Source organism: Pecten maximus, chromosome 17 (assembly GCF_902652985.1).
Source record: "Pecten maximus chromosome 17, xPecMax1.1, whole genome shotgun sequence".
Lineage (NCBI taxonomy): Eukaryota > Metazoa > Mollusca > Bivalvia > Pectinida > Pectinidae > Pecten > Pecten maximus.
Window position 1 is genome coordinate 10,412,470 of NC_047031.1, and position 66,938 is coordinate 10,479,407.

General features: G+C 37.6%; 2 protein-coding genes and 1 long non-coding RNA gene across 3 annotated transcripts; 2 read left to right on the forward strand and 1 right to left on the reverse strand.

Annotated features, from left to right (window-relative positions):
* The first annotated feature begins 12,825 nt into the window (after nucleotides 1–12,825).
* LOC117314904 lies at nucleotides 12,826–14,935 on the forward strand. Its single transcript, XR_004529630.1, has 3 exons — nucleotides 12,826–12,901; nucleotides 13,045–13,584; nucleotides 14,794–14,935. It is a non-coding gene; the product is annotated as an uncharacterized LOC117314904 (long non-coding RNA).
* A 17,272-nt stretch (nucleotides 14,936–32,207) lies between these two features.
* Nucleotides 32,208–36,273, forward strand: LOC117314948 (angiopoietin-related protein 7-like). The gene is made up of 4 exons (XM_033869055.1): nucleotides 32,208–32,326; nucleotides 32,450–32,546; nucleotides 33,521–33,685; nucleotides 34,170–36,273. Exons 1-4 carry the CDS (start codon nucleotides 32,300–32,302, stop codon nucleotides 34,427–34,429), a joined length of 549 nt encoding a protein of 182 aa, XP_033724946.1. The 5' UTR covers nucleotides 32,208–32,299; the 3' UTR covers nucleotides 34,430–36,273.
* Nucleotides 36,274–42,750: 6,477 nt separating this feature from the next.
* LOC117315095 (angiopoietin-related protein 7-like) lies at nucleotides 42,751–55,818 on the reverse strand. The gene is made up of 5 exons (XM_033869242.1): nucleotides 55,716–55,818; nucleotides 52,643–52,776; nucleotides 52,043–52,139; nucleotides 51,555–51,719; nucleotides 42,751–43,007 (listed from the first exon to the last, which is right to left on the reverse strand). The coding sequence occupies exons 1-5, from the start codon at nucleotides 55,816–55,818 to the stop codon at nucleotides 42,751–42,753; spliced, it is 756 nt and encodes a 251-aa protein (XP_033725133.1).
* Nucleotides 55,819–66,938: the final 11,120 nt, after the last annotated feature.

Sequence of the window (66,938 nt, forward strand, 5' to 3'; positions counted from 1 at the left end):
GTGCGTCGTCTATTTTACCATCATCAAATTATATTTCGTACGACTCAAACCCCAGATTAATTGACATTTCCATGATCCCATCCCTCACAACTCCAAAAAATGTGTACATGCTGATCTTTTGAAGACAGACGAGAAAAGAAAAGAAAAGTGAGAGTAGTAAAAATAGTCCGTGGTCAAAGGCCAGAGGTTAGCCAATCAGATTTGTTTGAGGTCACAAATGACCAATCGTAGGCTTAGAAAGTGGTTACACACTGCGGTGTGTAAACAAAAGCAATAACACACTGCTACGAATTTTATCACGTGAAATGTCAGTTGTGAAACAAGCGTAGTTATGGGATAAATAAGCGTGACGATTTCGATTTCCCGGTTGTTAATTTTCCATACCTGGGTAGCAACTCTCCCGTATGTGAAGTATGCCTTCGTTATTGTGTTTACTCTTTAGACTACGTTCTTTATATTAAACATCAGGGAAAATAACCTGACACCATTTGCCTGTAGCGTAATAATGTTTTTTTTTTTGTATTTTTCATCATCATCATCATCATCATCATCATCATCATCATCTTTGAATTAATCCTACTCCTCCTCCTCCTCCTCCTCCTCCTCAACCAAATCGTTCATCATCATTATCATCATCTTCCAAATCATTATAAAAATATCATCACCATTATCGTCATCATTCTAATCATTAATAAAAATGTCATCATCATTGAAACACTTTATGTAATCGTCATCCTCATCAACATCCTTCCACACATAGGCATGACAATATACACCATCATCTTTGCCATATGCCTAACCGTCATCATATCGTATTTGAACACCATCCATTACTATTATCCTCATATACTCATCATTATAAAGTATAACTTGATTCAATCGACAAATCTCATGAAAATGGGAATGAACAGAACATGTAAAGTGGGGGAAAAAATCATACTAATAATGAATTCTTACAAAGCTACAACATTTCCCCATTTTTTCCAATCCCTTTCAAACCTTTCACTAGAAATATCACCTTTACTAATGGCTATATACTTTTGTTTATTATAGTGGTCTTTTATTGTATCAATGCATTTATGCTCAAGGAACTATGAAGACATCGCATTTTATAAATACAAAAATTGTATAATATTTTAATGTTATAAGTATTTCATTGTCAATCTTATTATTCTTAATATCTTGGTTTACAAAACTAAAATGAAAGGATTTTTTTTTAATTAAAATTAGAAGGAACAGTAAGTGCATCTAGCAAAATTCCAAAACTTATAAGTAGATGTTGACATTCGGACAGAGCATGTACAATAGATTCAGTCTCAGAATTACAGAGTATACATCATTGAGACATAGCTGAACGTGTTTTAAATAAGACGTTGTTAGTTGTCAGAAAATGGTGATTCACTCTATACTGAAACCATTAAAAGTTTGTGTTTTTTTTGTAATAACAAAAGGAAGTTTGATTATTTTATGCCAAGTGGAATTCTGCCAATCAAACATATCATTCCTTTTTGTCTGACCTGTTGGTACTGCATTTTGTATTTTATTCTTTATAAAAATATTATAAAACTGCTTGGAGCCTTTGGGCTTTCTCAAGAGTAATTATAAATGTGCAGGGATATAAGGACATTCAACTGTAACTTCAAGAGGGACTGGAGTGAAAATATAATTATGTATAGTAGAAATAATGCTTTGATATTACAGAAAATTAATCTGAATTTGATATTTTTGGAAGAATTCATGACAAGTGTAAAACGTACCAGGTTGTTAATCCTTAACTAGGTCATTTATTATTGTAACTCCCCTTTTATACCAGTGTTTCAAGAAAAATGTTTTTCTATCAATTGTGATACCACTATTGTAACAAATAGGAATTTTCCGGTGAACTTCTTTTTTGTTAACATCTATTTCATTTGCAGAATGCAGATGAGCGCAGGCTTGGAAAACATCTATCCAGAAACTATTTTTACATTTGTTCTGACTAAATTGTAGATAATCAGTTCCACAATAAGCAAACAAATCCATATCTACATATGTTTTAAAGATAGCTTGCCACTTCGATGAATTTTGAAAAACTTATCAAACCTACTTTGATCGATTCCATAAAGGCCTTAATATTTACTATTTTAAGTCCACCATAAGTGTAGTCTTGAATAACAATATCTCTCTTAACTTTATCTTTGTTACTATTCCATAAAAAAACTCATAAAGAATAGAGTTCAGTTTAGAAAGAAATTTTTCATCTGGATGGGGTAGCGAGATTAACAAATGGTTAAACTGAAATAAGTAAATATTTAATTATGTGGTTTATACCAATTTGAGTTAATATTCTTCTATTCCATGATCTGATAAGTGACTTAAGTTTTATAATTTTTTTTATCATCATTCAGCTTTGGTAACTTGTGTACCGATAGATGTATATTTATCACAGGGAACATCTTCACACTATTTCATTTTTCTTATTTCAAAACGAAAGCTTTTTAACTTGCGTCGTCAGCTTTAACCAACTTAGGTACTGTATTTGCATTAAAACATTCCTTTAAGGTAACATCTGTAAGACAATGATCTTTACTACTCTATGTAAGACAATGATCTTCACTACTCTATAGTATGTAAGACAATGATCTTCACTACTCTGTGTAAGACAATGATCTTTACTACTCTATGTAAGACAATGATCTTTACTACTCTATGTAAGACAATGATCTTTACTACTCTATGTAAGACAATGATCTTTACTACTCTATGTAAGACAATGATCTTTACTACTCTATGTAAGACAATGATCTTTACTACTCTGTGTAAGACAATGATCTTTACTACTCTATGTAAGACAATGATCTTTACTACTCTGTGTAAGACAATGATCTTTACTACTCTATGTAAGACAATGATCTTTACTACTCTATGTAAGACAATGATCTTCACTACTCTATAGTATGTAAGACAATGATCTTCACTACTCTATGTAAGACAATGATCTTCACTACTCTGTGTAAGACAATGATCTTTACTACTCTATGTAAGACAATGATCTTTACTACTCTGTGTAAGACAATGATCTTTACTACTCTATGTAAGACAATGATCTTTACTACTCTATGTAAGACAATGATCTTCACTACTCTATGTAAGACAATGATCTTCACTACTCTGTGTAAGACAATGATCTTTACTACTCTATGTAAGACAATGATATTTACTACTCTGTGTAAGACAATGCTCTTTACTACTCTGTGTAAGACAATGATCTTTACTACTCTGTGTAAGACAATGATCTTTACTGCTCTATGTAAGACAATGATCTTTACTACTCTGTGTAAGACAATGATCTTTACTACTCTATGTAAGACAATGATCTTTACTACTCTATGTAAGACAATGATCTTTACTACTCTATGTAAGACAATGATCTTTACTACTCTGTGTAAGACAATGCTCTTTACTACTCTGTGTAAGACAATGCTCTTTACTACTCTATGTAAGACAATGCTCTTTACTACTCTGTGTAAGACAATGATCTTTACTGCTCTATGTAAGACAATGATCTTTACTACTCTGTGTAAGACAATGATCTTTACTACTCTATGTAAGACAATGATCTTTACTACTCTATGTAAGACAATGCTCTTTACTACTCTGTGTAAGACAATGATCTTTACTACTCTGTGTAAGACAATGATCTTTACTACTCTATGTAAGACAATGATCTTTACTACTCTATGTAAGACAATGATCTTTACTGCTCTATGTAAGACAATGATCTTTACTACTCTATGTAAGACAATGATCTTTACTGCTCTATGTAAGACAATGATCTTTACTACTCTGTGTAAGACAATGATCTTTACTACTCTGTGTAAGACAATGATCTTTACTACTCTATGTAAGACAATGATCTTTACTACTCTGTGTAAGACAATGATCTTTACTACTCTGTGTAAGACAATGATCTTTACTGCTCTATGTAAGACAATGATCTTTACTACTCTGTGTAAGACAATGATCTTTACTACTCTGTGTAAAACAATGATCTTTACTACTCTATGTAAAACAATGACCTTTACTACTCTATGTAAGACAATGATCTTTACTACTCTATGTAAGACAATGATCTTTACTACTCTATGTAAGACATTGATGTTTACTACTCTGTGTAAGACAATGCTCTTTACTACTCTGTGTAAAACAATGATCTTTACTACTCTGTGTAAGACAATGATCTTTACTGCTCTGTGTAAAACAATGATCTTTACTACTCTGTGTAAGACAATGATCTTTACTACTCTGTGTAAGACAATGCTCTTTACTACTCTATAGTATGTAAGACAATGATCTTTACTGCTCTGTGTAAAACAATGATCTTTACTACTCTGTGTAAAACAATGATCTTTACTGCTCTGTGTAAGACAATGACCTTTACTACTATATGTAAGACAATGATATTTACTACTCTATGTAAGACAATGATGTTTACTACTCTATGTAACACAATGACCTTTACTACTCTATGTAAGACAATGATGTTTACTACTCTATGTAAGACAATGATGTTTACTACTCTATGTAAGACAATGACCTTTACTACTATATGTAAGACAATGATATTTACTACTCTATGTAAGACAATGATGTTTACTACTCTATGTAACACAATGACCTTTACTACTCTGTGTAAGACAATGCTCTTTACTACTCTGTGTAAGACAATGATCTTTACTACTCTGTGTAAGACAATGATCTTTACTACTCTATGTAAGACAATGATCTTTACTACTCTATGTAAGACAATGATCTTTACTACTCTATGTAAGACATTGATGTTTACTACTCTATGTAAGACAATGATCTTAACTACTATAAAAATGTTTTTGGAAAAAAATATTGTACTTGTTTGAAGATATTTTCCTGTTTGTTTATTACTTCGCATGAGTTTAGCTTTACATAGGATACTGTTTTTGCATTATTTCTATTTATAAACAGGGACAATATTTCGTCGACTTCTCAGTCTCTTCTGTCCACTTTGGTTTAGAACAAATATACCAGCCTTTAAGCTTTTTTTAGAGACTAGTTATTTTTCTCATCTTTCAGTAATTCTAGTAGAAAAGAGGATTCGAATGTCATAATCTCAAGGAGATTTATTTGAATTTGCAATGATTCCCCCCTAGCTATTCTGTCCTGTTTGATTTAACCAGAGTAAGAAATATTTATGGCACGACTTTCTAATAAGACAAATCTCAACTGCTCATTTCTCTAATACTGGATTTCACTATTGAGCAGAGTTTACTTTTTTCTTGATTACATATTTGAAGTATATACATCACCTAAAGATATTACATAATTTTGTTAACTTGAATATATTTCTATATTGGGAATCTTGCAAAAGTCCAGTGTTCAACTTCCAGACGCCATTTCAAAATATATAAGTTTTGTTTGTAGTTCCACCAAAGAATTATCCGTTTTATTGTCAGAAGCTATGTTAACTTTGTTAACAGGCAAGAGTAATTTGTCCGAGATAATAAAGCTTAGCCTTCTTCATTTGATTATTCCTGAACCAAGCGTTGTGATTCAGGAAAATGAACCCTCAACGAGTCTTGTTATCTATTTACATCCTTAATTTACATGAGTAAATTCCTGGAATAGGGATTAATTATTGCTCTATAGTTATGACAAGATTTCATCCTGTATTAAGTTGAAGTCCCCGCAAGCAATACAGAAATCGCAGGTCGTACTCCAGTATTTTATCATTAAATAATTCATAGAATTCTGGAGTATGCCTGTTTGGACTGTTTATATTTATCAGTAGAAATATATATATATATATTTATTCGACTTCCATCTCTAATATTATCATATTTCCTGCAGTTTCTGCAATTTTTTTCATTATATTCACTTCAAAATTATTGCTCAGTAAATTGTTTACGTCCTTGAGATTCTGGTACCACGACTAGTGTATATGTTGAGCTTAAATATAAACTTCTTTCTCTGTGAAATGTGTATCATGAAGACAGTGGATTGGTAATTGCTTTTCGCTTAGGTACTTCAAAACATTATTTCGCCTAGGTGTGTCACCTACACTCTACCATTTAGACTAATCATTTTTGAATAAGACATTTGGTTTTGTTCCTTCTTATATTCAATAAAATGCATTGCTTGCTGTACGCTTTTGCAATACCATAAGAATGCAATACTCATTCATGCCCCACAATATATATTTAATATCGAACAATACCATATAACATGATATTAATTTACATACCGTTTCGGGGATCTAACCTTCCCAAAAAAGACATATAAAGGCAGTAAGACTTGTACCAATAAGTAGAAATGACTTACAGGTTTTTAGTTATACATTGTAAATACAGTGTCAAATATATTTCCACAATGGTAATATCCAATTTTCACACAGACACAGAACCCTCATCAAAACTATTCACTTAATCAAGCACATCTTGACATCTTCATTTTTCAAAATAATTAGTCATAAGATATATGTACGAAAGGAGTATGTCACCGATTTGAGGTTAGATAAAGGATGTCTAATAATTGATGTTACGACACAAGCATACAATATCTAAATGACATAGTTATCTTATTCCTTTCTGTCACCTCATCTACTTCCACGGTTACAGCATACATATGTAATTGTCCAAATATATTAATTTAACAGGTAAATTGTGATAGCAATATAGAAATAGAAACAAACTCCACCGTGACATATATTCTCTAGCCACTTCAGATTTTTGTTAGATTGGATAGTAAATACTTAGAATGCATACATATATACACACTTATTTAATCGTATATCAAGGACTGTGAAAAAAATAAAACCCCAAAAAAACCCGGAAAAAACCGAAAAAAACTAATGATATGTTTTGTATCCCCAAAATTAACGAGTTCAAAGCGTGAAAGATAATTGGAAGTATATAATAGCCTCCCAACACTTTTGTCAATTGGTTCGGAAAGTAGAATTGTCAATTTGAAAATAAAGTGTGTGCGAAATTACAAATAACATGATATTCATATGTATATATGTTTTACTTTATCACACTAGACTATTAAAATGTTACCAAACTTGAAAGTATGCATGTATATGTGCACATTGTACAGTTATACTCTTTCTTTAGTACGCAAATAAGTCACATTACACATATTTTGTATATTATTCAATCACTTTGACTGACACTGATAAGGTACAGCATAAACGTTAGTTACCTAGTCCATATCTCAATATATATAGAGGATTTCGGCATTAAGGGCAGGGCAATGTTAACATTTCATAGACTATAATGCCCGAAAAGTTTGTTCCATTTCATCACGGGGATTCTCGGCTTATATTTTCCCATCTGACAGCACTTGACTTGCGCGTCTCCAACCATACCGCATTTCTATTCTCTCGTATTGCCGTCTTCAGTTGTTTAGATTTTCTCATGTCGTAGGCTACTTTCGCGAGCTGGTTCCTCTTTTTTCAGATCAAGTAAAAGGTCATTCTAGGACAATAAACAATTTATTCACATTTTCGTTCTCCGTCGCCGCTATTTTGTTTTCCTCGTGGCCTTGCAGGTCTAGATCTTCTGACTGTTTTCTGGTGAAATATGAATTTATTGAAGTTTTACGTGCGATTGAGTTGTGTTTCCCTATCAATATGAATTGATATCATAAAAGAATTCCAGTTTTAGGTGTTGTCCTTGTAAATTCTTATTGATTAGAACTGAAAAAAAACAACATTTGAACCATTTTGATTATATACGTTTTTATGTATCACAGGCGAATCTTGTTATCGACCGCATGTTAACGGTTAGACACATTAATCACTGATAACCGAGAATTAACCTGACCAGCCAGTAAACTACCAATTAACCTAGCCTGACCAGCCAGTAAACTACCAATTAACCTAGCCTGACCAGCCAGTAAACTACCAATCGTACCAAGAGTTCTGCTTAAGTGTTGTTCATACCAAATCCTACTCAACTGAAACATAAAAATAAGCGTTAATCATTTTTTGTCTACTTCGATTTTAGAACCGGTGAGGGACTAATGAAAGTATCAACAGCGTCAACATAAATATCAATTGGCCTCTGCGGAAGGATGGTTGTAATTTTCTATATCAGGTCACGAATAAAGATCCGGAATAGAGATGATCGATACCCAGAGCACAATGCTGTATGACTGTGAACCACGACTAGAGTTTGTTTAAACAATCTAACAACGAAAATTAATTAAGGGCTTATTTTTTCATTTCTAAATTTGGTCGGAAAATAGGATTGAACGTCATATTTGCCTAGTTCCTTCTATAACATAAATCTATTAAACTTTACGTTACAAATAACGGATAACTATAGAATGAGAGAATGAGTGTTACCATATGTAAACTCTAGATCCTGTTTAATCATAATATACTTCAGAAATTTACAATACCTTATTGCTGCTTGGTTTCTATGCAAATAAGGAACAAGTACAATATTTCATATTAACCATACGCAAGGGGAGTCGTCCTTTAATAACCTTATATGTTGATGGGACGTTAATAATATCAAACTGAATCAGTTTCATGTCCATTAGGGAAATACAAACTCAAACTTCCCCCCGAGTAGCATCGAATAAACTGTACAAGTTCGATTTTGGAATAAATCAAATCATACTGACAACATAAATGTTTCAAATGAACGAGATCAATCAATATCGATTTTCGGAGTTAACTGACAGTTACGTATCACTCTCACTTATTCATTGTACAATCCAGAAATGCATGCAATTATCATGTGTACATTAATTGGCAAGGTAAGGACGGCGAAACTGATGTGTATGAAATTAATAGATGTGATCACTGGGCTTCATCAATAAAACTAATTAGTCGTGTAAAAGTGACGACACACTCAAGTAAGGATTAGGTCTAAATAGTGATTTCTGAGTGAAATGACAGTTAATTTACATTTTATAACCTTACAGGACCTGTAACATAACGACACCACTTGGAGCTCATCATGAATAAATAAATAATAATACAAAGTTATCAATCGATGATAGGGTCAACAAATGGTATAATAATCAACATCAATATAACTGCATTTCATCGTCATCTTGTTTTCTATTCTTAAAGAAATAAGTAAATAAGTAATAAAAAGGATCACAGAAATCTCGAAGTGTTTGGATTGGGTTTTTTATTTTCTTTCATTCGAAATGCAAATGATTGTCGGATACTTAACTCGCGTACTAGGAAAGGGAAGAATGTATATATGCTTCCTCGATTTGACGACGACATAGATACCCTTATAAGCAGCCACTGTTTCTCTAAGTTAGATCTTCGGGTCGGCTACTGGCGAATCGAGGTCGTCGAGAAGGATCAATCTAAAAGCGCTTTCCCTGTCGGGACCTTTCCAGGAGGATGATTGAGATATACATAGAGATGTGCATCTCAGAGCGGGTATCATAATACTGGATGGCATTCTCATACTTTTCTCAAACATTTGACGAACCCCACCCCGCCCCACCCCAAGTTTATAGTCCGGTTTTTATAGACCAGATCAAAGTGTGAGTTATTTAAAACTTCTGTGACGTATTTAAAGCATGTTGTGACTAGGAAGGGCATAGCGACAGACCTTGTGAATCTATCTACATTAAGGGAAGAACTCCGTCAAGAATTTCCAAAAACAGCCCAACCACCGAATAAACTCTTGTAAGGTCATGACCTTACCATAAAAGAAAGACGGCTAAATCGAGAGTTAAAAGGTCAGGGAAAAGGCTGAATAAGTTTGGGAGGAACCCCAGCAGACAGCCTTAAAAGGTAAGTTGTTAAGCCCTCTAGTCCTTGTTTATGCTGATTTCACAAATCCATTCATCCTGTACACTGATGTCAGTGGGCTTCGTTTAGGCGCAGTTCTTCTTCCGGATTCGGATAGGGTGGAGCGAGTAATCGCATACCCAAGTCGTGGTTTGAGACTTAGTGAGCGGAAGAAATAGCTCATAAGTTAAAGTTCTTTGCTCTTAGTTGGACAGTAGCAGACACATTTGATGATTAGCTCTATGGTAACACTTTCATGTACGCCACTGTATGTAAGGCTTAACTCAGCACTGAGCATAGATAGGTGGACGCTTTAGCGAACTATCATTTTCCCTGTCCTTCCGCCCTCGGAATCAAAACACCGATGCTGATGGTTTCCCGCGCATGTCTGTATGTTCTGATGTTATTCAGGTCTTTTCCAGTAAACAGGAACATTGACACCACTTGCGAAATTTGTGTAGGATGAGCCCGTGTCTCATATAGCCAGTGAGGACACGGATTTGGTCGAGTCATTTGTTGCAGTGGACTGGAAAGTACAACAGCACTAGGACATAGCACGGGCTATTGACCTATTGAGAACCAGTTTTCTTCCCAGGGGAAAAAGGTTACAGGGTGAAACGCATACGTCCAGAAGATGCTTTATTGAACCGTTTCTATTGACGGTCAGAACGTCAAACAGTTGGTGCTCCCAAAGCAGCTAAAAGGGTGTGCATGGTGACACTGGTCTTCAAGGGAAGGAAAAACCACTTTGGCTACCAAAGCAACGGTTTTACTGTCCAGGCCTTGAGAATGATGTGAACCATAAAGTTGAGGCTTGTGTACGACAAAAACACTAGTGAAGCCTGTAGCTGAACATATCCTTATTAGTTCTACCCTATGGAATTGGTCTGTATAGACTTCCTCACAGCGGACAAATGCAAGGGTTTGCTAGGGGATATCCTGGTTATCATAGATCACTTTACCAAGTATACACAGACAATTACCTGTCGCAATCAATCGGACTACTGCGAAAGCTCTGTACGAGAACTTGATCGTTCACTAAATGAATATAAAGTGAGCAGCACCGCAACTTTAAAACTGAGAACTTACAAATAGGCCATGATCACACCTCTTCATCCAATTGGAATTGGTTCAGCGGAGAGTTTCAACCAAATCCCTCTCAGGATGCTTTCCACCCTGGATGAAGAGGAAAGGGCTGAATGAAAATCGTACATAGCTCCACTAGTCTAGGCATATACCGCAACCAAAATCAATGCTACGGGATATTCTCCCATTACCTCATGCATGGCTGACATCCATGGCTGACAGTGGACGCATTTCCGGGGGTTGAGACGGGTGAGCAGGTTGCGGTTGATCATACTTCCTAAGTTGGCAAGTTTCGAACTAGGGTGGAAAGTACTTACAAAACCGCACAGGGCAAAGCTAAAAAGAGATTTGCTCAGAAAAAGAGTAGGCATGACCGTTCTGTTCAGAACTCCAAGCTGGAAATTGAAGACCAAGCACTGATTCTAAACTCAAGGGATAAACTGCCTGACAGATGGGAACGGGAACCATGTGTGGTGATAAAAAATCCCAAACCGTGAGTCTAATATTTCTGATCCAATTTCCGTAAAAACGGGAAAAGGGTTTGATTCACAGAGTTCAGGTTTGGCATCTAACAAGTCCGCATCAGGCTTGCATCAGGTTCCGGTTTCGAGCCTTAATGACAGTGCTGAATTGGAAGTATACAAGGAAAACGGTAGTCGTTAAACCAAGAAGTTCAGCTAAACCTAACCAGTCTCCATATCGGCATGGTCAGTGGACATTTTCTCGGGAGTGGCCATAACAAAATCTAGAGCGTCTGTAATGACAGAAGTATTTCATCATTTTAATTAGTATTTTACTATTGGTATTTAACCATTCTGTATAGTCCTAAGCACGTATGATATTTTATTCCAATGTTGTAATTTCACTGTTGTTGTTTTAACTGTTTATTATACTTTTATTGATGATTTATTTTTGTAGTTATTACAGTCAACTTGTAATCATTATAGTGCTACTAGGGAGTGGTCCAACTTGTAATCATTATAGTGCTACTAGGGAGTGGTCCAACTTGTAATCATTATAGTGCTACTAGGGAGTGGTCCAACTTGTAATCATTATAGTGCTAGTAGTGAGTGGTCCAACTTATAATCATTATAGTGCTACTAGGGAGTGGTCCAACTTATAATCATTATAGTGCTACTAGGGAGTGGTCCAACTTGTAATCATTATAGTGCTACTAGGGAGTGGTCCAACTTGTAATCATTATAGTGCTACTAGGGAGTGGTCCAACTTGTAATCATTATAGTGCTACTAGGGAGTGGTCCAACTTGTAATCATTATAGTGCTAGTAGTGAGTGGTCCAACTTATAATCATTATAGTGCTACTAGGGAGTGGTCCAACTTGTAATCATTATAGTGCTACTAGGGAGTGGTCCAACTTGTAATCATTATAGTGCTAGAAGGGAGTGGTCCAACTGCCTAATTCGTATTTGGAAAGGCGCTATAATTTGGTTCTTACCATAAATCATGTCCAAACTTCATTTAAAATCAAACCCTATCTGAGAAGATTAATTTAGGTCAACCTACAATGTTATGCCGGTTTGTTTCACTGTGGTATGTGTAGCATCATAGTCTTGGCTATAGAAATACTGGTGGGGAATACCAACATGCTTGTAAATTGTTGACTCTAGTCTTAATTGCATTTTATTCTACAGCAATCGCTAAATCAGCTTGCAATGTGTATATTCCACAATGTGTTGACAGGTGTACATGGTATAAGTTGAGATACCAGGAATCGTCTCATTAGCATCAAGGAAGGGTATGTAGCCATTTAAGGATATAGGTGGCATTTGCTTTTACCTAACATTATAACAAGGGTCAAAGTGGACTCACCAATAGGTAGGTTCCTGCGCCTCATAGTGCGTCAAACATTGCAATGCGATGTATGTTAGGGAGCTGTCTTGATTGGTCGTTTGAGGTAGCAGGTGAGTGTGAGCGCATGCTAAACACCTGTCAATACCCTGCACCAGCACACTTCCCATATCATTACAAGCACGGCACTCAGGCTTGCAACATGGTTACACTGATCATCTGTCCTTGGTAAGTCTGTTTTCTATATGATGATTATTTGTTAATATTATGAAGATTCTGCATTTGTACATGTCATTGTCCCAAATGTTAATGTCTATTTTATGTCCATAGTCACTCTTCATATTATTAATGTCGTATTTGTACATTTGTAGGCCTTCTGATTAAACCCTATACAACTGTCTGAAGACGTCCGTGTGGCTAATTAACCAGGCTACATTACGTTTGAAAAAAAGAAAACATATTTCTATGCGATCTGTAACGAAAAAAAAACCCAACAAACGTCATTGCGTGGTCAAGGATATGATCTGGAAGCTTTGTCGGATATATTAAAAACAAACACACAATACCTCATTGCATATTAGTGAGAAACATCAGCTTAAACATACTTACGATGGATTTATCAGTGCTGTGTGTTATTGTCATATTCTACATGCCTGGACTCTCGGCATCTTCATTTACACGTGTAATTCGTGCTGCTCTTACAGATTACGCGCATAGCGTACTGGATACTTACGACAATAAAACACATTATGTGGATTGTGCCAAGGTTTGTAAATCTAACTGCCTGTCCTTCTCCTATGATCCCGGGACTAAGGAATGCAAAACGTATACCAAGATAATTTGTAGAGATACCACTAAATTGAAATCTAATAGCATGATGTTTGCTAAGGTCTACAAGGATGCCATCAAGGGTAAGTTGTTCTTTCTAATACTTTTATTTACCATTTTGACATTAATGATTTTTTAGTGGAGACAGAGCCGAATTACGTCTTCAGTTTTGACAAACCCTAATGGCGTTTTTAGTGTAGACAGCCCCTAGTTACGTTTTCAGTTTTGACGGACCATACTGACGTTTCAGTGTAGACAAACCCTAATGACGTTTCAGTGTTGGCAGATCCTAATGACGTTTCAGTGTTGGCAAACTCTAATGACGTTTATGTTTTGACAGCCCCTTATGACATTTCAGTGTTGACAAACCCTAATGACGTCTATGTATTGACAAAACCTAATGACATTTTCAGTTTTGACAGAGCCTCATGGCATTTTCAGTGTCGACGGGCCCTAGTGGAAAATATATACATATACAAATAATAAAATCGTTGAATAGACGAAATCATTGTCTATAATCTAAAATACAATGGGCAACAGCATCTGGGACAGATACATTGCATTTAGCACAGTGCAGCTCACAGTCAGGGGGAGTAATCCATAATTTGGAAACGTGTTTACAAATACCAGATAAAAATGGAGAGACTTTGGAAATGGACCACAAAATCGACGGAGAAAATTCCATGTGAATAATCCTGCGCAACTCACAATTTAAAGACAAACGCTGTTTCCATTGATTACTTTCCTCAAGAAGTAAAATATTTTTAACAATATGTTTCCATGTGTATTTGCTTGGTATGCATGTTAACTCTAAGTAATCGTACACAAATGACTGCAAGTCGTATTTATGAAAAATCTTCCACACGTCGAAAATAAAACCTGTTTTCGACTTATATATACCTAGATACATATGGTATAAACGTAACAAAAACAACTGCTTCGCAGTACATACAGACTTAACATTACAGATAGCAGCAAAAAATCTTAACTTACATTGTTCAATATATACAGAGAGAGATACTAATCCTAACATTCCCAATGCAATATCTGACCTAGTACGTATCGGGAAATTCTGTAAAAGTTTTGCGCATAGATGGTGTGTAGTCTCTAGTCGCCGCAAATCAGTTAAAGAAAGCGCGAACCAAAGCTCACAACCAAACAAAGCTCTAGAAAGAACAATAGATTGTAAAGTTTCAAATTTGTAAGAGGATTAATTCCTGTGCCAAGTAAGTTGCACTGCATAAGCGCAAAGGTTTGTCCACGCAGCTTATGAACAATTTCGTCTATTTCAGGACGACCAGGCCGACACTTGTCCACGTGAATACCAACATGTGTAGTATAAGAGGACTCTAGTACCTCTTTTGACCCAAGGAACCACTTGCGTTTGGTATTTACAAAAGCATTTCTTTTTTCATTAAAAACAATAACAACATATTTCGAAGCGTTGTATTCAAATCTCCAATTACAGCTATATATATAGCAAGTATGCATTAAGTTGTCAAGATCACGTTTGGATGGTGAGAGAAGAACAATATCATCTGCTTGAGTTGGACAAGTGACGTTAACGTCTTGAATGGAAAATGAAGACTTAGAAGCACAGTATTCATTTAACAGATCATTAATATACACAAAATAAAGCCAAGGAGAGAGAATACTCCCTTGTCGGATTCCCTGACATATGGGAAACCATTTTGAAATAAAACCTTGATAAAGAACTGCACTGTGCATATCTTTATATAATGAAACAATGACATTAGTAAAATCACGATTAAAACCTAGAGATATAAGTTTAACAAACAGGCCCTTATGCCAAACGCAGTCAAAGGCTTTGGCAGCATCCAAAAAACAGGAATACAATTTACTGTTGTTTTCACCAGAGTAAATAACAGATTCATGTACAAGATATGACGTCATAGTGCTACTAACGTTTTTCTGAAAGCCATTTTGTAAAGGATTAACTTTAAATAGGTTTTCATTAACTAGTCTGTTGAGGATGAGTATTTCATCGACTTTTAGAATAACAGGCATTAGAGAAATAGCTCGATAACTGTTAGGGTCAGATTTTGGCTTATTATGACCTTTATAAAGTGTACAAATAATGCCCCTTTTGAGATCCTTCGGAACAAAAAATGAATTTTTAAAAGCATTAAAAAGTTTACATAGACAATGGTAAATACGATCATCTGCAAAAATAAGATGTTCATAAACAACTAAGTCAACACCTGCAGCTTTACCACGAGGGAGATTAATACAGACAGTTTTGACCTCAACAGAAGTGAAATCAGTCGACGAAGAGTTACTACATTGAGAATCGTTTTCCATGAATCTTTTAAAAGTGTTCTCAACTTCCAAACTAAATGAATCGTTATAATTTACATTAAATGATTCTGTGTAAATTTTTGAAAAATAATCTCCCCAGTGCAGAGCAAGAATAGGTGGATCTCTCACAGTAACGTCTTCAAATTTCATTTCCGCCCCAGAATTACCGCACGAGTCGTTACGTCGAGACTTAATCATCGACCAAAACGATTTCTGATTCAGGTCAGCTGAAGATTCTAACTCGATATTTAGGTTCACTAGATGAGCTTCTGAGAGCTGTCTATGTTTTAAACGAAACTATCGTTTTGCCTCCTTATATCTAACAAAACAAGACAGAGCCGAATTACGTCTTCAGTTTTGACAAACCCTAATGGCGTTTTCAGTGCAGACAGCCCCTAGTTACGTTTTCAGTTTTGACGGACCATACTGACGTTTCAGTGTAGACAAACCCTAATGACGTGTCAGTGTTGGCAGACCCTAATGACGTTTCAGTGTTGGCAAACTTTAATGACGTTTATGTTTTGACAGCCCCTTATGACGTTTCAGTGTTGACAAACCCTAATGACGTCTATGTATTGACAAACCTAATGCCATTTTCAGTTTTGACAAAACCTAATGACATTTTCAGTTTTGACAGAGCCTCATGGCATTTTCAGTGTCGACAGGCCCTAGTGGAAAATATATACATATACAAATAATACAATCGTTGAATAGACGAAATCATCGTCGTCTGAGACTTGGTCGGTAAAGTAGCTAAAGCTGATCGGACGTTTTGTGGCAAGTGACTCGATCTGTAGTGGTTTTGGCCCGTACTAGGTGTACGTACCCGTAGTCGCGATGTTTGCCGTACTCTGGGGGGTTCAGCCTAGGGATGTCGGAAGGATATCGTATTTAGTGTGACATGTCTGCGTCGGCTTGTCATTGTGGCCATCTTTGGAAATGAGGCGTGTTCAGCATGCATCGAGTGATGCTACTGATCGAGACTCCGGCGGCGGAGCCAATCGCTGATTCTCATATGAGGTTCACAGAGTTCACGAGGTCACGGGTATAAAAGTCGAACATGTATTTGAATTGAGCTTTCCTGCCGAAGAATTGGAGAGTTGCAATTGGTTTCCGCAGCATTTCTATTTGGTCTTTCTGAGCGACTTAGAATAACAGAGCTAGTTCCTACACTTATGCTCTGAAAGAACCAGTCCAATCTATACCTTTAGGCTCTTTTACAAAACAACATGCTCGGAAAGCTGAGTGAGCTCTCGGCCTATGTTTACACTATTCACGTAGGTTTACTTCAGCTACACTCTGAAAACAAAGTTGAGGGTTGGACTGTAAAACACTTCAGCTTTAGGTTGGGGTAAATTACACTCAAGGGTGTAGTATTAGGATATTAGTACCGTTTGTCTCAATAGTTACCATGTAGATCCAGTAATAGTTGTCTCCATAGTTACCATGTAGATCCAGTAACATTTGTCTCCATAGTTACCATGTAGATTCAGTAGTGTTTGTCTCCATAGTTACCATGTAGATCCAGTAATAGTTGTCTCCATAGTTACCATGTAGATCCAGTAACATTTGTCTCCATAGTTAACATGTAGATTCAGTAGTGTTTGTCTCCATAGTTACCATGTAGATCCAGTAAATTTTGTCTCCATAGTTACCATGTATATCTAGCAATGTTTGTCTCCATAGTTACCATGTAGATATAGTAATGTTTGTCTCCATAGTTACCATGTAGATCCAGTAATATTTGTCACGCAGACTTTCGTCAAGGAATGAGGTTTGAAGACAGTCCCGTCTCGAATGCTCTGCTATGTATTCTAAGTATCAATATTAGGATAGTAGAAACAGAATTTTCAGGTTACACGTTCGAGGGTAATGGTGGGTTTGTAATGTCAATTAACGTCTGGTGAGAAGCACATGATAGTTGTTTAAGCTACAATGTTAATGTAGGTCACATTAGAGTTACCATTTTTTCCTGAGTTTGATTTATTGCTTATTATGTTAACTATATTTTTCTATTGACTTTATACCGGAGTTTATTTTAGATTTACGACTATTTTTGTTACTCGTTGATTCATATATAGACTACCACCATTGAATAAGGTTAAATTTATACTGGTGTTGTTGTGGATCTTTCCTAATACTTCGACTAATCCGGAGAAAGAACCGGAAGTTGAGACCGGCAGTTGACTGTTGACTATTAATGTTCCATTTCGTAAAATTTCCGGCCTTCTACATACGTACATAAATATGATAGATGTGTATGTCCGTTGTCCTGTAATATCACACTAGGATACCGTGTCAACCTCCGTTTGAATCAACGACAACAACTACAGATCACAAATTATGAAATTGACTCGGAACGGACGGATTTGAGTTAAGCTTTATCAACCCACACAATAGGGACGAGGGCAAACGTTATATTGAGATGAACGCAACGGAGATGTTGTTACATGTTGTTTTGATGGTAGAGAGCGAGATCACTGGCCTGGTTAGATTGTAGGGTAATGGGACGATGTCAATGTGCCTACAACACGAAAGTATGTTAGGTTTGTTGATACCTTTACGCTCATATATAATGTAAGATGAATAATTAATTCATGAAAACAAATACCTTCATGTATGCCGATAAATTTCACGGGTCGTTAAATCAAAACTTGTTAAAGATGTTAAAAAAAGTAATGGACGCTAACGGGTCATAAATTTGCATTTTTATTGGATGTTGTTTACTTTCCCGTGCGACAATTGTTCCTTGTTTTAATATTGCTTAACTTCTTATCAGGTACGATAATTCAAGACGGTTCCTCTGATATGATGCATATGCATTCATGTTCGAGTGTGTGTTTGAGTGTGTGTTCAAGTGTGTGTTCGTGCGCGCGCGCGCGTGTGTGTGTGTGTGTGTGTGTGTGGGGGGGGGGGGGGGGGGGGGGGGGGGGGGGGGGTGGGGGGGGGTGGGGGGGGGGGGGGGGGTGGGGGGGTGTATTGGGGGTTGTTGAGGGAGTGTATACATGTGTGGGTGGGTGTTTGACAGACTGCGTTATGGTCTCCCTTTGTGATACCATGGCACTGACGCCAACTAAGCGCTACCTTGTGTGACGATATAACAAAATAACACACATACTTATTGTAGATACAAATCATACCTACGTATGGTGTCTTCGACTCTCGCCATTAGGTTATATGAAATGAGCTCATTTTATGCTGGTCTTTGATTCTTTTATGGTTGTGACACTCATGTGAATAATAGAAAAAGATGAGCAACTAATTGGTTTTCTAGTATATCCTATATAGAACTAATGTAATGAGTTGTATTGTGTCTGGTGTTTGCTCTTACTGTTAGATTGGTAATCTGAGAACAATGCCTTTTTCAATAGCACTGTGAAATAGCATGCTATATAAACATACTGGAATTATAACTCAGATCCATAATATCATTGAATCAATTCCCTTTGTTAATCACTTGCAATAAGCAGGGAGGATCGGATACAATCTACTAGATTTAAACACCTGTACATTTTGTATATGATTATAACATCAGTACATTTTGTATATGATTATAAAACCAGTACATTTTGTATATGATTAGAACACCTGTACATTTTGTATATGATTATAACATCAATACATTTTGTATATGATTATAACATCAGTACATTTTGTATATGATTATAAAACCAGTACATTTTGCATATGATTAGAACACCTGTACATTTTGTATATGATTAGAACACCTGTTCATTTTGTATATGATTATAAAACCTGTACATTTTGTATATGATTATAACACCTGCACATTTTGCATAGTATATATATAACAACTGTACATTTTGCATACGATTTTAACACGTGTACATTTTTATATGATTATAACAAATGTACATTTTGTATATGAGGTAGATTAAGACAGAACCAAACAAAGACTGTTATACAAGGTGGAGTAAGACAGAACCAAACAAAGACTGTTATACAAGGTGGAGTAAGACAACCAAACAAAGACTGTTATACAAGGTGGAGTAAGACAGAACTTAACAAAGACAGTTATACAAGGTGGAGTAAGACAACCAAACAAAGACTGTTATACAAGGTGGAGTAAGACAGAACCAAACAAAGACTGTTATACAAGGTGGAGTAAGACAACCAAACAAAACTGTTATACAAGGTGGAGTAAGACAGAACCAAACAAAGACTGTTATACAAGGTGGGAGTAAGTACAACCAACCAAACAAAGACTGTTATACAAGGTGGAGTAAGACAGAACCAAACAAAGACTGTTATACAAGGTGGAGTAAGACAGAACCAAACAAAGACTGTTATACAAGGTGGAGTAAGACAGAACCAAACAAAGACTGTTATACAAGGTGGAGTAAGACAGAACCAAACAAAGACTGTTATACAAGGTGGAGTAAGACAACCAAACAAAGACTGTTATACAAGGTGGAGTAAGACAACCAAACAAAGACTGTTATACAAGGTGGAGTAAGACAACCAAACAAAGACTGTTATACAAGGTGGAGTAAGACAACCAAACAAAGACTGTTATACAAGGTGGAGTAAGACAAACCAAACAAAGACTGTTATACAAGGTGGAGTAAGACAGAACCAAACAAAGACTGTTATACAAGGTGGAGTAAGACAGAACCAAACAAAGACTGTTATACAAGGTGGAGTAAGACAGAACCAAACAAAGACTGTTATACAAGGTGGAGTAAGACAGAACCAAACAAAGACTGTTATACAAGGTGGAGTAAGACAACCAAACAAAGACTGTTATACAAGGTGGAGTAAAACAACCAAACAAAGACTGTTATACAAGGTGGAGTAAGACAACCAAACAAAGACTGTTATACAAGGTGGAGTAAGACAGAACCAAACAAAGACTGTTATACAAGGTGGAGTAAGACAGAACCAAACAAAGACTGTTATACAAGGTGGAGTAAGACAACAAAACAAAGACTGTTATACAAGGTGGAGTAAGACAGAACCAAACAAAGACTGTTATACAAGGTGGAGTAAGACAGAACCAAACAAAGACTGTTATACAAGGTGGAGTAAGACAGAACCAAACAAAGACTGTTATACAAGGTGGAGTAAGACAACCAAACAAAGACTGTTATACAAGGTGGAGTAAGACAACCAAACAAAGACTGTTATACAAGGTGGAGTAAGACAACCAAACAAAGACTGTTATACAAGGTGGAGTAAGACAGAACCAAACAAAGACTGTTATACAAGGTGGAGTAAGACAGAACCAAACAAAGACTGTTATACAAGGTGGAGTAAGACAGACCAAACAAAGACTGTTATACAAGGTGGAGTAAGACAACCAAACAAAGACTGTTATACAAGGTGGAGTAAGACAACCAAACAAAGACTGTTATACAAGGTGGAGTAAGACAACCAAACAAAGACTGTTATACAAGGTGGAGTAAGACAACCAAACAAAGACTGTTATACAAGGTGGAGTAAGACAGAACTAAACAAAGACTGTTATACAAGGTGGAGTAAGACAACCAAACAAAGACTGTTATACAAGGTGGAGTAAGACAACCAAACAAAGACTGTTATACAAGGTGGAGTAAGACAACCAAACAAAGACTGTTATACAAGGTGGAGTAAGACAACCAAACAAAGACTGTTATACAAGGTGGAGTAAGACAGAACCAAACAAAGACTGTTATACAAGGTGGAGTAAGACAACCAAACAAAGACTGTTATACAAGGTGGAGTAAGACAACCAAACAAAGACTGTTATACAAGGTGGAGTAAGACAGAACTTAACAAAGACTGTTATACAAGGTGGAGTAAGACAACCAAACAAAGACTGTTATACAAGGTGGAGTAAGACAACCAAACAAAGACTGTTATACAAGGTGGAGTAAGACAGAACTAAACAAAGACTGTTATACAAGGTGGAGTAAGACAACCAAACAAAGACTGTTATACAAGGTGGAGTAAGACAACCAAACAAAGACTGTTATACAAGGTGGAGTAAGACAGAACTAAACAAAGACTGTTATACAAGGTGGAGTAAGACAACCAAACAAAGACTGTTATACAAGGTGGAGTAAGACAGAACCAAACAAAGACTGTTATACAAGGTGGAGTAAGACAGAACCAAACAAAGACTGTTATACAAGGTGGAGTAAGACAACCAAACAAAGACTGTTATACAAGGTGGAGTAAGACAACCAAACAAAGACTGTTATACAAGGTGGAGTAAGACAGACCAAACAAAGACTGTTATACAAGGTGGAGTAAGACAACCAAACAAAGACTGTTATACAAGGTGGAGTAAGACAACCAAACAAAGACTGTTATACAAGGTGGAGTAAGACAGAACCAAACAAAGACTGTTATACAAGGTGGAGTAAGACAACCAAACAAAGACTGTTATACAAGGTGGAGTAAGACAACCAAACAAAGACTGTTATACAAGGTGGAGTAAGACAACCAAACAAAGACTGTTATACAAGGTGGAGTAAGACAGAACCTAAACAAAGACTGTTATACAAGGTGGAGTAAGACAACCAAACAAAGACTGTTATACAAGGTGGAGTAAGACAACCAAACAAAGACTGTTATACAAGGTGGAGTAAGACAACCAAACAAAGACTGTTATACAAGGTGGAGTAAGACAACCAAACAAAGACTGTTATACAAGGTGGAGTAAGACAACCAAACAAAGACTGTTATACAAGGTGGAGTAAGACAACCAAACAAAGACTGTTATACAAGGTGGAGTAAGACAGAACCAAACAAAGACTGTTATACAAGGTGGAGTAAGACAACCAAACAAAGACTGTTATACAAGGTGGAGTAAGACAGAACCAAACAAAGACTGTTATACAAGGTGGAGTAAGACAACCAAACAAAGACTGTTATACAAGGTGGAGTAAGACAACCAAACAAAGACTGTTATACAAGGTGGAGTAAGACAACTAAACAAAGACTGTTATACAAGGTGGAGTAAGACAGAACCAAACAAAGACTGTTATACAAGGTGGAGTAAGAGACAACCAAACAAAGACTGTTATACAAGGTGGAGTAAGACAACCAAACAAAGACTGTTATACAAGGTGGAGTAAGACAGAACTAAACAAAGACTGTTATACAAGGTGGAGTAAGACAACCAAACAAAGACTGTTATACAAGGTGGAGTAAGACAACCAAACAAAGACTGTTATACAAGGTGGAGTAAGACAAAGACTGTTATACAAGGTGGAGTAAGACAGACCAAACAAAGACTGTTATACAAGGTGGAGTAAGACAACCAAACAAAGACTGTTATACAAGGTGGAGTAAGACAGAACCAAACAAAGACTGTTATACAAGGTGGAGTAAGACAAACCAAACAAAGACTGTTATACAAGGTGGAGTAAGACAACCAAACAAAGACTGTTATACAAGGTGGAGTAAGACAACCAAACAAAGACTGTTATACAAGGTGGAGTAAGACAGAACCAAACAAAGACTGTTATACAAGGTGGAGTAAGACGAACCAAACAAAGACTGTTATACAAGGTGGAGTAAGACAGAACCAAACAAAGACTGTTATACAAGGTGGAGTAAGACAGAACCAAACAAAGACTGTTATACAAGGTGGAGTAAGACAACCAAACAAAGACTGTTATACAAGGTGGAGTAAGACAGAACCAAACAAAGACTGTTATACAAGGTGGAGTAAGACAACCAAACAAAGACTGTTATACAAGGTGGAGTAAGACAGAACCAAACAAAGACTGTTATACAAGGTGGAGTAAGACAGAACCAAACAAAGACTGTTATACAAGGTGGAGTAAGACAGAACCAAACAAAGACTGTTATACAAGGTGGAGTAAGACAGAACCAAACAAAGACTGTTATACAAGGTGGAGTAAGACAGACCAAACAAAGACTGTTATACAAGGTGGAGTAAGACAGAACCAAACAAAGACTGTTATACAAGGTGGAGTAAGACAGAACCAAACAAAGACTGTTATACAAGGTGGAGTAAGACAGACCAAACAAAGACTGTTATACAAGGTGGAGTAAGACAACCAAACAAAGACTGTTATACAAGGTGGAGTAAGACAGAACCAAACAAAGACTGTTATACAAGGTGGAGTAAGACAGAACCAAACAAAGACTGTTATACAAGGTGGAGTAAGACAGAACCAAACAAAGACTGTTATACAAGGTGGAGTAAGACAGAACCAAACAAAGACTGTTATACAAGGTGGAGTAAGACAGAACCAAACAAAGACTGTTATACAAGGTGGAGTAAGACAACCAAACAAAGACTGTTATACAAGGTGGAGTAAGACAGAACCAAACAAAGACTGTTATACAAGGTGGAGTAAGACAACCAAACAAAGACTGTTATACAAGGTGGAGTAAGACAGAACCAAACAAAGACTGTTATACAAGGTGGAGTAAGACAGACCAAACAAAGACTGTTATACAAGGTGGAGTAAGACAACCAAACAAAGACTGTTATACAAGGTGGAGTAAAACAACCAAACAAAGACTGTTATACAAGGTGGAGTAAGACAGAACCAAACAAAGACTGTTATACAAGGTGGAGTAAGACAGAACTAAACAAAGACTGTTATACAAGGTGGAGTAAGACAGAACCAAACAAAGACTGTTATACAAGGTGGAGTAAGACAGAACCAAACAAAGACTGTTATACAAGGTGGAGTAAGACAACCAAACAAAGACTGTTATACAAGGTGGAGTAAGACAGAACCAAACAAAGACTGTTATACAAGGTGGAGTAAGACAGAACTAAACAAAGACTGTTATACAAGGTGGAGTAAGACAACCAAACAAAGACTGTTATACAAGGTGGAGTAAGACAACCAAACAAAGACTGTTATACAAGGTGGAGTAAGACAGAACTTAACAAAGACTGTTATACAAGGTGGAGTAAGACAGAACCAAACAAAGACTGTTATACAAGGTGGAGTAAGACAGAACTAAACAAAGACTGTTATACAAGGTGGAGTAAGACAGAACCAAACAAAGACTGTTATACAAGGTGGAGTAAGACAGAACCAAACAAAGACTGTTATACAAGGTGGAGTAAGACAGAACCAAACAAAGACTGTTATACAAGGTGGAGTAAGACAACCAAACAAAGACTGTTATACAAGGTGGAGTAAGACAGAACCAAACAAAGACTGTTATACAAGGTGGAGTAAGACAGAACTTAACAAAGACTGTTATACAAGGTGGAGTAAGACAGAACCAAACAAAGACTGTTATACAAGGTGGAGTAAGACAGAACTTAACAAAGACTGTTATACAAGGTGGAGTAAGACAACCAAACAAAGACTGTTATACAAGGTGGAGTAAGACAACCAAACAAAGACTGTTATACAAGGTGGAGTAAGACAACTAAACAAAGACTGTTATACAAGGTGGAGTAAGACAACTAAACAAAGACTGTTATACAAGGTGGAGTAAGACAACCAAACAAAGACTGTTATACAAGGTGGAGTAAGACAACCAAACAAAGACTGTTATACAAGGTGTAGTAAGACAACCAAACAAAGACTGTTATACAAGGTGGAGTAAGACAGACCAAACAAAGACTGTTATACAAGGTGGAGTAAGACAACCAAACAAAGACTGTTATACAAGGTGGAGTAAGACAGAACTAAACAAAGACTGTTATACAAGGTGGAGTAAGACAACCAAACAAAGACTGTTATACAAGGTGGAGTAAGACAACCAAACAAAGACTGTTATACAAGGTGGAGTAAGACAACCAAACAAAGACTGTTATACAAGGTGGAGTAAGACAGAACTTAACAAAGACTGTTATACAAGGTGGAGTAAGACAGAACTAAACAAAGACTGTTATACAAGGTGGAGTAAGACAACCAAACAAAGACTGTTATACAAGGTGGAGTAAGACAGAACTAAACAAAGACTGTTATACAAGGTGGAGTAAGACAACCAAACAAAGACTGTTATACAAGGTGGAGTAAGACAGACCAAACAAAGACTGTTATACAAGGTGGAGTAAGACAACCAAACAAAGACTGTTATACAAGGTGGAGTAAGACAACCAAACAAAGACTGTTATACAAGGTGGAGTAAGACAACCAAACAAAGACTGTTATACAAGGTGGAGTAAGACAACCAAACAAAGACTGTTATACAAGGTGGAGTAAGACAACCAAACAAAGACTGTTATACAAGGTGGAGTAAGACAACCAAACAAAGACTGTTATACAAGGTGGAGTAAGACAACCAAACAAAGACTGTTATACAAGGTGGAGTAAGACAACCAAACAAAGACTGTTATACAAGGTGGAGTAAGACAGAACCAAACAAAGACTGTTATACAAGGTGGAGTAAGACAACCAAACAAAGACTGTTATACAAGGTGGAGTAAGACAACCAAACAAAGACTGTTATACAAGGTGGAGTAAGACAACCAAACAAAGACTGTTATACAAGGTGGAGTAAGACAACCAAACAAAGACTGTTATACAAGGTGGAGTAAGACAACCAAACAAAGACTGTTATACAAGGTGGAGTAAGACAACCAAACAAAGACTGTTATACAAGGTGGAGTAAGACAACCAAACAAAGACTGTTATACAAGGTGGAGTAAGACAGAACCAAACAAAGACTGTTATACAAGGTGGAGTAAGACAGAACCAAACAAAGACTGTTATACAAGGTGGAGTAAGACAGAACCAAACAAAGACTGTTATACAAGGTGGAGTAAGACAGAACCAAACAAAGACTGTTATACAAGGTGGAGTAAGACAGAACCAAACAAAGACTGTTATACAAGGTGGAGTAAGACAACCAAACAAAGACTGTTATACAAGGTGGAGTAAGACAGAACCAAACAAAGACTGTTATACAAGGTGGAGTAAGACAGAACCAAACAAAGACTGTTATACAAGGTGGAGTAAGACAGAACCAAACAAAGACTGTTATACAAGGTGGAGTAAGACAACCAAACAAAGACTGTTATACAAGGTGGAGTAAGACAACCAAACAAAGACTGTTATACAAGGTGGAGTAAGACAACCAAACAAAGACTGTTATACAAGGTGGAGTAAGACAGAACCAAACAAAGACTGTTATACAAGGTGGAGTAAGACAGAACCAAACAAAGACTGTTATACAAGGTGGAGTAAGACAGAACCAAACAAAGACTGTTATACAAGGTGGAGTAAGACAACCAAACAAAGACTGTTATACAAGGTGGAGTAAGACAGAACCAAACAAAGACTGTTATACAAGGTGGAGTAAGACAACCAAACAAAGACTGTTATACAAGGTGGAGTAAGACAACCAAACAAAGACTGTTATACAAGGTGGAGTAAGACAACCAAACAAAGACTGTTATACAAGGTGGAGTAAGACAGAACCAAACAAAGACTGTTATACAAGGTGGAGTAAGACAACCAAACAAAGACTGTTATACAAGGTGGAGTAAGACAACCAAACAAAGACTGTTATACAAGGTGGAGTAAGACAACCAAACAAAGACTGTTATACAAGGTGGAGTAAGACAGAACCAAACAAAGACTGTTATACAAGGTGGAGTAAGACAACAAAACAAAGACTGTTATACAAGGTGGAGTAAGACAACCAAACAAAGACTGTTATACAAGGTGGAGTAAGACAACCAAACAAAGACTGTTATACAAGGTGGAGTAAGACAGAACCAAACAAAGACTGTTATACAAGGTGGAGTAAGACAACCAAACAAAGACTGTTATACAAGGTGGAGTAAGACGAACCAAACAAAGACTGTTATACAAGGTGGAGTAAGACAGAACCATTACAGGTACAAAGACTGTTATACAAGGTGGAGTAAGACAACAAAACAAAGACTGTTATACAAGGTGGAGTAAGACAACCAAACAAAGACTGTTATACAAGGTGGAGTAAGACAGAACCAAACAAAGACTGTTATACAAGGTGGAGTAAGACAACCAAACAAAGACTGTTATACAAGGTGGAGTAAGACAACCAAACAAAGACTGTTATACAAGGTGGAGTAAGACAACCAAACAAAGACTGTTATACAAGGTGGAGTAAGACAACCAAACAAAGACTGTTATACAAGGTGGAGTAAGACAACCAAACAAAGACTGTTATACAAGGTGGAGTAAGACAACCAAACAAAGACTGTTATACAAGGTGGAGTAAGACAACCAAACAAAGACTGTTATACAAGGTGGAGTAAGACAGAACCAAACAAAGACTGTTATACAAGGTGGAGTAAGACAGAACCAAACAAAGACTGTTATACAAGGTGGAGTAAGACAGAACCAAACAAAGACTGTTATACAAGGTGGAGTAAGACAACCAAACAAAGACTGTTATACAAGGTGGAGTAAGACAACCAAACAAAGACTGTTATACAAGGTGGAGTAAGACAGAACCAAACAAAGACTGTTATACAAGGTGGAGTAAGACAACCAAACAAAGACTGTTATACAAGGTGGAGTAAGACAACCAAACAAAGACTGTTATACAAGGTGGAGTAAGACAACCAAACAAAGACTGTTATACAAGGTGGAGTAAGACAGAACCAAACAAAGACTGTTATACAAGGTGGAGTAAGACAGAACCAAACAAAGACTGTTATACAAGGTGGAGTAAGACAGAACCAAACAAAGACTGTTATACAAGGTGGAGTAAGACAACCAAACAAAGACTGTTATACAAGGTGGAGTAAGACAACCAAACAAAGACTGTTATACAAGGTGGAGTAAGACAGAACCAAACAAAGACTGTTATACAAGGTGGAGTAAGACAGAACCAAACAAAGACTGTTATACAAGGTGGAGTAAGACAGAACCAAACAAAGACTGTTATACAAGGTGGAGTAAGACAGAACCAAACAAAGACTGTTATACAAGGTGGAGTAAGACAACCAAACAAGACTGTTATACAAGGTGGAGTAAGACAACCAAACAAAGACTGTTATACAAGGTGGAGTAAGACAGAACCAAACAAAGACTGTTATACAAGGTGGAGTAAGACAGACCAAACAAAGACTGTTATACAAGGTGGAGTAAGACAGAACCAAACAAAGACTGTTATACAAGGTGGAGTAAGACAACCAAACAAAGACTGTTATACAAGGTGGAGTAAGACAAAACTTAACAAAGACTGTTATACAAGGTGGAGTAAGACAACCAAACAAAGACTGTTATACAAGGTGGAGTAAGACAGAACCAAACAAAGACTGTTATACAAGGTGGAGTAAGACAACCAAACAAAGACTGTTATACAAGGTGGAGTAAGACAACCAAACAAAGACTGTTATACAAGGTGGAGTAAGACAACCAAACAAAGACTGTTATACAAGGTGGAGTAAGACAACCAAACAAAGACTGTTATACAAGGTGGAGTAAGACAGAACCAAACAAAGACTGTTATACAAGGTGGAGTAAGACAGAACCAAACAAAGACTGTTATACAAGGTGGAGTAAGACAGAACCAAACAAAGACTGTTATACAAGGTGGAGTAAGACAGAACAAACAAAGACTGTTATACAAGGTGGAGTAAGACAACCAAACAAAGACTGTTATACAAGGTGGAGTAAGACAACCAAACAAAGACTGTTATACAAGGTGGAGTAAGACAGAACCAAACAAAGACTGTTATACAAGGTGGAGTAAGACAGAACCAAACAAAGACTGTTATACAAGGTGGAGTAAGACAGAACTTAACAAAGACTGTTATACAAGGTGGAGTAAGACAACCAAACAAAGACTGTTATACAAGGTGGAGTAAGACAACCAAACAAAGACTGTTATACAAGGTGGAGTAAGACAACCAAACAAAGACTGTTATACAAGGTGGAGTAAGACAACCAAACAAAGACTGTTATACAAGGTGGAGTAAGACAACCAAACAAAGACTGTTATACAAGGTGGAGTAAGACAACCAAACAAAGACTGTTATACAAGGTGGAGTAAGACAGAACCAAACAAAGACTGTTATACAAGGTGGAGTAAGACAACCAAACAAAGACTGTTATACAAGGTGGAGTAAGACAACCAAACAAAGACTGTTATACAAGGTGGAGTAAGACAGAACTAAACAAAGACTGTTATACAAGGTGGAGTAAGACAACCAAACAAAGACTGTTATACAAGGTGGAGTAAGACAACCAAACAAAGACTGTTATACAAGGTGGAGTAAGACAACCAAACAAAGACTGTTATACAAGGTGGAGTAAGACAACCAAACAAAGACTGTTATACAAGGTGGAGTAAGACAACCAAACAAAGACTGTTATACAAGGTGGAGTAAGACAACCAAACAAAGACTGTTATACAAGGTGGAGTAAGACAACCAAACAAAGACTGTTATACAAGGTGGAGTAAGACAGAACTAAACAAAGACTGTTATACAAGGTGGAGTAAGACAACCAAACAAAGACTGTTATACAAGGTGGAGTAAGACAACCAAACAAAGACTGTTATACAAGGTGGAGTAAGACAACCAAACAAAGACTGTTATACAAGGTGGAGTAAGACAACCAAACAAAGACTGTTATACAAGGTGGAGTAAGACAGAACCAAACAAAGACTGTTATACAAGGTGGAGTAAGACAACCAAACAAAGACTGTTATACAAGGTGGAGTAAGACAACCAAACAAAGACTGTTATACAAGGTGGAGTAAGACAACCAAACAAAGACTGTTATACAAGGTGGAGTAAGACAACCAAACAAAGACTGTTATACAAGGTGGAGTAAGACAACCAAACAAAGACTGTTATACAAGGTGGAGTAAGACAACCAAACAAAGACTGTTATACAAGGTGGAGTAAGACAACCAAACAAAGACTGTTATACAAGGTGGAGTAAGACAACCAAACAAAGACTGTTATACAAGGTGGAGTAAGACAACCAAACAAAGACTGTTATACAAGGTGGAGTAAGACAGAACCAAACAAAGACTGTTATACAAGGTGGAGTAAGACAGAACCAAACAAAGACTGTTATACAAGGTGGAGTAAGACAGAACCAAACAAAGACTGTTATACAAGGTGGAGTAAGACAACCAAACAAAGACTGTTATACAAGGTGGAGTAAGACAGAACCAAACAAAGACTGTTATACAAGGTGGAGTAAGACAACCAAACAAAGACTGTTATACAAGGTGGAGTAAGACAACCAAACAAAGACTGTTATACAAGGTGGAGTAAGACAGAACCAAACAAAGACTGTTATACAAGGTGGAGTAAGACAACCAAACAAAGACTGTTATACAAGGTGGAGTAAGACAACCAAACAAAGACTGTTATACAAGGTGGAGTAAGACAACCAAACAAAGACTGTTATACAAGGTGGAGTAAGACAACCAAACAAAGACTGTTATACAAGGTGGAGTAAGACAGAACCAAACAAAGACTGTTATACAAGGTGGAGTAAGACAACCAAACAAAGACTGTTATACAAGGTGGAGTAAGACAGAACCAAACAAAGACTGTTATACAAGGTGGAGTAAGACAACCAAACAAAGACTGTTATACAAGGTGGAGTAAGACAGAACCAAACAAAGACTGTTATACAAGGTGGAGTAAGACAACCAAACAAAGACTGTTATACAAGGTGGAGTAAGACAACCAAACAAAGACTGTTATACAAGGTGGAGTAAGACAACCAAACAAAGACTGTTATACAAGGTGGAGTAAGACAGAACCAAACAAAGACTGTTATACAAGGTGGAGTAAGACAACCAAACAAAGACTGTTATACAAGGTGGAGTAAGACAACCAAACAAAGACTGTTATACAAGGTGGAGTAAGACAACCAAACAAAGACTGTTATACAAGGTGGAGTAAGACAACCAAACAAAGACTGTTATACAAGGTGGAGTAAGACAACCAAACAAAGACTGTTATACAAGGTGGAGTAAGACAACCAAACAAAGACTGTTATACAAGGTGGAGTAAGACAGAACTAAACAAAGACTGTTATACAAGGTGGAGTAAGACAACCAAACAAAGACTGTTATACAAGGTGTAGTAAGACAACCAAACAAAGACTGTTATACAAGGTGGAGTAAGACAGAACCAAACAATGACTGTTATACAAGGTGGAGTAAGACAGAACCAAACAAGACTGTTATACAAGGTGGAGTAAGAGACAACCAAACAAAGACTGTTATACAAGGTGGAGTAAGACAACCAAACAAAGACTGTTATACAGTGGAGTATGAAAGTACCAAACTAAGCACTGAAAGAAAAAAACAGACAGACAAAATGAAAGATGAAGTACTTTAAAATGAGCAAAGAGATCACAGAAAAATAGCGCATTGTGATGTTCTAAATATGGAACACGGAGATCAAAATAGTGTTTGTTGTATTTACTCTACACTATCCTTTTATAATACTTGGTTGTAGATCCTGCCGACTGCAGTGAGGTGGACCGGGCCATCTATTCCTCTGGTGTATATCGGATAACGCCGTCGCCGGGTGTCAGCTTAGACGTGTACTGCGACATGGACACTCCTGACGGACCCTGGACGGTAAGTTACCTCCCATGGTAGTTTTATTAGCAGATATACTAGAGTAAGGAACGACATAGCTAATTCTACATCCTAATACCAGCAACAAAACCCCATCATAAATAATATAAACATATTCCCCAGGTTATACAGAATAGACAGGATGGCCAAGTGGACTTTTACAGATCTTGGGAAGACTACAAAAACGGATTTGGGAATATCAAGGGAAACTTTTGGCTGGGTATGTATGGACTTTGAATCCTCATCGTCTTGTCTTTATGTATCATATGATCAATAAGTCATACTACAAGTCGTTATACAAGTAATAAATTAGCATGGTCAATCCTATTTGACAGGTGATTCAGTCTGAAAAATACATCAATCTGCATTCAGCATCTAATTAAAGCAAACACGCCTTTGTGTATATGTATATCCTATTGTGTAGATAAGTATAATCAACAGCTCTGGTCATTTAAGATTTTACTTGTCCTGCATGTATGTTTGCGGAGGCTGTGATATGTTCGTGATTTGTCTCATTGTGGTACCCACTTTATGATGCTACCTCATTGACGTATATTGCCTGAAAGACTCCCTGCCTGACTCCCCGTCAAGTCACATTATACCGACAATGGGTAAACTAGTCGTCCCATACCCTATATACCGAGTGTCAAGCAGTATCGAATGCCATTGTTACAATCTTTGGTTTGTCTCGGACACGGGACAAAACCTAAAACATTCCCCAAACAACTAACGGCCAAGTCTCAGGCACTATCATGGAAGGAATTAGGAAGAGGAAAGTTGGTTAGAAAGAAGAGAAAAGATAAGATCCGAAATATAGTCACATTTTATAATCATTCCCTATAATCCCGAAAATAAGCTAGCTGCGGCTGATATTCATTGTAACAATGATTTCATGAGGAACCTTTGAGACTTATCTTCAAGATTCACGACGTTGAAACCCGTTGGTTGAATTTGGGATATTTTCATCAACGGCCTACGTACAAGAATGCCTTGTTTACAAGATATTTCATAGCATAGTTTTAGAATTATTTCACCCACAAAATATTGATTATCTAGACTTATTTTAGATATTTCAGTGTATTGAGAAAGGTTGATTAAGTGTAAAATATTGGTTTATTTATAATTCCGGAATAAAAGTTATTTGTTTGAAAAGATTTGTCAAGACTATTCGATGAAGCATGAGATATCTTACAGGAAATGAAGCTATCCATAGGCTAGCATTGACAGCGTCGGTCCTCCGCATTGAACTGGTGTCATGGCTAGGTGACGCTCGGTATGCACAGTATTCTACATTCAGAGTTGAAAACGAGACCGCAAACTACAGACTGACAGTATCTGGATTCTCCGGTAATGTTACAGGTAAGTAAATGGTTTAAAGTTCATATATATACACATTTTGTTTTCATTGAGTATGTATATTGACGTCACAAAAGTTGTACATATATAGTTCAGACAAGTGTTTATATTTTCGCCTATTATAATATTCCAGAGAAAATTATTATTGGGAAAACATTAGGAAAAAAAAATCAAAAAACGTTAAGCGTATAAAGATATTTCAGGGTGGTACAACAGATACCCACGCCATCTAAACAGTATAAACATTATATAGATGTTTCGTCCTTAAACACATAATACACTATTACAAGCGGCAAAAGGCGACAATTATATTAAGCTATTTCAGTGTTATTAATAAATCGAGGAGCCCCTTCATCCGTGGACACTTTTTATTTAATGTTCACTGTTACAATGTCTTTCTTACAAGCATAATACAATTTACAATCTTCTTAATAAACAAAATATATTAAACAATTTAGTTAATTGCTCTCCGTTCTTCTTTCTGCAGAGAATAGCATGGCCCCACATAACGGAATGTCATTTTCAACCTTCGACAGAGATAACGATGAAAGTGGTGTCCATCAATGTGCTACGCTCTGTAAAGGAGGATGGTGGTATAATTCCTGCTACGGCACGAATCTAAACGGCGCCGAATACAAGAATGATGCTGATAACGTTAAACAACTCGTGTGGAAGTTTTTCTATCCCAGCAGGAAATATGCAGGAATGAGGAAGACAAAGATGCTTGTAAAACGTATTCAACCTTGACCCTGGCGTTACGATGACCGTAGCACACGCTTTCTGTGTTTCAGGACCAGGCGGAACATTGGTCATATTCAGTTCCTAGCAGACGTAAAACAGTTTTGACTGTTACATTCATACATGGATACTTATTGAGAATTCAATAGGAAGTACTGTTCAGTTTCTGAGTTATGTGCACATTCCTTGTTTACTTGGTAAAAATTCCGTATTAATACCACAACATATTCGTTAGGTTACATATCAAAAGGAGAAAACAAAGTGTTTTGAAAAAAAAGTTAGAGCGAAAAAAGCCAGGTGGTGCTGAAGGAGCATATGTATGAGTACGGTCTGATCACGCGTCAAGTGGTTGAAACCCAGGGAGACTGCGGAATGATCTTTTCTGCCACCCAACAGGGCATCCTAACCGGTCACATTATACTCGCCTCGGGCGAACCAGTTATCCTTTACTTGAGATATTTTAATCTGATTTCATAGTCCTATCAGCTGGGATCATATAAGGACTGCCTCTACTGTACGTGTGCCTATAATGTATATGGTTTTGGAGGCTGTGGTATATAGATGTTTGCTTCCCTGTAACAGTATAAAACTGATGCCGACTTTGATGTGCTAACTCACTGAAGTATACTGTTGGCGACATTGAGACACCACATCGGCTACATTATACTAACTACAGCCCAACCAGTTGTGTGAAAAATTCAAATTATTTAAAATCTGATCTTTTAATGATCTAAAGACACAAAGCAATAATATTTTATGGTAAAGGGGACCTTCCTTAGAAATAGCGAAAACACTATTGAAATGTCAAATTTCAAAGTGACTACCTGTTCGCCATTGTGTTTGTCAATCAGCTTCAAACCTAAAACCTTCAAAAGTCGAGACCAAGAGATCCTTTTGGTTCTTCAGAAATAGCGATAATGAGGATTTTTTTAAAGACGGACGACGGACCATGAACGAAGGATGATTTGAACTGCTCACCATGTGATGTAATGCCTTAATTATCAATAGACTAGAAGGAATTACGGCAATTTACAGTATGCCATTTTTTTTTGTATTTTTTTTTTTTGTATCAAAATTGATTACGACTGTTGTTTTCCTTTCTGCTACTAGATTTCGGAAACGAGAATAGAAATGGATTTTAATGTCACCAACGTTATTGGAACTCTATGTTTTTTTTTATGTCTGTGGTACTTTCGTTATGTATTTTTAGTTAAAACTTAAACTTAGAATATTAAACCGTTAAGCCGTTTAACCGTTTAAACCGCTTAATAGCAAACCATTTATAGTATACAAGCCTATAATACGCTATCCTGGTGCAATTTAACACAGGTGACTTGATTAGTTTTAGTACATGTATGCATTTTAGCTAACCATGTATCTTGGCGTGACAAGTAATTTTGTTAAGCTTTCTTTTCAACAAAACTTGCAAACAATGCATGTTTCATGGAGACCGAATTAGTTTATTGTTATCACATACATTTATATTATCTCCTGCTGCCGTTTTGATGATTGCTGTAAGTGGTACGTAATCACCGGATATTGTCGTTATGAAATAATTTGGGGTTAGTTGATGACAGATCTCCATCCCCTGTTGACGAAGTGAACAGATAGGGGATTCCCGCGCTCTCGCCAGCCAGGTTACTATCAGATGTGCTGGCTCTATTAAGTCTTTTTGTTCAGGAATACCGTTCGTCTGTCATAATTCCCTAACGTGTTGTCCTAATGGGATACGAAACACCCGTGCAATACTAATTTCGAACATCAGACCCTTGTTAGAGAAGAGCTCGAGAGACGTATTTCCCTTTGTAAGCACTGTTTCTCTGTCGCAAAGAATGAGGGCAAGAAAGAGACATGTGTTTCTCTCATATCTCGCCATGTTGGATAGATTTTGCCCATGTAAGATAGCTATGTAAGATAAATCTATCTTACATAGCATTTCACGCGCGCGGATTAATCTGCGTTCAAGGGGGACAACTCTCACAACGTCGTCTGCTTGTGTTCACATCCGACAGTCCTTATCGTCGGTGTCGGTTTTGAAACGTTGGACTTAACTATAAAAATACATACATTCTTAGATAAATATATATCATATCAGCAGTAAATCAATAGGGCTACACGGTTAAACGATTAGACATTTCATCTGAGCGAACATATAACTCCGTTACTGTAACAAACAGTTAGACTACGCCTAACGTTACAGGCCTGTTGTAACAGTTACAGTACAATACAGACTTGCCTACCCGACAGATTTGTCATTTGTCATTAAAAACATGTAAACACACACAATCACCTGGCAATGACAGGAAGTAAAATAAAAGCCATACATAAAAAAATATAAAAAAGAAAATGTCAAACGTCAAAACCTATGAAATGGTTCCGTTTGCGTCAGCAGGGGGCCCTGGAATTTGTTTACTCTACGGTACTGTCAGTAACTGTTAGGCCTACTCAGTAACCTGTGTATTTGGAAGTTGGGAATTGGCTCTTAAATGAACGAACATTCGGTAAAAATGACACCCCTCGATGTTCATATAAAAAATATTTATTTCAATTGTAACTCAGGGTCTATATTTGTGTAGAGTAACCATGAAAACTAACTGCCATCCTAGCCTTTCAATATGATCATCGTTAGCCTATCGACTGACCTACCTTCGTCATTCCATCAAGACAACCGGTTAAACACATATAATCCTATGTCACAGAAAAGATCGAATACTCGTATAGAGTCACTGTTCGCTGGTTCACACACGAAGTTGCCAAAATCACAGTGAATTTAAAATTACCAGCCACGAAACATCGCCGCGTCATGGCGATCGAGATCGACATCACTCTCATTGAACTATGAATGGAATTCCAATGACAGTCGTGACGTCATGCAGTGACGTAGTATTTTATAAAAAAAAAATTGACTTGACATTTAAAAGTACAGTGTGTTCTGTGAAATGATTAAATATGTCGAGGTGCAAATCAAATTATATGTGAAGTTGGGAAACTCATTTCAGCGTTGGCTTTCAGTATTGTTGATAGAACTTCTTTTTCTCGGATGTTGACAATTTGATCACGGCCACGTAAAAGTCGGTCAAGTTACGGTAATTTTTATCGGCGAATTGTTCATTCGTTCATCACTTAACCACAAAATGAATGAAATTTGTGTGCAAACACTGTTTGCTAAAAATAGGGTATGATCTTTCAGAATATCACAAGTATATTTAGTAAAAACGTCAAATAAAGAAATTAAAAAATTGAAGAAAATGGATGGCTGAGGGACACTTTCGCCAGAAATTCGGTAATGATATGAGAGAAAAAGACTCTTTCATTATGTGTGTATGTAGGATAGGGATATTCCACCCTCGGGATCACAAAATGTGGTAAAACCCTCGGCAAGCCTCGGGTTTCACCACATTTTGTGACCCCTCGGGTGGAATGTCCCTATCCTACATATACACATATGAAAGAGTCTTATATTATTCTTCAACAAATTAGGATTTATTCATTATTTATCACTGAGAAAAGGTTATATAATTTCATTAATGACAAATTAGCTTTTTTATGTTCAAATTTCCCCGTTTTTGATGAAATAAAAATGTCCTCCAAAATAATATTTTTACTTGTTGGTAAAGTTTTTCAGCTTAAATAGGATTCTGCCATTTGCCAGTTGGCATTTGTTTGTTTGTTTGTTTTGATCGCATTTTTGTCTCCGAAAAGTGTAGATATCGAGAAAATTACCATGGAAGGACATGATGGATTTGCAAATTGTGGATCAAAGATCACTCACGTCATGAGAATCGGTTCATTATTTCCCGAAAATGTCTACTTTTTTTCCCCTTGGAATGATTTAATTCCTCAGGCAGTGTGATTTTTCGCTGCCTTTGTTTACCTAAACATCCGTGTCGTTTCTTCATTAGACCGTTCCTAACGTAGATTTTCATGGATTAAAGGGAGGCAATCACTTCTGGTGTAACTGATACTACTTCCCATTCCTCGTTGACAGCTATGAAATGATATATGGTGTGTAACTTTCCTATTCGTTCACCAAGCCAGCCGTAACACACAAGATGTGGCTTATGAAAGTTATTATTTGGGTTGCATATTTCAGCAATCTCCAAATATTGGGATTCGGTTCCAGCCTAGCACTTTTCCATAAGAACTTGAGTCAGGATATAAAGTTACTTTGAATTTATTGATATTTTAAACCACACAATAAAAATAGACTATACTTCATCAGATGCTGGATACAAAGACTGAATTTATTAAACATCCACTGAGGTTTATAAATAGCTAGCAGAACATTGAAAACTGATCTAGAATTAATTCTAGTTATTTTATGTACAAATGTTTGAATAATATATCTTGTCAGGAAATAAATATTTAAAATATATTTCTAGTAAATACTAAACTACTAATTTACTATTCATAACTTGGTTTGTCCATATACGGAGACGGTTCTCCGTTTTCCATATACGGAGACGTTTCTCCGTTCCCACTACTGGACATTCATATCCCAAGATTATGACAACTTTATCGTAAGAGGTGTTTCCCTTGGATCATTAACGTTCCAATATTGGAACTATGAACCACTAATAGGTCATTTGGTTTTGACAACTCTGATCGCTTACCATATTGTTCCGATAGTCGGGACAGGTCTGTGGTCAGAAGAGATGTGTTGTCCGTCTGCTTCGGACGTTCTTTTATACCCTGCGTCGTTGCCAACCGGAAAGTCGTTATCCAATCAAATCGCTTGTTACATAGCGCGTGCGGATGCCGCGAATTCCAGCATCAACAAATGGCGAAATACACGGAGAAACGTCCGCTGCGATAGAGTTGTTACTTTAGCTAAAATATGACATTTCCAGGTCCAACATCGTAACAACATCACTCAGGTAACTCCTTTAAACCCAACCTGACGTAATTATATATGTTTCCGGCTATAAACATCAATTATTCGAGTCTCAACTTTGACTCGTGTTTTGGCGGCCATATTCAAACCGTTGGTCAGTTGGCGATTTATAATCAAACAAACAACCATTTATAAACAATATTAATGATAACTATCTATATGTTTCTCTGCATCTCGATTACGCATATCGCATTCAGGACAGTTGAGTTTTATATGCATTTCATCAGGTCGGAGCTAACCCTCCGTTATTCTGACTGGAGATAAGATAACGCCATACAGCTTTCACTACTCTATAAATATTCGATTTTGAGGCTCGTAACAGGTGTCAGAGTAAGAAGTTGGTGACGATCATGTTGTTAACTAAAGTAAATGGGGATAGGTAGTACTTTTCTCCAAAATAAAAACTTTGTTTCCATGGTAATGGTTCTGGAAACACCTGTCTGAAATTATAACACTTGACAAAGTTTAATAAGATTGATCTAAGGACAGCTAAACTATTTGCCATATAAATAAATAAATAAATAAAAAACTGTCAAGGGTCACAACTCTGGTGAAAAATTATGGACAGCTATTTAGTGATATTTTGAATTAGTATTAGATTTAATAATGATATTTCATTTTCAGGTCATCCTTTGACCTGAAATTCCCAAGCCCACACGAATAACGTTAATTTAAATATCATGTATTACGTGTAGATTAAATATGCTCATCACTGATCATGAGAGGCCAAAGACTGGTTACAATTGAAACCTCTCCCGTGTCTATAGGCGATCTATACCTTCCTGTAATGTTATAGTGCTACCCATATCCTCCATAACCGTGTGGTTGTTATGTATGTACACCAGTATATCAAATATAAACCACGTAATTAGGCAGATGAGTCGTGGTCAACCAAGTAAAAAGAAAAAAGAATAACAATTTATCGTAATGATCCTTTATTAACAACAACACGTAAAAAACAACTATACCAAATATGAACATTCTTAACTGCATGTATTTAAATATACAAATAACAACCCGTTATAATTTGATCTGATTATTATACCAGAGTGTAGGGGAGGGGGATACATGCAATTTGATAATTACACAAAAGTGTAGGGAATCAAAGTTATACATGTTAGAAGGCTCAGATAGCCTTACCTTTATTGTTGAAACTGTAAATACTTCCGTTTTTGTCGATGCTCGAATGACTGTGATTTATGTACCCTACTGTTGCAAACACTTACTGTGTCAGGATTATGTTCAACTACAACGAGGCTTTACGTTCAGACCGAGACTTCCTGTTCTGACCGGGTATATAAAGCCGAAAACGTCAGTGTTCAGCCCCAGTTCTGAAAGAAGTGTTGGCGAATTTTAGCGAGAGGACTGATACAACAAGACACGGGTAATACCCATTGGTATTGTTGTCTTGGCTCGTGCGTCGCTCTTTTCGACCTGTCTCGCGGTCGGGGTCCTGGCTGGTTTACTAGTCACAGCGTAGACAGGACGCGTTGATAGGAAGTGATCCTTGGGTCTGTCAGCTCTTACTCAGAACTCTGGTAGCGTTACTGTTAGGGTACACACTACTGTGCGGAAAATAACGCATCAGCAATAAATAAACCGTATAAATGTCCTTAGGGGTCATGCGTCAGGCTAGACGCATGAATTGTAAATAAACGAATCATATAATCATTGTATATATTACTAATTAAGTATTGAAAATTGAGAGAGTGTAATCGGCTGCTAGAAAAGCAGCTCGTGTTTTACTTTGTTATTTGTAAATACGCCTTATCCCGGAATCAACCAGGTACGACACCCCGTAAACGTCACAAAAGTATAGGGTAGGGGATACATGTAATATGATAGTTATACCAGAGTGAAGGGTAGGGGATACATGGTATCACACGTAAGTCGGGCAGACATCAACAGTCAGAAGCCAGGCACACATAAACAGACGGCAATCAAGGAGATACCAACAGACGAAAACAGGGCAGACATCTAAAGACGGAAGCCGGCAACACATCAACAGGCGGAAGCCGGGCACACATCAACAGACGGAAGCCGGGCACACATCAATAGACGGAAGCCGGGGAGATACCAACAGACGGAAGCCGGGCATACATCAACAGACGGAATCCGGACACACATCAACAGACGGAATCCGGACACACATCAACAGACGAAAGCTGTGCACACATTAACAGACGGAAGCCAGGCACACATCAACAGACGGAAGCCGGGGAGATACCAACAGACGGAAGCCGGGCAGACATCAACAGACGGCCGGAAGCCAAGGAGATACAAACACACGAAGCCGGGCACACATCAACAGACAGAAGCCAGACACACATCAACAGACGGAAGCCGGGCAGACATCAACAGACGGAAGCCGGACAGACATCATTAGACGGAAGCCGGGGACACATCAATACGGAAGCTGTGCACACATCAACAGACGGAAGCCGGGCACACATCAACAGACGGAAGCCAGACACACATCAACAGACGGAAGCCGGGGAGATACCAACAGACGGAAGCCGGGCATACATCAACAGACGGAAGCCGGACAGACGTCAATAGACGGAAGCCGGGCAGACATCAACAGACGGAAGTCGGACAGACATCAATAGACGGAGGCCGTGCACACATCAACAGACAGAAGCCAGACACACATCAACAGACGGAAGCCGGGGAGATACCAACAGACGGAAGCCGGGCAGACATCAACAGACGGAAGCCGGACAGACATCAATAGACGGAAGCCGGGCACACATCAATACGGAAGCTGTGCACACATCAACAGACGGAAGCCGCGCACACATCAACAGACGGAAGCCAGACACACATCAACAGACGGAAGCCGGGGAGATACCAGCAGACGGAAGCCGGGCATACATCAACAGACGGAAGCCGGACAGACGTCAATAGACGGAAGCCGGGCAGACATCAACAGACGGAAGCCGGACAGACGTCAACAGACGGAAGCCAGGGAGATACCAACAGACGGAAGCCAGGCAAACATCAATAGACGGAAGCCGGGCACACATCAACAGACAGAAGCCGGGGAGATACCAACAGACGAAAGCCGGGCACACATCAACAGACGGAAGCCGGGCACACATCAACAAACGGAAGCCAGACACACATCAACAGACGAAAGCCGGGCAGACATTAACAGACGGAAGCCAGGGAGATACCAACAGACGGAAGCCAGGCACACATCAACAGACGAAAATCAAGGAGATACCAACAGACGGAAGCCGTTAGGCATCAACAGACGGAAGCCAAGGATATACTAACAGGCGAAAGCCAGGAAAACACCCCCTGTTCTGCTGTTCATTGTAAAAATCAATGCTTGCGATAGTGATTATAAACTTCAGTCCTAACCAGGGCACCTGTCCTTTGTTATACACACACTGCATGTGCTACTTTTACGATACATAAGGATAGTGTCCCGTTATGGCGGCGAACGTTTGACAAGCATTCTTGTCGTCATCATGTGCGGGTATTGACCATCCTGGTAGAAGTTATCCCAGACCAGAGACTGGAAGTTGTCACTGCCGTTTATATATACCCTGCCGTTAAGATTGGCATCGTAACATTTCCTATACCACCATCCGCCCTCACAAGATGAAGCACAATTTCCGCTGTATTCATCATTGTCCTGGTCGTAGCTGGAAAACTCCATCCCGTTAAGAAGATCCATTGCATCATCTGTCAAATGTGGGAACAAAAGCCCAGATAGATAATTTGACATATTTTTCAAATGCCGATAATGCTTTAAACCAATATATTGTTGTGGAGGTACAACACCTCAATCATTTTGTGCGTGTTTTGTTTGATATTGTTGTGAGGTACACAATCTCAATCATGTTGTGTGTGTTTTGTTTGATATTGTTGTGAGGTAAACCACATCAATCATGTTGTGTGTGTTTTGTTTGATATTGTTGTGAGGTACACCACCTCTATCATGTTGTGTGTGTTTTGTTTGATATTGTTGTGAGGTACACCACAGCAATCATGTTGTGTGTGTTTTGTTTGATATTGTTGTGAGGTACACCATCTCAATCATGTTGTGTGTGTTTTGTTTGTTATTGTTGAGGAGGTACACCACCTCAATCATGTTGTGTGTGTTTTGTTTGTTATTGTTGAGGAGGTACACCACCTCAATCATGTTGTGTGTGTTTTGTTTGATATTGTTGAGGAGGTACACCATCTCAATCATGTTGTGTGTGTTTTGTTTGATATTGTTGTGAGGTACACCACCTCAATCATGTTGTGTGTGTTTTGTTTGATATTGTTGTGAGGTACACCACATCAATCATGTTGTGTGTGTTTTGTTTGATTTTGTTGTGAGGTACACCACCTCAATCATGTTGTGTGTGTTTTGTTTGACATTGTTGTGAGGTACACCACCTCAATCATGTTGTGTGTGTTTTGTTTGATATTGTTGTGAGGTACAACATCTCAATCATGTTGTGTGTGTTTTGTTTGACATTGTTGTGAGGTACACCACCTCAATCATGTTGTGTGTGTTTTGTTTGATATTGTTGTGAGGTACAACATCTCAATCATGTTGTGTGTGTTTTGTTTGATATTGTTGTGAGGTACACCATCTCAATCATGTTGTGTGTGTTTTGTTTGATATTGTTGTGAGGTAAACCACCTCAATCATGTTGTGTGTGTTTTGTTTGATATTGTTGTGAGGTACACCACCTCTATCATGTTGTGTGTGTTTTGTTTGATATTGTTGTGAGGTACACCATCTCAATCATGTTGTGTGTGTTTTCTTTGATATTGTTGTGAGGTACACCACCTCAATCATGTTGTGTGTGTTTTGTTTGATATTGTTGTGAGATACACCACCTCTATCATGTTGTGTGTGTTTTGTTTGATATTGTTGAGGAGGTAAACCACCTCAATCATGTTGTGTGTGTTTTGTTTGATATTGTTGTGAGGTAAACCACCTCAATCATGTTGTGTGTGTTTTGTTTGATATTTTTGTGAGGTACACCATCTCAATCATGTTGTGTGTGTTTTGTTTGATATTGTTGTGAGGTACACCACCTCAATCATGTTGTGTGTGTTTTGTTTGATATTGTTGTGAGGTACACCACCTCAATCATGTTGTGTGTGTTTTGTTTGATATTGTTGTGAGGTACACTACCTCTATCATGTTGTGTGTGTTTTGTTTGATATTGTTGTGAGGTACACCACCTCAATCATGTTGTGTGTGTTTTGTTTGATATTGGTGTGAGGTACACCACCTCAATCATGTTGTGTGTGTTTTGTTTGATATTGTTGTGAGGTACACCATCTCAATCATGTTGTGTGTGTTTTGTTTGATATTGTTGTGAGGTACACCACCTCAATCATGTTGTGTGTGTTTTGTTTGATATTGTTGTGAGGTACACCACCTCAATCATGTTGTGTGTGTTTTGTTTGATATTGTTGTGAGATACACCACCTCTATCATGTTGTGTGTGTTTTGTTTGATATTGTTGAGGAGGTACACCACCTCTATCATGTTGTGTGTGTTTTGTTTGATATTGTTGTGAGGTACACCACCTCAATCATGTTGTGTGTGTTTTGTTTGATATTGTTGTGAGGTAAACTACCTCAATCATGTTGTGTGTGTTTTGTTTGATATTGTTGTGAGGTAAACCAACTCAATCATGTTGTGTGTGTTTTGTTTGATATTGTTGTGAGGTACACTACCTCTATCATGTTGTGTGTGTTTTGTTTGATATTGTTGTGAGGTACACCATCTCAATCATGTTGTGTGTGTTTTGTTTGATATTGTTGTGAGGTACACCACCTCAATCATGTTGTGCGTGTTTTGTTTGATATTGTTGTGAGGTACACCACCTCAATCATGTTGTGTGTGTTTTGTTTGATATTGTTGTGAGGTACACCACCTCAATCATGTTGTGTGTGTTTTGTTTGATATTGTTGAGGAGGTACACCACCTCTATCATGTTGTGTGTGTTTTGTTTGATATTGTTGTGAGGTACACCACCTCAATCATGTTGTGTGTGTTTTGTTTGATATTGTTGTGAGGTAAACTACCTCAATCATGTTGTGTGTGTTTTGTTTGATATTGTTGTGAGGTAAACCACCTCAATCATGTTGTGCGTGTTTTGTTTGATATTGTTGTGAGGTACACCACCTCAATCATGTTGTGTGTGTTTTGTTTGATATTGTTGTGAGATACACCACCTCTATCATGTTGTGTGTGTTTTGTTTGATATTGTTGAGGAGGTACACCACCTCTATCATGTTGTGTGTGTTTTGTTTGATATTGTTGTGAGGTACACCACCTCTATCATGTTGTGTGTGTTTTGTTTGATATTGTTGTGAGGTACACCACCTCTATCATGTTGTGTGTGTTTTGTTTGATATTGTTGAGGAGGTACACCACCTCTATCATGTTGTGTGTGTTTTGTTTGATATTGTTGTGAGGTACACCACCTCAATCATGTTGTGTGTGTTTTGTTTGATATTGTTGTGAGGTACACCACCTCAATCATGTTGTGTGTGTTTTGTTTGATATTGTTGTGAGGTACACCACCTCAATCATGTTGTGTGTGTTTTGTTTGATATTGTTGTGAGGTACACCATCTCAATCATGTTGTGTGTGTTTTGTTTGATATTGTTGAGGAGGTACACCACCTCTATCATGTTGTGTATGTTTTGTTTGATATTGTTGTGAGGTACACCACCTCAATCATGTTGTGTGTGTTTTGTTTGATATTGTTGTGAGGTACACCATCTCAATCATGTTGTGTGTGTTTTGTTTGATATTGTTGTGAGGTACACCACCTCAATCATGTTGTGCGTGTTTTGTTTGATATTGTTGTGAGGTACACCACCTCAATCATGTTGTGTGTGTTTTGTTTGATATTGTTGTGAGGTACACCATCTCAATCATGTTGTGTGTGTTTTGTTTGATATTGTTGTGAGGTACACCACCTCTATCATGTTGTGTGTGTTTTGTTTGATATTGTTGTGAGGTACACCACCTCTATCATGTTGTGTGTGTTTTGTTTGATATTGTTGAGGAGGTACACCATCTCAATCATGTTGTGTGTGTTTTGTTTGATATTGTTGAAGAGGTACACCACCTCAATCATGTTGTGTGTGTTTTGTTTGATATTGTTGTGAGGTACACCACCTCTATCATGTTGTGTGTGTTTTGTTTGATATTGTTGTGAGGTACACCACCTCTATCATGTTGTGTGTGTTTTGTTTGATATTGTTGTGAGGTACACCACCTCTGTCATGTTGTGTGTGTTTTGTTTGATATTGTTGTGAGGTACACCACCTCTATCATGTTGTGTGTTTTTTGTTTGATATTGTTGTGAGGTACACCACCTCTATCATGTTGTGTGTGTTTTGTTTGATATTGTTGAGGAGGTACACCATCTCAATCATGTTGTGTGTGTTTTGTTTGATATTGTTGTGAGATACACCACCTCTATCATGTTGTGTGTGTTTTGTTTGATATTGTTGTGAGGTACACCACCTCTATCATGTTGTGTGTGTTTTGTTTGATATTGTTGTTAGGTACACCACCTCTATCATGTTTTGTGTGTTTTGTTTGATATTTTTGTGAGGTACACCATCTCAATCATGTTGTGTGTGTTTTGTTTGATATTGTTGTGAGGTACACCACCTCAATCATGTTGTGTGTGTTTTGTTTGATATTGTTGTGAGGTACACCACCTCAATCATTTTGTGTGTGTTTTGTTTGATATTGTTGTGAGGTACACTACCTCTATCATGTTGTGTGTGTTTTGTTTGATATTGTTGTGAGGTACACCATCTCAATCATGTTGTGTGTGTTTTGTTTGATATTGTTGTGAGGTACACCACCTCAATCATGTTGTGCGTGTTTTGTTTGATATTGTTGTGAGGTACACCACCTCAATCATGTTGTGTGTGTTTTGTTTGATATTGTTGTGAGGTACACCACCTAAATCATGTTGTGTGTGTTTTGTTTGATATTGTTGTGAGGTACACCATCTCAATCATGTTGTGTGTGTTTTGTTTGATATTGTTGTGAGGTACACCACCTCAATCATGTTGTGCGTGTTTTGTTTGATATTGTTGTGAGGTACACCACCTCAATCATGTTGTGTGTGTTTTGTTTGATATTGTTGTGAGGTACACCATCTCAATCATGTTGTGTGTGTTTTGTTTGATATTGTTGAGGAGGTACACCACCTCTATCATGTTGTGTGTGTTTTGTTTGATATTGTTGTGAGGTACACCACCTCAATCATGTTGTGTGTGTTTTGTTTGATATTGTTGTGAGGTACACCATCTCAATCATGTTGTGTGTGTTTTGTTTGATATTGTTGTGAGGTACACCACCTCAATCATGTTGTGCGTGTTTTGTTTGATATTGTTGTGAGGTACACCACCTCAATCATGTTGTGTGTGTTTTGTTTGATATTGTTGAGGAGGTACACCATCTCAATCATGTTGTGTGTGTTTTGTTTGATATTGTTGAAGAGGTACACCACCTCAATCATGTTGTGTGTGTTTTGTTTGATATTGTTGTGAGGTACACCACCTCTATCATGTTGTGTGTGTTTTGTTTGATATTGTTGTGAGGTACACCACCTCTATCATGTTGTGTGTGTTTTGTTTGATATTGTTGTGAGGTACACCACCTCTATCATGTTGTGTGTGTTTTGTTTGATATTGTTGTGAGGTACACCACCTCTATCATGTTGTGTGTTTTTTGTTTGATATTGTTGTGAGGTACACCACCTCTATCATGTTGTGTGTGTTTTGTTTGATATTGTTGAGGAGGTACACCATCTCAATCATGTTGTGTGTGTTTTGTTTGATATTGTTGTGAGATACACCACCTCTATCATGTTGTGTGTGTTTTGTTTGATATTGTTGTGAGGTACACCACCTCTATCATGTTGTGTGTGTTTTGTTTGATATTGTTGTTAGGTACACCACCTCTATCATGTTTTGTGTGTTTTGTTTGATATTTTTGTGAGGTACACCATCTCAATCATGTTGTGTGTGTTTTGTTTGATATTGTTGTGAGGTACACCACCTCAATCATGTTGTGTGTGTTTTGTTTGATATTGTTGTGAGGTACACCACCTCAATCATTTTGTGTGTGTTTTGTTTGATATTGTTGTGAGGTACACTACCTCTATCATGTTGTGTGTGTTTTGTTTGATATTGTTGTGAGGTACACCATCTCAATCATGTTGTGTGTGTTTTGTTTGATATTGTTGTGAGGTACACCACCTCAATCATGTTGTGCGTGTTTTGTTTGATATTGTTGTGAGGTACACCACCTCAATCATGTTGTGTGTGTTTTGTTTGATATTGTTGTGAGGTACACCACCTAAATCATGTTGTGTGTGTTTTGTTTGATATTGTTGTGAGGTACACCATCTCAATCATGTTGTGTGTGTTTTGTTTGATATTGTTGTGAGGTACACCACCTCAATCATGTTGTGCGTGTTTTGTTTGATATTGTTGTGAGGTACACCACCTCAATCATGTTGTGTGTGTTTTGTTTGATATTGTTGTGAGGTACACCATCTCAATCATGTTGTGTGTGTTTTGTTTGATATTGTTGAGGAGGTACACCACCTCTATCATGTTGTGTGTGTTTTGTTTGATATTGTTGTGAGGTACACCACCTCAATCATGTTGTGTGTGTTTTGTTTGATATTGTTGTGAGGTACACCATCTCAATCATGTTGTGTGTGTTTTGTTTGATATTGTTGTGAGGTACACCACCTCAATCATGTTGTGCGTGTTTTGTTTGATATTGTTGTGAGGTACACCACCTCAATCATGTTGTGTGTGTTTTGTTTGATATTGTTGTGAGGTACACCACCTCTATCATGTTGTGTGTGTTTTGTTTGATATTGTTGAGGAGGTACACCACCTCTATCATGTTGTGTGTGTTTTGTTTGATATTGTTGAGGAGGTACACCACCTCTATCATGTTGTGTGTGTTTTGTTTGATATTGTTGTGAGGTAAACCACCTCAATCATGTTGTGTGTGTTTTGTTTGATATTGTTGTGAGGTACACCACCTCTATCATGTTGTGTGTGTTTTGTTTGATATTGTTGTGAGGTACACCACCTCTATCATGTTGTGTGTGTTTTGTTTGATATTGTTGAGGAGGTACACCACCTCAATCATGTTGTGTGTGTTTTGTTTGATATTGTTGTGAGGTACACCACCTCTATCATGTTGTGTGTGTTTTGTTTGATATTGTTGTGAGGTACACCACCTCTATCATGTTGTGTGTGTTTTGTTTGATATTGTTGTGAGGTACACCACCTCTGTCATGTTGTGTGTGTTTTGTTTGATATTGTTGTGAGGTACACCACCTCTATCATGTTGTGTGTGTTTTGTTTGATATTGTTGTGAGGTACACCACCTCTATCATGTTGTGTGTGTTTTGTTTGATATTGTTGAGGAGGTACACCACCTCAATCATGTTGTGTGTGTTTTGTTTGATATTGTTGTGAGGTACACCACCTCTATCATGTTGTGTGTGTTTTGTTTGATATTGTTGTGAGGTACACCACCTCTATCATGTTGTGTGTGTTTTGTTTGATATTGTTGTGAGGTACACCACCTCTATCATGTTGTGTGTGTTTTGTTTGATATTGTTGTGAGGTACACCACCTCTATCATGTTGTGTGTGTTTTGTTTGATATTGTTGTGAGGTACACCACCTCTATCATGTTGTGTGTGTTTTGTTTGATATTGTTGTGAGGTACACCACCTCTATCATGTTGTGTGTGTTTTGTTTGATATTGTTGAGGAGGTACACCATCTCAATCATGTTGTGTGTGTTTTGTTTGATATTGTTGTGAGGTACACCATCTCAATCATGTTGTGTGTGTTTTGTTTGATATTGTTGTGAGGTAAACCACCTCTATCATGTTGTGTGTGTTTTGTTTGATATTGTTGTGAGGTAAACCACCTCTATCATGTTGTGTGTGTTTTGTTTGATATTGTTGTGAGGTACACCACCTCTATCATGTTGTGTGTGTTTTGTTTGATATTGTTGAGGAGGTACACCATCTCAATCATGTTGTGTGTGTTTTGTTTGATATTGTTGTGAGGTACACCATCTCAATCATGTTGTGTGTGTTTTGTTTGATATTGTTGTGAGGTAAACCACCTCTATCATGTTGTGTGTGTTTTGTTTGATATTGTTGTGAGGTAAACCACCTCTATCATGTTGTGTGTGTTTTGTTTGATATTGTTGAGGAGGTACACCATCTCAATCATGTTGTGTGTGTTTTGTTTGATATTGTTGTGAGGTACACCACCTCTATAATGTTGTGTGTGTTTTGTTTGATATTGTTGTGAGGTACACCACCTCTGTCATGTTGTGTGTGTTTTGTTTGATATTGTTGTGAGGTACACCACCTCTATCATGTTGTGTGTGTTTTGTTTGATATTGTTGTGAGGTACACCACCTCTATCATGTTGTGTGTGTTTTGTTTGATATTGTTGAGGAGGTACACCATCTCAATCATGTTGTGTGTGTTTTGTTTGATATTGTTGTGAGGTACACCATCTCAATCATGTTGTGTGTGTTTTGTTTGATATTGTTGTGAGGTACACCATCTCAATCATGTTGTGTGTGTTTTGTTTGATATTGTTGTGAGGTACACCACCTCTATCATGTTGTGTGTGTTTTGTTTGATATTGTTGAGGAGGTACACCACCTCAATCATGTTGTGTGTGTTTTGTTTGATATTGTTGTGAGGTACACCACCTCTATCATGTTGTGTGTGTTTTGTTTGATATTGTTGTGAGGTACACCACCTCTATCATGTTGTGTGTGTTTTGTTTGATATTGTTGTGAGGTACACCATCTCAATCATGTTGTGTGTGTTTTGTTTGATATTGTTGTGAGGTACACCATCTCAATCATGTTGTGTGTGTTTTGTTTGATATTGTTGAGGAGGTACACCATCTCAATCATGTTGTGTGTGTTTTGTTTGATATTGTTGTGAGGTACACCATCTCAATCATGTTGTGTGTGTTTTGTTTGATATTGTTGTGAGGTACACCACCTCTATCATGTTGTGTGTGTTTTGTTATATATTGTTGAGGAGGTACACCACCTCAATCATGTTGTGTGTGTTTTGTTTGATATTGTTGAGGAGGTACACCACCTTAATTATTCGATTCCGAAAGTTTTGTACATATCTGTATTAGAAGATTAATCTAGGAGATATACTTACAACGAACGTCCCCAAAGAATCCAGATACAGTTAGTCTGTAGTTATCTGCCTCTTTTTCTACTTTGAATGTAGAATACTGCGCATACCTAGCATCGCCCAACCATGAAACCAATTCAATGCGGAGGACGGAAGCTGTAAGGGTGATGTAGTGTATAGCTTCGTTACCTGTTCAGTATGAATAAATGAATGAATAAATAAAAAAAGAAAGAAAGAAAGAAAAAAAAGGAAAGAAAGAAAAGTACTTGATTATATATAAGATGTTTAATTCACACTTATATTTGTTTTTGTATTGTTTTGCCACCATTGGACCCCGCCCATCAGGCCCCAAGGAAACCATACCATCTATTGATACAACATTAGGTTTCTTTTGCCTAATAATGATCCAGACCAAATTTCATCAAAATCTATTCATGCGCTCTGGACAAGTAGTGATTTGAAATTTGATGGACGACGAACGGACGGGAGCTGCGCTAACCGAGGTTACTTACCAAGCCAGAAGTTGCCCTGAAGATTACCAAAGCCATTTCTGTAGTCATTCCAGGGGATATAGAAGTCCACATCACCATTCTGTCTGTTTTGTATTACCTAAAAAAACAATGATATTAATAAGATTATAGAAATCCACAGAGGATGTGTGTCGTATGTCCCACTTGACTAAAGGATTTCATTTTTTTTTTGTTAATGTCATGCTAATCATAGGAAACGCATTATGCTTTCTATTGTTGGTTTGACGGGAGCTGAACGTGCACTCATCATCTGAAATAATATGTGGATGGTATGGTGACAATATGAAATATGGAATATGATGCAGGAATCGTAATGTAACCCATCAATGCAATAAAATTACATACTGATGTCGAAGCAGAAGTAAACAGTAAATCGAAAACAGTTGTATGTTTGTACGCGCAACGGGCCTGACACGTTTGAGCAGAACCCCAATGGCGGAACTGGCGACCATATCTTACTTTTGACGAGAGTGAGAAAAGTAACTCCATGCACCTTAGTTATCAAAACAACGATTTTTTTATTCAATGGCACCTGTCAAACTAGAGGATATAAACTTGAGACTATCAGGGGAGGTAACTTACCGTCCAGGGTCCGTCAGGGGTGTCCATGTTGCAGTATACATCGAATGTGACTCCCGGTGACGGAGTAATTCGGTAGATACCAGAGCAATAAACATCCGGATCTATCTCGCTACAGTCGGCAGGATTGGCCGGTGCTACAAACAAAACCAGTTTTAACAGTAATCATTCTTCCTTTTAAAAATTGTCTCCTTCCTGAAATAACTGAAACTATATTTAATTGAAAATAGCAATTATCTGTTTAAGCAATAATTCATGTATCATTTAGTCTTTCTTAATTGCTATTAGTATCTGCTTATCGGTACACATGATTTAAAATGTGAAACTCTATTTCCCTATTAAGTCCTCAATATAGATGAAATCCCCAAATTTAGATTTTTTAAAACTAATAGTGCAATTAGGTAGCAGATACAATTTTAAAACATCCGTGCAGAGCAGCTGGCAACAATATAATTTCAAACATTCGTTGACTTTAGACCATTACATTTGCAGTTTTGATTAATATTTCTCCATGGAGGGTGTCTACAAACTTTCATTGAAATCGGTTCAGAGGTTTTTGAGAAATCGTAAATTGTTTACGGACGGATGAAAAGGCGTTTGCAAAAAAAAATACGTCACTTGGGAATGAAAATTATAACCGAATTAATCAGAAAAGACATATCAATTAGGACACCCTTAAATAATAAATGTTAATGAATATCTACAGGTATGATAGCTAGATACACATCAGTGATTATAAATGAGTCGATAACAATCTAGTTGAGATATAACTTATATTAGAACGAACGAAATCAATATCGCCAGCAGCCCGAACCAAATATCCTTGGTGATGAGGTGTCCTGCTGGATGTCTTTTGTTTCAGTCTTCGGCAATACGTTTCAGTGAGTTAGCACTTTTCCTTGATCTTACAAGGAGACAAACAGGAACATTCCGCATGGAACACAAATATTCACGACATGCATCTCGCATACAGGAAAGGCCGCCATAAATAACCTTAGTTATTGAAAGGACGTTAAAAATACAAACACCGAAACAATTCTTACACAATATGTCAGACGTGTTCGATGATTGTTGATATGCCGAACGGTCTCGTCGTCATCTCTTTAGAACGATACACGATAGTTTATGTTGGTTTACACATTAAACCACCTGATCCTAAATCCAATATGGCTTCATCGTCATAAAATCTGATTGGCCATGTCAATATTGGTCTACATCATAGTTTTTTTTGTTTTTGTTTTGCCCAAGTCTACTATCCTAATACCTAGAGGATGACGGTTGGTGGCGAAGTCTACATTTCTTGAGGTTTGTCTTAAACCTTTTGACTTTTGGGGGCAAAGGCTTACTGGTTTTCAAATGCACTCATCATCCTAAAACATATTTGATACTGGATCCGTGGGCAATTACCCCCAAGGCTCTCTGTCCAGTTGGTCACTGGCAATAATAATCCTTTATGGGATTAATGCTTAACACTCCTCGTATGCCTCGAGTGGATCTAACATCGTACAATGTCCCGGAGCGCCGATAGATCCAGATCTCATAGCCACCATCATCAGTGATATTGATCACTGATGTAGCCAGCTGCCAGTGAGATTTTGTGCTCTAGAACATTTTCTTTTGTTCTTGAAATAACGGAACAATACTTATGTGTAATGGTTTTACTATGGAATGAAATGTTTTCGATATAGTGGAAAGTGATATGTTAAGAGTTGAACACTGTTTCCATGATATGTTCGTCTTCATTTTTACCCAGAAAAACAGCAATGCATTCTCGTGGTTTTTAGATCCTCTATGGATAATAGTGGAATATTCTGCCACGTATCATCATCAATACCAACGTTTTAATCTTCAGATTGCGGCTTTCGTTTCTGATAATTCTTGAAACACTTCGCATACTTGCCAATCTCTTGAACATCAGCAAAGTTATTAACATCTGCTTTTAAAGCATCAAGTATGTTTTAAGCAGATTTCTTGGTTTTAATGTCTCTCCTAAAGAAAGTTTTACTTTCCGCACCTACACACCTATCTTTCATTGTAAGAGAGGTACTTTATTAGGTATTTAAAGACTCCGTTGAACGCGATTTTATAAATAGGAAAGAAGCGCTTTAATGATATAATATTTCAAATCATGGGCATGGAAGCTTTTTCTTATTACCGGTATGGAGAAAGTTCATGTATAAAAAGTATAATGAGAGTGGCGTACATGGGATATATTGTTGCAAGATTTGTTAATCACTCTTGGTCAAGCAAATTATCGTATTTAACCTCCTACTTACAATTAACAATGCTGGTCATTTAAGGACGGGGCATCCATATATCAGCATTACTTGTATGCGTGCTACGGGTCGTTCTTTATAATGAAAAGCATATGAAGGTTTGGAGAGTTATAGGGAAGTCTGTTATAGTTCAACAATCCATTGGCGTGACACATATCAGGGCCAAAAATCTACACTTTCCACAAATGGTGAATCTTTGATCTCTGGGCAGGATTAGGCTAAGTAATAAAGCTCTCTATACGCTAAATGTTTCAAATGGACTGAATATGGAAGACATTTAAAATGTCATTTGTTCACAAAGTTTGACGTTTTTCTCTACAAAATGCTTAAAAAGATTTATCATTGCCGATATACTAACTGGTTTAGTATTTTGATAATGAGTTTATGGTTTAAACTTTCCCACTTTGTTAAAATGAATAATTTATCTATATCCATTTAGTGACAATCTGCGTTTTTGGTCTCTCCAATGCCCCCTTAATAGAGGGCACTGAAGAAAATCCTCGATTATTCAGAGGAACGTTTTCAGTTGCCTTCTACAATCAATATAAAATGGGACATTATTTCCCCGATCCTGAAAAAGAAACAAAGCCTTGGACCCGTTGCGACCCTGTCTGAAGGGACAGGAGAGACCCTCCTAAAATGATCATAGCTGTTTATAACAGACATTACACAATGTTGAATCAACTTCTTTCTAATGTCTCCCTTACAGACAACCCACGCATAGCCGCCCTTAAATGGCCATAGCTTTATTGTTGAGTTATACCAAACTCTAAAAACAAATCAGAGGAGGCTTTACTTACTTGGTTCCCTTTCCACCTTGACAAAAAGCATAAGAGTTGATAATTTTGCTGCAGTGTCATTTCTACAGAACGTTCTGGTAAATGTTCTGCATTCCTTGGTCATGGGGTCAAAGGTGAAAGACAAACAGTTAGACGTACAAACCTTGGCGCAGTCTACGTGGTGTGCTTTTTGGTCGTAAGTTTCAAGAACATCGCTGTTATTGTTCCCAATAGAAGCGCTTAGTATGCGTGTGAATGAGGTTGCCGAAAGACCCGGAACGTATAGAATTAAAAGTATCCACCATATCACTGAGTTCATGGTGAAATCTTGTTCGATGACTTCAGGGAATCTATCAGTTAATAAATGTTATTTTTCAATTTTGCGCCCATGCGTTTGTGTCTACTTCATAATAGTTTGCACATGTAAATCACCAGACTGATCTCTGTACAATCCCGTAGTAAAGGACACTGTATCATGATATTCCATCTCTCGTCTCTTCACTACACAGTGGTTTTTCTCGTCAATAGCTTAGACTGCCTTTATGCCCTTTACTTTATTTTTCACGCAGGCCATACTGAATCGATGGATTCTTTAACGATAACAATTTGTTTACGACTATATGACCATGAGGATATCAAGCAAACGCGATGTAGCGTACAACATCTAGGCGGTGAAAAGTTGAATTATTTTCTAATTATAAAATGCATGAATTATTGAGTATGATACATTCGGGGAAAAGGGTTACAGCTGCGGTGAGCGGTGAAGCGTCATAACGTTTTTTTTTTTATAATTAATGTAAATGTTTGATGTGCAAATATATCTCTTAATTGATTCTATTTACTGCCACGAGGAAGTAAAACAATGATATACCCGAGGGTCATAAAGGTACGATGTCCTGTGTTGGCGATGGTTTATTATATATTCTTTATAGATTTCCGGCATGAAACAAAACAAGAAATGAGTATACCCCAGGGGGCATACTCTGAGTACTTTATTAAATGTTCAATACTATATATGTACACCTATCAACTTCTTAATACTGTAAGCTATATATAATTCAACAATGGTACACCTTTCTCTTAATTGTTTCAATACTGTATATTTATTAGCCATTGAACATTGTTCAATATATATACACGTACACATTTTGCATATTGTGATGCTGTAAAACTGTATCTATAGTTGATGCTTTTTCTATGTATTCCATGTACTCATAATATGCAAAAGGATGAATGAAACGATTTCAAGACTGAACATTTTTTTTATTAAAGGTTCAATTTTGTGGTGTTCAGCGTCCGACCTGTCAGCAGCATTAGATTGGGCGTTAGTAGGGAATCACTAATTAGGTGAAAGCTCCACGTGGTGCCTACGTTATTTGTTTTTACCCTGTGCCGACTTTAAAACAATTCATCTTATCTTTAATCTGTGGAACCCATTTATAATACCTTTATCTGTTTAAAAAATGCTTTCTCTAAGGCACCAAGTTGAATGCCAGACATAAGCTATTATTCTCTACAACTGGATTTAAATACTCTTATTTTGTAAAACAGTGCTTGTTGAAAAAAGTGGTGGATTACTACCCTGTGCCACTGCCATACTCAGAAGAAGAAGAACGATCTCTGACTATAAATTCCTATCTGGATTTTTTTCTTCAACATCGTGTTTGCTCCAAGTTGACTTGCCCAAATAATCAACGGAACAAATTCAGAGTAAATAAAATTTGAAACCTTCTTGATTTTTGTATATTTTTTTTTCGGTCAGAAAATCAATTATATGGCTGGGGGAAATAGCAAGGTTTACACATCATGATTTGTGTGTCACAAAGTTTACAGTAGTGCCCTCCTTTTTCGTGATTATAACAGAACCAAGAGGAGCGAATCTTATATACATCGATTAAAATATACGAGCATCCGAATTAAGGTCTGAGAGACATCCTGGAAGATCTGTCTGTATAAACAGTATTCTGATCAGGTTGGTAGATTAGCTTGTATCTTCATGTGTACCAGGAGCTTTCGAAGTGACGTGCAGATATCAGGTCATGTTCCATGTGATCCCATATACACCACTACACTGACTCATGTATGATTTTTTGTTATGAGTTTCATCATCGATGCTTTGTTTTTTCGGTGCTTAGCGTCCCTGCAACAGCCAGGTTTATATGAGGACGTGTGTCATTGAGACACCTATAGAGGAATACAAAGTACAGCAAGACTGAGCAGCGAGGGAAAAAAGGAAGATTTCAAAATCACAAGTGTTACAATGGGGGCAGATGATCTCTTTTGTCTCTTCAATATCCCCTCATTAGAGGAAGATCCCCGATTCGTCATGGGAACCACTTGTTGTCACCTTCTACGATCAACATGTAGTGGGATACAGTGTACCTTATCCCTGGGCTCTCCAATGTCCCATGATGAACCACCCACGATAAACAAGAATGGTTTTCTTATTCGACATGTAAAAAACCTCAACAGCATATTTTTTAATATATATAAATATCTTATTTCAAAAACAGGTGTACAATGTTAAGTGGTTATGATCTTCAATTTCAAATGATACAGAAGTACCTTAACAAAGAATACATATATAAAAATATAAAACTATAACACACAGCTATTTTGTTCTTTTAGGACTGGAACATAATGATTGTTATTTAGAATAAACATCTGACTGGAATATATATATATATATAGCATACAGACCTCTCAATATCTGAATATTAAATAAGAGTACCGCAAACCGTACATAATACGCCAGCCATGAAAATCGACACACAGTTTATTTGAAGGAAAGAATTAACTATAAGCATGTACAATTGGGTGTGAAAAAGGAATATTAGTGGTGCAAGGTTAGTACGTGTTTATAACATGCAGGTATAAGAGTATACATACAGATGTGCAATGAAATTATTGTTTGTGCAAGCTGAAATGGAATAATATCAATTGTTGTTGAATACAGTGTGGTTGCATTTATTTACCGAGAGATATCCAATTGACTTTGTGTTGGGAGTAGTAAACTTCAGGAATTCCACAGCTATAATCATCCACGCAAGGAAAGTTATAGAAAAATAGTAATAGTGACCTAGATTCGCAAACCACGACCTTGAGATTCGACTCGTCTCCAGAACTTGTTGCAAGGAACAATTGTATGAAGTTTCATTGAAATCCAACAGTACTTTGACGGGAAACCTCCGGACAATGTAAATATTGACGTACGAACGGACGAACGTACGAACGGACGAACGGACAGAGTGACGCCAATATACACGCCGACTTCGCGGCGGGCGTATACAAATCGAAAGGTTTTGATACTTTAAGTAAGAACGCCTTAATTACTATCAGCATTAAAAAATAAATTGTAAACAAATATTCAAATTTGAACAGGTATGACTCTAATAGCTACTTACACTAAAACTAAACATTTGTCTTTCGCGCAATTCTCCGGACACTTTGTTGTAGATATCAACTTATATATAAACAAATATTGACGTGTGTGATAAGTTACCCATCGACATAAATATAAACAAATATTGACGTGTGTGATAAGTTACCCATCGACATTACATATACACGAATAGTAACATGTGTGATAAGTTACCCATCGACATTACATATACACGAATAGTAACATGTGTGATAAGTTACCCATCGACATTACATATACACGAATAGTAACATGTGTGATAAGTTACCCATCGACATTACATATACACGAATAGTAACATGTGTGATACGTTACCCATCGACATTACATATACACGAATAGTAACATGTGTGATAAGTTACCCATCGACATAAATATAAACAAATATTGACATGTGTGATAAGTTACCCATCGACATTACATATGCACGAATAGTAACATGTGTCATAAGTTATTCATTAACATTACATATACACAAAAAATGATGGGTCAAAAGGTGGTATAATTGAAATTAAACAAATTGTCCTCTTCCTCTCAAGACCATGATGTGGTAGAATCAACCACTCTTCATGGAATGAAAATTCTTGAAGTTTTTTTTTATCCAAATTTTACATTTCATAGTCCCTGAGTTTCACATATCCTCCTTTTGCAATCTTATGGTGTACACATATTAACCGTAGCTGACCCCAGGGATAAAAGGTTGAGGCAAAAATCGTCAAATAGACTAAAATTACAAAATATACTGCTCAAGATCAGGAAAGGTAAATATAAAACTCTTCATTGATGAAAGAGTTTAAGGTACTTTATCAAAATTGTAAATGTCCATGGCCCCTGTGGATGGGTTTACCATGCCCCCCTTGGGATGGGCTTAACGTTACTATAGTTTATAAAGAAATATCACATCTTGAGCATAATTTGTTCCGTTTCCATATTAATTATATATTTGGAGGGACTTAACTTTACAATTATCTTTATATACGAACTGTTTAGAATTACACACGATCGTTACATGTTTAAGACTCTGGAGACCATTGAAACCCATGGACCTATTGTAAATAATAACAACGCACTCAAAAAAAGCTCTAACCATCGTAACATGTATCCAACCATATATCTATCACAGGAAGACTTACAATGAAATGTTAATACAGTCATTTCCTATTACGGTCTCAGAAATAACCGTATAAACTGAGATAATGCTGCTAAATATAACATACGTCCTATGTTTGCACATTTCCCGATTTATTGCAGATATTATTACAGTCATTATTACAGTCATTATTACAGATATTATTACAGTCATTATTACAGTCATTATTACTGTTGTTTTTAATATTAACTTATTAGGATGGGAATGGAATCAAGCTTGTAACTGACAACTTGATATTTCAAACGTAATTGTGATGTTAATTTTTGTCGAAACGCGGTCAAATTAAACAACAGAACCAATAACAACATACGAACAATTTTTTTTCATTTTTTTTAAAGATATCTTCGTTTCCTCCAATAATATACCATATTTTCATTATTAAAACCCGTTATTATTAAACATTAATTTAATTAAACGCACAGATACAATGTGTTGTTATAATAAAACACTTTTTGGTCACATGGCCTCCGTTGTATCGTACTCGGTCTCTAATGGCAACACGGAACCTCAGGTTTCAAGACTAAACCAAACGGATGTTAGTAGAGGAACATAGATAACCCTATTTAAATTTCACCACACTCTGTTCTAAAGTCTACCCAGCAACAAATGTCAATACAGTCTGTTCTAAAAACTACCTACCAACAAATGACAACACAGTCTGTTCTAAGGTCTACCAACCAACAAATGTCGACACAGTCTGTTCTAAAGTCTACCCATCGACAAATGTCAATACAGTCTGTTCTAAAAACTACCTACCAACAAATGACAACATAGCCTGTTCTAAAGTCTACCCATCGACAACTGTCAATACACTCTGTTCTAAAGTCTACCCATCGACAACTGTCAATACACTCTGTTCTAAAGTCTACCCATCGACAACTGTCAATACACTCTGTTCTAAAGTCTACCCATCGACAAATGTCGACACAGTCTGTTCTAAAGTCTACCCACCGACAACTTTCAATACAGTCTGTTCTAAAGTCTACCCATCGACACATGCCAATATAGTCTGTTCTAAAGTCTACCCATCGACAAATGTCAACACAGTCTGTTCTAAAGTCTACCCATCGACAAATGTCAACACAGTCTGTTCTAAAGTCTACCCATCGACAAATGTCGATACAGTCTGTTCTAAAGTCTACCCATCGACAAATGTCGACACAGTCTGTTCTAAAGTCTACCCATCGACAAATGTCGACACAGTCTGTTCTAAAGTCTACCCATCGACAAATGTCGACACAGTCTGTTCTAAAGTCTACCCATCGACAAATGTCGACACAGTCTGTTCTAAAGTCTACCCATCGACAACTGTCGATACACTCTGTTCTAAAGTCTACCCATCGACAACTGTCGATACACTCTGTTCTAAAGTCTACCCATCGACAAATGTCGACATAGCCTGTTCTAAAGTCTACCCATCGACAACTGTCAATACACTCTGTTCTAAAGTCTACCCATCGACAAATGTCGACACAGTCTGTTCTAAAGTCTACCCATCGACAAATGTCGACACAGTCTGTTCTAAAGTCTACCCATCGACAAATGTCATACCAGTCTGTTCTAAAGTCTACCCATCGACAACTGTCAGACACATCTGTTCTAAAGTCTACCCATCGACAATGTCAAGACCGCCTGTTCTAAAGTCTACCCATCGACAAATGTCGACACGTCTGTTCTAAAGTCTACCATCGACAAATGTCGACACAGTCTGTTCTAAAGTCTACCCATCGACAAATGTCGACACAGCTCTGTTCTAAAGTCTACCCATCGACAAATGTCACATACTCTGTTCTAAAGTCTACCCATCGACAAATGTCGACACAGCTCTGTTCTAAAGTCTACCCATCGACAAATGTCGAACACAGTCTGTTCTAAAGTCTACCCATCGACAAATGTCGACACGCAGTCTGTTTCTAAAGTCTACCCATCGACAAATGTCGAACAAGTCTGTTCTAAAGTCTACCCAGTCGACAACTGTCAATACACTACCTGTTCTAAAGTCTACCCATCGACAACTGTCAATACACTCTGTTCTAAAGTCTACCCATCGACAAATGTCGACACAGTCTGTTCTAAATTCTACCCATCGACAAATGTCGACACAGTCTGTTCTAAAGTCTACCCATCGACAACTGTCAATACAGTCTGTTCTAAAGTCTACCTATCGACAACTGTCAATACACTCTGTTCTAAAGTCTACCCATCGACAACTGTCAATACACTCTGTTCTAAAGTCTACCCGTCGACAAATGTCAACATAGCCTGTTCTAAAGTCTACCCATCGACAAATGTCAACACAGTCTGTTCTAAAGTCTACCCATCGACAACTGTCAATACACTCTGTTCTAAAGTCTACCCGTCGACAAATGTCGACACAGCCTGTTCTAAAGTCTACCCATCGACAACTGTCGACACGCTATGTTCTAAAGTCTACCCATCGACAAATGTCGACACAGTCTGTTCTAAAGTCTACCCATCGACAACTGTCAATACACTCTGTTCTAAAGTCTACCCATCGACAAATGTCAACAGTCTGTTCTAAAGTCTACCCGTCGACAAATGTCAACAGTCTGTTCTAAAGTCTACCCATCGACAAATGTCGACACAGTCTGTTCTAAAGTCTACCCATCGACAAATGTCGACACAGTCTGTTCTAAAGTCTACCCGTCGACAAATGTCAACATAGCCTGTTCTAAAGTCTACCCATCGACAACTGTCAATACACTCTGTTCTAAAGTCTACCCATCTACAAATGTCAATACACTCTGTTCTAAAGTCTACCCATCGACAAATGTCGATACACTCTGTTCTAAAGTCTACCCATCGACAACTGTCAATACACTCTGTTCTAAAGTCTACCCATCGACAAATGTCGACACAGTCTGTTCTAAAGTCTACCCATCGACAAATGTCGACACGCTATGTTCTAAAGTCTACCCATCGACAAATGTCGACACAGTCTATTCTAAAGTCTACCTGTCGACAAATGTCAACATAGCCTGTTCTAAAGTCTACCCATCGACAACTGTCGATACACTCTGTTGTAAAGTCTACCCATCGACAAATGTCGACACAGTCTGTTCTAAAGTCTACCCATCGACAAATGTCGACACAGTCTGTTCTAAAGTCTTCCCATCGACAACTGTCAATACAGTCTGTTCTAAAGTCTACCCATCGACAACTGTCAATACACTCTGTTCTAAAGTCTACCCATCGACAACTGTCAATACACTCTGTTCTAAAGTCTACCCATCGACAAATGTCGACACAGTCTGTTCTAAATTCTACCCATCGACAAATGTCGACACAGTCTGTTCTAAAGTCTACCCATCGACAACTGTTAATACAGTCTGTTCTAAAGTCTACCTATCGACAACTGTCAATACACTCTGTTCTAAAGTCTACCCATCGACAACTGTCAATACACTCTGTTCTAAAGTCTACCCATCGACAACTGTCAATACACTCTGTTCTAAAGTCTACCCATCGACAAATGTCAACATAGCCTGTTCTAAAGTCTACCCATCGACAAATGTCAACACAGTCTGTTCTAAAGTCTACCCATCGACAACTGTCAATACACTCTGTTCTAAAGTCTACCCGTCGACAAATGTCAACATAGCCTGTTCTAAAGTCTACCCATCGACAAATGTCAACACAGTCTGTTCTAAAGTCTACCCATCGACAACTGTCAATACACTCTGTTCTAAAGTCTACCCGTCGACAAATGTCGACACAGCCTGTTCTAAAGTCTACCCATCGACAACTGTCGACACGCTATGTTCTAAAGTCTACCCATCGACAAATGTCGACACAGTCTGTTCTAAAGTCTACCCATCGACAACTGTCAATACACTCTGTTCTAAAGTCTACCCATCGACAAATGTCAACAGTCTGTTCTAAAGTCTACCCGTCGACAAATGTCAACAGTCTGTTCTAAAGTCTACCCATCGACAAATGTCGACACAGTCTGTTCTAAAGTCTACCCATCGACAAATGTCGACACAGTCTGTTCTAAAGTCTACCCGTCGACAAATGTCAACATAGCCTGTTCTAAAGTCTACCCATCGACAACTGTCAATACACTCTGTTCTAAAGTCTACCCATCTACAAATGTCAATACACTCTGTTCTAAAGTCTACCCATCGACAAATGTCGATACACTCTGTTCTAAAGTCTACCCATCGACAACTGTCAATACACTCTGTTCTAAAGTCTACCCATCGACAAATGTCGACACGCTATGTTCTAAAGTCTACCCATCGACAAATGTCGACACAGTCTGTTCTAAAGTCTACCCATCGACAAATGTCGACACAGTCTGTTCTAAAGTCTACCCGTCGACAAATGTCAACACAGTCTGTTCTAAAGTCTACACATCGACAAATGTCAACACAGTCTGTTCTAAAGTCTACCCATCGACAAATGTCGACATAGCCTGTTCTAAAGTCTACCCATCGACAAATGTCAACACAGTCTGTTCTAAAGTCTACCCATCGACAAATGTCAACACAGTCTGTTCTAAAGTCTACCCATCGACAAATGTCAACACAGTCTGTTCTAAAGTCTACCCATCGACAACTGTCAACACACTCTGTTCTAAAGTCTACCCATCGACAACTGTCAATACACTCTGTTCTAAAGTCTACCCATCGACAAATGTCGACACAGTCTGTTCTAAAGTCTACCCATCGACAACTGTCAATACACTCTGTTCTAAAGTCTACCCATCGACAAATGTCAACATAGCCTGTTCTAAAGTCTACCCATCGACAAATGTCAACACAGTCTGTTCTAAAGTCTACCCATCGACAAATGTCGACACAGTCTGTTCTAAAGTCTACCCATCGACAAATGTCGACACGCTATGTGTTAAAGTCTACCCATCAACAAATGTCGACACAGTCTGTTCTAAAGTCTACCCGTCGACAAATGTCAACACAGTCTGTTCTAAAGTCTACCCATCGACAAATGTCGACACAGTCTGTTCTAAAGTCTACCCGTCGACAAATGTCAACATAGCCTGTTCTAAAGTCTACCCATCGACAACTGTCAATACACTCTGTTCTAAAGTCTACCCATCGACAACTGTCAATACACTCTGTTCTAAAGTCTACCCATCGACAAATGTCGACACAGTCTGTTCTAAAGTCTACCCATCGACACATGTCAACACAGTCTGTTCTAAAGTCTACCCATCGACAACTGTCAATACACTCTGTTCTAAAGTCTACCCATCGACAAATGTCGACACAGTCTGTTCTAAAGTCTACCCATCGACAACTGTCAATACACTCTGTTCTATAGTCTACCCATCGACAAATGTCAACATAGCCTGTTCTAAAGTCTACCCATCGACAAATGTCAACACAGTCTGTTCTAAAGTCTACCCATCGACAAATGTCGACACAGTCTGTTCTAAAGTCTACCCATCGACAAATGTCGACACAGTCTGTTCTAAAGTCTACCCATCGACAACTGTCAATACACTCTGTTCTAAAGTCTACCCATCGACAAATGTCAACACAGTCTGTTCTAAAGTCTACCCATCGACAAATGTCAACACAGTCTGTTCTAAAGTCTACCCATCGACAAATGTCGACACAGTCTGTTCTAAAGTCTACCCATCGACAAATGTCGACACAGTCTGTTCTAAAGTCTACCCATCGACAAATGTCGACACAGTCTGTTCTAAAGTCTACCCATCGACAAATGTCGACACAGTCTGTTCTAAAGTCTACCCATCGACAACTGTCGATACACTCTGTTCTAAAGTCTACCCATCGACAACTGTCGATACACTCTGTTCTAAAGTCTACCCATCGACAAATGTCGACACAGTCTGTTCTAAAGTCTACCCATCGACAACTGTCAATACACTCTGTTCTAAAGTCTACCCATCGACAACTGTCAATACACTCTGTTCTAAAGTCTACCCATCGACAAATGTCGACACGCTATGTTCTAAAGTCTACCCATCGACAAATGTCGACACAGTCTGTTCTAAAGTCTACCCATCGACAAATGTCAACACAGTCTGTTCTAAAGTCTACCCATCGACAAATGTCGACACAGTCTGTTCTAAAGTCTACCCATCGACAAATGTCGACACAGTCTGTTCTAAAGTCTACCTGTCGACAATGTCAACATAGCCTGTTCTAAAGTCTACCCATCGACAACTGTCGATACACTCTGTTGTAAAGTCTACCCATCGACAAATGTCGACACAGTCTGTTCTAAAGTCTACCCATCGACAAATGTCGACACAGTCTGTTCTAAAGTCTACCCATCGACAACTGTCAATACAGTCTGTTCTAAAGTCTACCCATCGACAACTGTCAATACACTCTGTTCTAAAGTCTACCCATCGACAACTGTCAATACACTCTGTTCTAAAGTCTACCCATCGACAAATGTCGACACAGTCTGTTCTAAATTCTACCCATCGACAAATGTCGACACAGTCTGTTCTAAAGTCTACCCATCGACAACTGTCAATACAGTCTGTTCTAAAGTCTACCTATCGACAACTGTCAATACACTCTGTTCTAAAGTCTACCCATCGACAACTGTCAATACACTCTGTTCTAAAGTCTACCCGTCGACAAATGTCAACATAGCCTGTTCTAAAGTCTACCCATCGACAAATGTCAACACAGTCTGTTCTAAAGTC

What these genes read in the sequence shown, in the direction of transcription:
- LOC117314948 (XM_033869055.1), top strand. Translation starts at nt 32,300, where the DNA reads ATGGACACTCCTGACGGACCCTGGACG. An exon ending in CTCCTGACGGACCCTGGACG is followed by an intron (nt 32,327 to 32,449) that starts GTAAGTTACCTC and finishes CATATTCCCCAG; the next exon opens with GTTATACAGAATAGACAGGA. An exon ending in CAAGGGAAACTTTTGGCTGG is followed by an intron (nt 32,547 to 33,520) that starts GTATGTATGGAC and finishes GATATCTTACAG; the next exon opens with GAAATGAAGCTATCCATAGG.
- LOC117315095 (XM_033869242.1), bottom strand. Translation starts at nt 55,818, where the DNA reads ATGACCAAGGAATGCAGAACATTTACCAGAACGTTCTGTAGAAATGAC. An exon ending in CCCCTGACGGACCCTGGACG is followed by an intron (nt 52,140 to 52,642) that starts GTAAGTTACCTC and finishes TTGTTTTTTTAG; the next exon opens with GTAATACAAAACAGACAGAA. An exon ending in ATTCTTTGGGGACGTTCGTT is followed by an intron (nt 43,008 to 51,554) that starts GTAAGTATATCT and finishes CACATTTGACAG; the next exon opens with ATGATGCAATGGATCTTCTT.